Below are 72,089 nucleotides of genomic sequence, written 5' to 3'. Positions count from 1 at the left end.
TGTCGAGTTGCATTTATATAATCAACTTATAAGCTCGATCGAATTTCGTATTATCATGGTACAACATACCAACATACAAGTTATCTTGTTTTTGTCAACTACTTTAAACTCAGGCATTTTAATGAGTTTTATATCATACAGGAGGCTTTTAGATTGTTCTTCAGCCTAACGATTTGTTTTTTGTGTGGATATGCTTACCATATGAAAACCAAACACTTACATTAATTATACGTACCTATAACATAAATATGCAACAGCATCGTTCTAATACATGTGTCCTATCACACAAATAATACGCTCGTTTTTCACAAAGCGAGATGCTATTTTTTTATCTATAAAGTTCGGTAAGGCTGTTAATTGTATATTAATGTCTTACATCATTTACACAATGTGAATCTGCAAATAATGTTGACTGAGGAAAATATCACCTAACAAGTCAAGTTTAGTTTTTGATAATGACAGATGCAGTTCTCCCTGTTTATGGCAAGTTTGTATTATTCCTTTGCAGTAGAATGTGTAAAATCAATAATTGAAAAAGTCGTATTGATAAATGGGAGATTGTGACATGTTCGACGCTTGTTTAGAATATAAACGCTTGATTTATATGATTTACACACATAGATTTCTTTTATTGGATATTATAAATATAATTCTAAAACAAATGCGTTCCAATCGTGTTGCTTAATGTAGTCTTATTGGAATCGTAATGCTTTCCTTACATATAGAGAAACCACGTGGCTGCAACCACTTAAATAATCGTAATTACACGTAGCATCGTGCAAACACACACATTAAATTGCGCGCAAAAAAAACTAACCTGCTTTCAATACCAAAAGACCGAGCGTGTTCGCCAAAAGACCGAGCGTGTGCGCCAAAAGACCGAGCGTGTGCGCCAAAAGACCGAGCGTGTGCGCCAAAAGCCCGAGCGTGTGCGCCAAAAGACCGAGCGTGTGCGCCAAAAGACCAAGCGTGTGCGCCAAAAGACCGAGCGTGTGCGCCTAAAGACCGAGCGTTTGCGTTAAAAGACCGAGCGTGTGCGCCAAAACACCGAGCGTGTGCGCCAAAACTTCGAGCGTGTGCGCCAAAACACCGAGTGTGTGCGCAAAAACACCAAGCGTGTGCGCAAAAACACCGAGCGTGTGTGCGCCAAAAGACCGAGCGTGTGCGCCAAAAGACCGAGCGTGTGCGCCAAAAGACCGAGCGTGTGCGCCAAAAGACCAAGCGTGTGCGCCAAAAGACCGAGCGTGTGCGCCAAAAGACCGAGCGTGTGCGCCAAAAGACCTAGCGTGTGCGCAAAAAGACCGAGCGTGTGCGCCAAAAGACCGAGCGTGTGCGCCAAAAGACCGAGCGTGTGCGCCAAAAGACCTAGCGTGTGCGCAAAAAAGACCGAGCGTGTGCGCCAAAACACCGAGCGTGTGCGCCATAAGACCGAGCGTGTTCGCCAAAAGACCGAGCGTGAGCGCCAAAACACCGAGCGTGTGCGCCAAAAGACCGAGCGAGTGCGCCAAAAGACCGAGCGTGTGCGCCAAAACACCGAGCGTGTGCGCCAAAAGACCGAGTGTGTGCTCCAAAAGACCGAGCGTGTGCGCCAAAAAGACCGAGCGTGTGCGCCAAAAGACCGAGCGTGTGTGCCAAAAGACCAGCGTGTGCGCCAAAAGACCCAGCGTGTGCGCCAAAAGACCAAATAATTTGAACATTGGTACATGTTTATATTGCCTCGATAACTCGCCCAATTATGTGACACTCGGTCGTTGTCAGAAGTGTTGCCATGTTTGCATTGATTTTTGTATAACAATTCATCACATAAAATTGTATTCACTAATTTTGCAATATTGTAGGTTTGCATAATGGCATATACAGTGTGTAGCATTTGATTTGTTTAAAGCCTTATACATACTTAAAATCAACAAATATTTCGTAAACTTTTTCGTAAAATAAAGTTTAACCTCAACAATCAATACTCATCAACGCTAGATGTGGTATGGTAACATAGATCTAACGAGATACATGCTCGTTTTTATTTGTTGAGTATCGCGTTTGCTCATAAATGTTCGGATATCGCAGCGGAAATTCACATGAAATATTTTCTAAAGGATACCTTAACATGTTTAAAACGACAGTGAATAAATCATAATATTTCAAAGCAGCAAACCCAAACAGAGCAACACAACGGTCGCTTAACGTGACAATAAAGGGATCGATACAACGGCATGTGAAATTTAACGCTTGCGTCATATGATTTAGACACAATGAACTATTGCTTCAATTTTGATCATCGAATCAAGCCATTTAACAGCACAATCAAATACATTGATATAAAAGATGCTTGCATAAGTGTGCTTTCAAAATTAGGTATTGAGTTATATAACTGCTTCCAGATGGAAACAGTGCGAATACTCTGCACTCTGTTTTCTCTGACATATCTTTTTCACAGATATGCTATAAAAGGCCTCATAGTCAGCCCGCTTTATAAAAACCAAATACACAGCATTGTATAACTTCCGAAAACAGAATTTTCAATGTACTTGGTCTTGTGTGCCGCGCGTTCGTGGTGACAACTGACCGGGCGTTAACAACCGATCAATGGTATATAAATTGCATTGCAAGCAAAGTTTCTTGATGCAGGCTGACTTTGACGAGGGACCTTCGGAAGAGTAGGTTTACATCAATTCCAGTGATATTTCAGGTGACGTGAGAAAACACCACATGACTAAGATTTTAACAACCATTATATACTGTTGTGTTTCTTTTCTCATGTGTGGTATTGTAAAATATGTATTTTATAGTTCAATTTTTTAAAATCTAAAACTTAGGGTTTGATGGTTTGATGGTTTGCTGATTGATATCAGTTATAGCTTAAGTCAGTTGTGAGTAAAACACAAAGAGAAGCTATTAATATATATTGTTTTAGTCCTACACACACGCGCTTGTATTGCTCTTTTAAATATCACCAACGTTTTCTAAGACATGCTTTTTTAAAAGAAATAATATCATGCTGTTGCATTAATTCGTATGCGTGTATAATGCAATTTTAGTCCAGTGACTTGATAATCCAATACTGCTTTAGCTATTTTAATCCTTGGCATTTACCTTCAATCTCTTCAATCCGAACTTAACATCTACAACTAGTTACATCCTCAACTGCAAGGTGTACTTAGTAAGGCCATCTTCTGTTGCATGGGGTCTGTAGAGTACGTGTAGTTGCCATCATTACGTATCACGTGAATTCGGGGTTCTCAATGAATGCAGTTCGCGTACACTGGTTGCATGGATCACTGTCGGCAATGCTACGCATTATATGTTAGTTTTAAATACGCTCAACAGCTGTCGAGTTGCATTTATATAATCAACTTATAAGCTCGCGATCGAATTTCGAATTGTCATGGGACACAATGCCAGCATTAAATGTAACATGTTTCATTTAAAAACTTTTTGCTCACGCATTGTAATTAAATTCACTTCATACAGGAATCTTTAAAATTGTTACGTTGCAAGTCGATTTGGGTTGATTATATATGCTTAAAATATGTAACAACAATATACTTGCAATAATTTAACTTAACTATTATATAAATATACAACAGCACGGTTATAATAGATGTGTCCCATCACAGAAATAATAAGCGCGTTTTTGACGAAACGTAGTGCTATGTTTTTATCTAAGTTCGTTTTGTATATTAATGTCCTGCATCATTTGCACAATGTGAATTAGCAAATAATGTTTTCTTAGGAAAAAACACTACAGCTCAAGTTAATTTTGTGATAATGACGGATGCAGTTCTGTCAGTTTATGGCAAGTCTGAAGAATATGAAGGCTTGCATTATATTGATTATTCAAATGGAATTTCTCACACTGGATATTATCAGTATACTTTTACTACAATTTCTTACTATTCCTGTTGCTAAATGAATTGTTATTGGCATTGTAGTGCATGCGCTACATAAAGAGAAACCGCGTGGCTCCAATCGCTTTTATTAACGTAATTACATGTAGCATTGTGCAAAAACGCACATATACTCACGCGCCAGAATATCAATCATGATATCAATAAGCCAAAACACCAAGATTTGTGCACAGTTTTACAAGTTTATATTATCTAGTTAACTCGCCCAATTTTGTAGCACTCAGTCGTTGGCAGAAGTTTTGCTATATATGCATTTATTTTTATTTGACAATTTACCACGCACAAATTTATTCACCGATTTTGCAATAACGTAGGCTTTCATAATTGTTTATACAGTCATTTAAATATAATTTCAATATGTTTATTCAAGTATGAATAATAATGAACGCGTCGTTATATAATGCTTGACAAATTTGTATCCTAACAAAATGGCAACTTCAGACACACACATACACACAAAGAAATTATATGTATTTATAATAACTGCTGTGTTTATCCACTAAAGATAATTTACTATGGAATATCGTGGTTTTAAGAATAGCATATGCATTTACTAAAATAGAATTGAACTAGACATTACCATATAAATATTGCTCTAACCAAATGCAAATCAGTCTATGGAAGTATGGTAAATTCTAAAACAGTTATTTCAAGAGAGCCGGGTTTGTTTGCCTGCGAACAATAATTTTTTAATGTAATATAGATAACATTTAATACTTGATAGCGTTGTTTTGAAAACAATAATTACGGCTTCGGAGCTACTTGTTGAAGTTAAATGAATTTATATAATAAACTCATATGCATGCTCTTATTTCGCCGTGCCATCAGAAATGTAATGTCAGCAAAATAGTCATCGACTACTGCTCATGCAGAAATTTAAATTTATAACGTAAAGTATTCTTCTAAATATTTAATGCGATAGTCAACCATATTACGTTTAAGTTGAAATCAATATGCAACAAAACGGTCGGTAAAATTTACAATATAGGAATCGATCAATATAACGGCAATTAAAATGGAACTTTAGCTTCAATTTTGATGAGCATTAGTGTGCTTTAAAAACAATTTATTGCGTAATAAAACTGCAACCAGATGGAAACAGTGCGGATACACTGTACGCTGTATGCTCTAACATATCTTTTTCTTGTATATGCTAATAAGGCCTGATGGTTTGCTCACTTAAAAAATACACAGAGATCGTTCAAGTTCCGAAAACGGAATTTTCTTCGTGCTTTTTCAAATGTGATGCGCGGTCGTGGTGACAGATGGAGAGGGTAAATAGCCGAGCCATGATATATAAACTGTAGTTCCAGTTGTCTTCAAGCTATTTATTACGAAATTAAGCATCTACAAAATGTTAAAACCTTAACTAAAAGTTGCAGTGAGTTATGTAGAAAAGGGCCATCTTCTCTTGCACGGGTTCTGTATAGTACGTGTGGTTGTCATCTCTACTAATTGCATGACTTCGTTGTTCTGTTGAGTACAATTCGCGTACACGGTTGCATGGATACATTCAATGAGGTTTATTGAGTTCATGTCACGTTGGCTTTTAGTGAAGACTAAGTTCATAATCATCGAATTATTGATCGAAAGGGCATAGGCATTTGTAAGTGCGGTCGACATTAATGTTTTTCATGACATCGGAGTTATGTAGTGCAGTGCACCTCTTTCATGTGTGACTCACATTAATGAACTTAAGTTCATATCTTATTTCTTTGCAACTAACTCATGCAGACATTTGAAACGTAAGGGATACTTATACATGTTTTATGCGACAGTCAATTAAACGTATTGTTTCAAAACAGAAACACATACAAAGCACTTTATATGAAATAAATGTACAACAAAACGGTCGGTAAAATTGTCAATAGTGGAATCGATCAATATACAGGCAATATAAACGGAACGGATGCGCAATATGAGTAATACACCATGAACTTTAGCTTCGATTTTGATCATCAAGGCAGCCCATTTAAAAGCACTAGCAGATAAATATATATTTATATATATATAAAGATGTAGCATTAGTGTGCTTACAAAACTAGTTATTGAGTAACAAAACTAATTTAAATTACCCTGTATTGTGTTTGTTATCGATAATACCCGCAGAGCATGTCCGACTAATGTGGCGAGAAGTAATAAACAGTAAACGGAAAAGGGTTGTAGTTCATGTCAATGGGTGTACACACCTCTTAAAAATGCTACCATATATATATATATATATATATATAGACGTCTTTTGCTGCGAATACCTTGACAACCTTGTATGCTTTGTAAACGCAAACTAAATTCGCATGTACAATATCTTCCGGGCATCTTTTGAGTGAACTCAAATATGACAATTATGTTCGGAACGTAATAGATTTATGTTTATAACGTATCTGTAATATAAAGCAACGATGTTTAATACATATTTACGAAATTTAACAAGCATATTATTTAAATGTGTGTGTATAGTCCAGTTAGAACTTGCAACACATATTACGCCTCACTATAACAATTTGAGACGCAGCATTCACCGATTGATTTTTAAATTGTGTTGCAATTTTACAAATGCCGATGTGTTAGTGGATATGAAATACAATAAAATGCACCTTGCACTTGCAACCAGATAATGAAACTAAGCTGTCTGACGCACTTATAATATGATGCAACCGATGAAGTTAACATACTATTATATGCATAAATGTACATCGGGTTACCCTAATTTAATTTAATTTCGCAGCGAATATTCTTATTCAGGCATATGATATATGTTTAGCCTTCAAATGTTAACAAAGGTAGCTGCCTCGTCATGCCTTACGTTGACTACGACGGTGGTTACTTTCAATTTCATACGTTGAAGCATAGCTCGGCGGATCGACGATACATACACAAGTCATTTAGAGAGTTCATCGATACTGTATTTTGCTATTTAACGAATCCACACACTAATAATTGAGATACATTCAGTAATGTTAAAGTCTTTAACATTTTCAAGTTCAATAATCAAACATACAGACGGGCGGCCCAACCCTTACGGGCATGCCTCGCGATTCACAATAAAATGAATTTGATGTCTATCCTAGCTGAACTGCCTGTATATGAAAACACAGTCATATTGTACATTAACATGTTTGTCAATTGATTTGTAGTTGCAATAAAACCTGTGTCGCTCTTCGATATAAGAACCCCGTGACCAACCACAAACGCACGTGACGCATAGATACCATAATATTATAAGAAATCGGATCAATTTTGTATAAATAATTATACTGTGATTAATCTATTCATAGATACGTATATGGAGATAATAAATTTGATGTAAATGTTGACTTTAAATGGAGTATTGATGAAATCACACATTCATTTCAATAACACGTATGTGTAGAAGTTATCGGTCAATGTCAAAACCAAAGCTTTTTTGTTTGAATTCAGATTGTATATTAACTGTTATTATTAGATTGAATTAGTCGACACACAAACACACATGGCTTTTATGACTTTGCTACTTTTTTCATAGGTATCAAAACGGTTACATGACAGCGTTAGCAAACATGATTTCATTAATACATAGTGTTCCGTACACGAATATGTCAAAGTAGGAATAATAGCAAACGTATACGGTGTCCTAAAAAAGCGGAATGAAAGATTACTAAATAAATTGAAAACATCTTTCGAAGAATTTTTATTGTTTAGTCATAGCAAAATCTGGGGATTAAAGATACTCAAACTGCAATAACATAATTACTTTTCTTTAAATATACACATTTTTACATTAAATTCAAGAAAACATTATCAATCTGTTTGTAAATATAGAGTTTTATATGTTCACGTTGATTACACTAGTTGATAGTTTTGCTTGGATCATCATAATGCACTGCTTACATGTCAATGATCCCACATTACATGCGTATTTTTAAGTCGACTGTATACAGCCATCATTTCAAATCGACAAGGTTTTATAACAATAAAGCAAACAGAATGCTAAAATTAAAATACGATTGTTTTTGAAGGCGATTGCCATGGTCGTGCGAGAATGAGTGATATGCCAATAACACATTACAACTTCAACAAATTGTTTTCTTATTGTAGAGAGTGCTATTATGGATGTTATTATATTATTCATTTGATGTGTATTTTTAAAAACGCAATAATACTGTTGTTGTGATGAACGACACTTAAACGGAACGACCGCACATAAAATAAACTGATATGCGTTCGAAACACTCAAGTTGACATGTATGGTGAATAAATATGCAATATCTTACTGGCTACAAACAACATGATTAACCACCTTATCTAACAATTCAATGTAGTTCAATGAACATAAAATCGAAGCGTTATCACTATGCTATGTATGGCGAGTCTACGTGGTTGCAAAACAAAAATGGATTATCGTAACTTCACTCTTCTCAAACAGACAAAATTGTTCGGGCCATAAATTAAATAATTGGAAAGTTTATGCTTCTGTATATTTCCTCATGAACTCGCCCACAGATATAACACGCAGTTTGTTTCTGGAAAAGGTTAGCACTTAGGCATTGTTTTATATAAATGACAATGTTACAAAAATAAAAATATTTATGAACTTGTTGTTAATATCCGATTGTTTACTCAGCTCCCATAACGACATACGTTGTTTGCAGGATTCGACCTTTTAACCGTTTATGTAAATTTAAACCTCCAGGAAGAGATTGTTTTTAAAGGAAACATAATACATGACATTATTATTTAATGTCGTATACATTTGCATTTAATAAAATATGGCTACGTGTACTTCATACAAAGAAAACTGTATTTTAAATAAATATCTAGTTAAACGTTAAGTTCATTTAATATGTTCTGTCGCGGTTTTGGTCCGACATGAAATAAATATGCAAGAAAACAGTCGGTTAACTTGACGATACAGCAATTGGTCGATATAATGTGACTTTTTCTGGAAGCTTGACATGATTATTTAAACATTTAGCTTTATTTTGATCAGCCATGCAACCAATTCTAAAAGGCTATCGATAAATTATATATAAAGAAAGCAAGCATTTGTATGTTTTCAAATCTAGTCAATACTGCTTCAAATAAGAAAAACGGACGATACTCTGCAGGCTGTTTACAAGCTGTAATTAGATCTAGTCGATACAAGAGGTGTTCATATTGTATAAACTTTAAAAATATATAATTGACACATACAATGCTAATACAATATTATAGTTGGTATACAATACAATAAGTAGTTCCAAATTGTGCATCTAGTTAAAATAGAAAACTGCAATTATAATATAGTGTTAGTTGTTCTTAGAATCAACATATAACACATCCCACAAAAGAAGATGTAACAGTGCGTTATACATGTTTCATTGAATGTTATATATAGTATGTACAAACCCATGTTTGGAAATTGAATACAATTTAATGATCAAGACGTCATGATGGCTATTAAGCGCTCAACTGAGTGTCCGGACACCAATAGGTGAAGACTTGGCCAGCTGATCCAGTGTTTGATCACACTTGACCCCGATCCAGATATGACCATCCTATTGTCAAGATGAACTTTGCGACCAACACTGACTCATAAATGTAGCACTTGGGAAGTATACACTTTGTATGAATTCTTAAGCTAGTGACCTAGTTTTTGGCATAGATATTGTTAAGAAATGAATCTTTCCTATCGTCATCAATCTTGAGTCGCAAATGGTGCCCCGTGATTGGTCAAAAGGTTTTTGTAATACGTGACATGGTGACCGTGTTTTTGTAAGCACGTGACACAGATTCGAATACAGTCTGGGTATCGCCTAAATGAACATTCTGACCAAGTTGTATCGAGATCAAAAACATGTCGACTCAAATTTGACAATTATAATTTGTAATATATGTTGGCTTCCAAAACAGTCACAGTGTGCTCAAGGGGTCCGTAGGCTCTTGTCAAAAATAATATAAGGTTTACTGATGAAAAGGAAATACATATAACAATAATTTAATTTACCGCACTTATTGCGTGATCATACTGCCACATTGAAAATTGTATTTTTAGGTGATCTCCGATGTAAGTCTTGTATGAAGTATAATGGGCCACGAGAAGAAAAATGAAACATCGTAGTGTTTAAAACACCAACTTGTTTATTGATTAACTATATAGATGTCTGACTTCGTTAGGTATTAGATGTCTAATGGTTCCCACCATGTTCGCAATCCTTAACTTTTGCAATTATAACAAAGCTTTCTGAATGGATTTATTTGTAAACCGTTGTTAACTTGATGATAGTCATACCACTGACGTTCTATACTATCGCGTTCCATGGATTCCACGGATCGCGATATAACTGGTCAATTAATACATGCATATATATAAACTCACTAGTAAAGAATGTCAATCTCAAAACATGTATGTCTACCTTATCGCATTATGTGCTAGAACCATTTTGGTATAGTCATGCAGGTTGACTAACACATCAAAACAAGGTATGTATCTGAAGGAGTTTGACAAAAAACCTTTGGAAACATTATCCCGGACGGACGAACGAACAGACGGACTGAAGGACAGTGCTACTGATATATGCCACCCTACCACTGACATAAAAATAACTTGTTATCCAAATTTAAAACAAGTAGTTGACGTGGTATCTGCAGCGCTGCAGTCGTTGAACTATGTCGTGATTGATTTTCGACACGTAGAGTTATTGTAAACATCTTTATGTGGACAGGTTGTATACGGTGTCCTGAGCGATGATTTTGTGGTAATTTTACCATTTTACTGAGAAGGATTTAAACATTAATATAAATTAACGCTGCCTTGACGACATGTAAATGTATATGTCCGGATTTTGTTTATAGTGGAAAGTAGCTGCGGTTTCTGTGCAAAGATTGAGGGCAATGCCTGACGCCCGGTTTATAATGAGAACACTGCTGGTCCCCGGTTCATAATGAAACCACTGCATGGTGATATTTAACAGTTTAATTGTGTGCATCTATGTTTTTGCCTAACGTATTTTTCATAATTCTTAATGTAACTCGAACCGATTGTTTTTAGCGGCCCATTGTTACATGTATTGTGAACAAATGTCTTTCCATTATTCATCACCAATGGTATAATATTAAATATCGGCGCAATTTCGCATGAAATACAGGTATTGCGAATTGGGTTGTCCTTCTAGCCACAACATACACTTACCTTTGCTTTATACGACAAAGATGGACCGGATATAAATTTCGCATCGTGTTTATACAAATAGAGATATTATTCTCGTTTAATGGTTTTACGCATTGTACAAGTTCTTCCTACAGAAGATAAATTATGGTTTTTCTAGTAATAATTTATATGTGTTTTTCTATGATTTTTTTTTCAATTAACGACTTTATCACTTGCAAATCGCAAACATCCTTCATACAATGTTTAAAAAAAACAACTTATCCATTATCTATTTGTAACACTGGCAGCTCCAAAATGTGGGGCAGAATCCCAACAAAGGCACTGACAGTTACAAGTTTATTGAGTGGATATATAATAAATATACGAGCGTCGAAACTGATCTGTAACTGGCCGTCCTGAAAATATACTAATTATCAATACGCATATTTAATAATAAGGTTACAAGTTATAGGCGGTTACCGTGGTAACCATACTCAATAATTATACATACACATCAAACTAATATTCACTTTAAAACATAATGGTATGCTGTGTGTTGATTCCAATCAAAATATTAACATACAAATGGCTTATTAAGATAACATAAATATCTTAAAACATAGGTATCCTGAAAAAAAAACACAGTGACAATAACAATAGTGTTTATACATCGTTACTTCGACAAACTGCACATATTACTTACGGAGTTTAAGCTACTTACGACCTGGTCTCTCTCAGCCTTAAGAAGGTTAGCACTGTGACTGCTCTCATATTAATATTTCAAGGTGAAAGCAATGTGCAACAACCAATTTGAAAGTTATAGACAGCCCAAGAGTTTTATCAAAATGGAAAGAAGAAAATAGAAGCGAGTTGGGCCATACATGCAGGAAATACACAGAGAACGATACCTTTAAACAAAGATGACCACACCTGTCATAAAGATGTTATAAAACATGCAAGATTTCCAATGTTATTCAAGCCTTCAATCTTGAAATATTAAACCAAGCATCATTAACCGGAACTTCTGTATGTTGAACTAGTCACAACCGATACACCACCTTACATACAATAAATATGTTACACAACACTAATTGTATAGACCTGTTACATTCTCCCACCCTCAGAAAATCAAGTCGTCACGACTTGAACCTATGCTCACAAATATTAAGCACAGAAACATTACTGATACAAAACTGGTAGTAATTCCATTTATCACAGTAACATTTTTACTTCTAATAAGTAATTAATTACTTACTACTCTAACCATGTCACTGGTATTGAATTATTAGTATTATGATTATGTACAACATTTCCTCATAATAATATATAGTATTTACAGTATTTACTGTCTCTGGTTAATGTCCAAAGTGCAAGCTAATCTGCTAGATAGATAGATAGATTTATTCGGCATAAACATGTCAAATAATAACATAAACAATTTATCACATTTTGCATAAAAACAAGATTAATTTCAACCAAACACATATACTGAGCACTACAAATAGCACAGATCAAATTTAAATCATGAGGTATACATGTGTGTTACATTTACAATACCTTAATACAATTTCTAAGATGCTTAAAACAAAATTAGATTAGAACAAACACATATATTAAGCATCACAGAATTAAAATTGACTCAATGAGGTAAACATTTGAGATACATTTACATACCTTAATAAAATTTTCACAAAGAAGTTTAAACCAAATTCAGCTTAAGACAATCACATACATTAAACACAAAAATATCACAGATTAAATTGACTTCATATGGTATACAATTATAGGTACATTTACATTAGACTGTTTACTTATAGTTTATTTTAGTCCGATATAAGGACATGTACTGCCAGGAAAGCCCTTGAAAGTCTTTCGACTCATTTCCAAAGGGGTCCTTTACATTACTGCTTCATACATCACATAAACTATATAGCAACTAGCTATAGTCATACTTTGTTAAATGGTTATTGAATTATTTTGTACTTTAGTTAGCATAACTAAAATTTACAAAATGTATATATGCGTTCAACAATTTGAGCGAGCACATGATAATATAAACTCGTTACTTAACAAAGACATGGGATATCTAGATACTTAAAATAAACAACACCGTCTGCTATGCTCAATCCCTAAAGGTACTTGTTAAGAAAATGTTTTTTGACTTCTTTTTTGAATTTGAAGTGACTATTTATACATTGAATATATTCTGGAAGAGCATTCCAGGTTAACACACCATTATAATAAAAAGTTGAAGCAGTCGCTGATTTTATGGCAGGAACATAGACATTACATTTGCTCTTTCGTGTGCAGTAGCTATGAACATCAGATTCTTAATAAAGTTTTCTTTCATATAAACTGGACATTTGTCATAAAAAAAATTATGTACATGATTTAGACTCAGTTGTTTCACTCTATCATTAAGTTTTAATATTCCTAGTTTGTGAAAATCTGAGCAGGTCAGTGTGGTTCTTGGTGGAACATTTAAAATGAATCGCACAACCTTGTTTTGTGTAATTTGTAATTTAGACTTAAGAGTTTGCCCCAAGTTATTATACCAGGCGGAACAAGCGTAGTCAAATAAGCATTGAATTAGTGAATTACAAAGGGTTTTCCTAGTGTTAAAATCCAGTACACTGTTGTGTCTATACATGAACTTAAGTCTCGAGTTGACTTTACTGATGATGTCGTTTGCACATTTATCACCTTACAGGGTGTTATCTAGAACATGACCTAAATATTTCACCGATTTTGAGACTTTATAGTTTGATTATTACATATGACTGAGAAATTTTCGATCTTTTTAATTTTCCGCTTACTTCCAAAAAGTATACATTCTGTTTTACCTATATGAAGAGACAACTTGTTGTCAACTAGCCAGTTATTGCATTTTGGTAATTCACATCCTTATTTTTTACTTATGACATTTTGATCTTGATGTGAGAAAATTATGGCGCTATCATCAGCATATAACAGTAGTTTGCAATCTTTGCTTATAGTTATTTCCATATCATTTACATAGCATAGAAAAAGAAGAGGTCCTAAAATACTACCCTGAGAGACACCACATGTTACTGTTTCCGAGTCTGAAAAAGTATCATTTACATGCATTGTTTGATTTCTCCCAGTTAAGTATGAGTGAAACCATTTTACAGATTGAACCCCCATGGTCTTAAGTTTTTCACACAGTATAGTGTGATCTACAGTGTCGAATGCTTTTTGTAAATCGAGCATGATCATGCCTGTGTATAACCCTTTAGCAGTTTGTGATTTGACGAAATCTGTTAAATGTACCAAACATGATTCAGTTGAGAAATTTGTTCTAAAACCTGATTGAAACTGATAAATTATATTATTTTTCGCTAAAAAGATTCAAGTTGGTTATATTCACACCTTTCTAGTACCTTACTAACAATACATAAAATACTGACAGGTCTATAGTTACCTACATCAGTCTGGAAATTTTTCTTAAAAAGAGGTTTTACTCTAGCAGCTTTTAGCTCTGTTGGAACTTCTTTATCAACTATTGATTTATTTATAATAAAGGTAATAGGTATTTTTAGAAAATTTGCCCCATCCTTAATAAACCGTGCTGGATGTTGTCTAACCCAGTAATTTTCATAGGGGAGTCGTTTTTATTTTCTTCAATTTGATTAGTGATATATTCAGATTTAACTCTTTTTACCTCTTTTTGAACCAAGTTCCTATATTTACAATAAGACTTGTATAAATCTTTCTTTTTTTCTTTTTTGAACATATATAGAAGGCGATCACGCTCTTTAATTAATGCAAGAATATCAGAAGTAAGCCATGGTTGTGTCCTTTGTTTGAGTCTAACACTCTTAATTGGAGCAACTGAGTCTAAAACTTTGTTGAAAATATTTCTAAAGTTATCCCAAAAGGATTCCACAGTACTGGCAGTAAAATACTATCCCACGTGGTTTCCTGTAATAACTTCAAAAAACTTTCTTTACTGTAATTTTTAAGAGACCTAATTGTGGTTCTTTTACTTACACTCAATTGACCTTTAACAGTCTTACGAGTAAAGAAAATTGGTAAATGATCACTAACCCCAAAGGGAAGTGTTCCAGGTCAATAATAGAAGATGTCATGGGTGTTATTCTAGTGGGCTCTGTCATAATCTGTTTCAAGTCAAAAAGGCGTAAAATATCCTCAAACTTATTAAATAAAAAATATCTTTTCTGTTTGAAACAAATATTAAAGTCTCCAAGCAAATACCATTCTATGTCTGTCCTGATTTTAGACAAAACCTCTTCATGAAAATCCGGAAAATCATTTTGATTTGGAGGTCTGTAGCATGGTGCCACTAATATTGGTTTTGTTTTAGGAAAATATAGTTCTAACCAACAAGCTTCAAGGCTATCATTTTGTAAATCAGTTCTTTCTGAGAAATGAAGACAAACGCAAATTTCATTAAAGAAAACATACAAATTCTCTTAAAAATATTTTAAAACAAATAAAAAACACAATTATCAGGTTATGTTGCTCTCCCCTCTCTTGATAATTGCTCCTGCAATAAATTGGAAAGTATGATGTATACAAAATTACTTAACAAAAACTCATGTATCGCTCATTAATTCATATATCATACCAGTTTAAAATCAATATTACAATTATCATTGTTTGAGAAATGCTCTTAAAAATTCAGCATTACCATTAGTACTTTGTAATTGCATTTCTAGCAATCTGGTCATATCCTGTTGCTGTCCAACATGGTAGTACTGAAACAAAACTGGTTTCTTTCTTGTTCTTGTTGAACGTCTATGTTTCATAGATGGACCTAGATCAGAAGCAGCTTCTATTTTGCCTTTTGCTGGGATTTCATTAACTAAATTTACTTGTTGTTCCCCTTCTGGTCCATCGGCATCAATTCCTTCTTGTACTACTTCCTGTGACACTTTTGTCCACGCAGTGAACTAGATAGCTACTAGATAGCTTTAAGCTACTGAACGTCTGCCACATTTATGAAAGTTCAAGTCAACGAACAACTGGTTATTTGTTGGCCACAGCTTCGGTCAAAGCATTTTAATTGCGATATCAATTATTCTCTAATTGCCTGAAAACAGGGTTTGGAGGCGAATTTAGACAAATCAGACAAGATGATTGAAAGTTTTGTTTACATTTAAAACCAATATAGAAGCAATTTGCAAGATGATTAAAAGTTCTGTTTACTATCTAAAACGAGATGTGCACAACTCACGTTGAAGCAAAATGTGACTAGTAGGTATATAAGCTCGACGTTTTTCCTACACTGGGCGCATTCTTTCGAGAAAACTGCAAGTTATTCCAAATTAGCGTCAAGGGAGTGCAGTGAAAACTTGGATTATACTGTTTCGTTTTTCGTAAAACGTCTCTTTCTTTTATTAATATATATAACGGACTATATATATATATATATATATATATATATATATATATATATATATATATATATATTAAATTGGACTTGTGAAAGACAGAAAAGAACATATCTTATAAAAAATATTATACGGAAGTTGTGACTGTTATGAACTAAAAGAATTGAAAACACTATACGATCAATTAAATATTTATTAATAACAATACAAGTTTATATAAAAGGAAATACTTCTTTTATTTGTTTATCCCGTTTCAAGAGATTTGAAGAACCGAACTCAGAGACATTAAGTCGTAGGGTTACAGACGACGTTCTGGTGCCGTACGACAGGACCTTGACGGGATAATCACCATCTTCAGCCGTTCAAATACTTCTTCAGCGCTTACTCCGGAACCTGACGGGAGAAGGCAGCGAGAGCAGCTATCCGTTATCCGTTTTTTTTTCAGCAAACATTTTCAACGACGACTACGACGCCGACGAACCAAAGACGAGGACGACAAAGAATATTTTACATTTATATTACATTTTTGTTGTTAGCTAAATAACAAACAGTTTGTACAATTGCATACTTTGAAACTTTAAATATTTTTCTATTTTAATTTAGGTTGTACTTGAGCTGGGACACCTCTATAAAGTGTACCAGGAGCGATAGACAGACAGCTATAAGAAGAAGCCAGTTCGAGTCAGCACCAGGTCAGATTTTATTCTCTTTCGGTTTCTTACTTAGTTAAAAAAAATGGCTACCCGTCAACAAACACCTTTCCAAGTTCTAGCAGAAAGCTTAATTCACTTGCCTGAAACTTTATACGCAAATACGGCTCTTACGCAACTTCCGCGATTTTCAGGACAATCGGCGGAGTTTTACGATTGGACTTTCGAATTAGAAAGGTTTTTCATGATTCATGATTGTGACGAAACTAAGAAAGTAAAAATAGTATTCCAGACAGCCTCAGGCGCAGTCTGCGAATTTCTAAAATGTTTTTAACGACGAACCCGGACGTTATACACAATGATCTAAAAGCAGAACTTAAGACGCGTTACGGAGAAATCACAGATCCACAATATGCTTTGAAACTTCTTAGGAACGTAAGACAACGGCAGGGAGAAAATATAGCGAATTACGCGGAGCGACTTTTAATGATAGCGAAAGATGCGTGCGGGGGTGACCTAGACGATAGGGACCCCATGCAAAGAATAATTGTAGGAAATTTCATCGACGGACTGACTAATGACGCGGTAAGGATCAAACTTATAAGAAGTAATCCTACAAATCTGACAGAGTCTGTTAATATGGCGCTCAAAGAATACAACAGGGGTCACGGTTACGAACTATCGAATCCTAATGACGATCCACAGCCAATGGAAGTCGATCACGCAAGACCGTCAAGTAAATGTTTCAAATGTGGTAGAGAGAATCATTTAAGGCGAGATTGTAAAGCGGTACGCGCTTTAGTTCATAAAAAACGAAACAGTCCCCTGATAAAAAAAGTTGGGAATGCGGATCGAAAGACCATTTTAAGAGAAATTGCCCTCGTTTAAACTAGAAAAAACCTCACGATATAGGCCAATCTTGAGGGAAAGGTTATACAAGGCCGCTCAATATAAATTACCTGACGACCCAACATCTTGTTTACTAAAATTTACCTCAAGCGTGAAAGTACGTGGACTAATTGATACTGGTAGCGAGGTCACGTTACTAAGCGAAAAATTATTCAGACAAATTCCGGTACAAACAAAACTTAAACGAACAAACATTAACTTACAATCAGTAAGCGGGAGTAGTCTTAAGGTTACATGATCTTCTCATATTAACGCTAGGTAAGCAAAAATTGACACGTGAGTTTATCATTGTTAAGGACATAAATCAAAACTGTATTCTATGGCGCGATTTTTTCAACCGATTCAGTGCTCGTATTTATTTTGGCCTCAAACGAATACGAATTAATGGAGAATATATTCCTATTGAAAATGATATACATATAGCTTCATTAATCAGAACATGTCGAACTATTACTATTAAACCTTACACAACAGTCACTTCTATGGGAAAGGTTAAGCGACATTCAACCTTAAGTGAAGGTGAATATGTTCTACATCTTATATCAGATTGTATCAATGATCAACCGGGTTTTTACTTAATGGACAGTCTAGTCACCGTAACCGATAATAGACGATTTCCACTCTGTCTGGTTAACAGCACAGGTAAAACATTGAGATTATGTTAAGATACAATCGTTGGTAAACTTGATAGGTCATTTGAAGTCAATTCTACATTTCGTCAAAATAAAGACGATACCTCTGTCAAAGATGGTAGTAGAGATTTAGAATTTACGTGCAATCCTAAATACACTCACTTAATAAAACCAGTATTAGAACGCAACAGAGATCTATTTGCAAAAAGCGATAAGCGATAAAGATTTAACGCCAACTACAGCTATAAAAGCAACTATTGACACAGGGGATCATAAACCAATAAACCAATAAACCTTAGGCCTTATCCAACGCCCATCAAGCACAGAGAGATTATAGGAAAAACAATACAATAAAGCTCGAAGCGGGGATAATCGAACCGTCAAATTCACCTTGGTCATTTCCGGTTGTGCTAGTGAAAAAATCCGACGGCAGTTACAAAACACTTAGAACATATTCAACTTGTTTTAGACCGACTGAGACAATACGCGTTAAAATTAAAACTTTCCAAATGCAGTTTTTTAGAGGAAGAAACCAAATATCTGGGAGTCATTCTTAACAAACAAGGTTACAAACCAGATCCTGGAAAGGTTAGTGTTATTAAACAAATTCCTGCTCCACAGTCAGTTAAGGAAATCCGATCGTTCATAGGCATGTGCGGATTTTATCGGCGTATTATCCCAAATTTCTCCGAAATTGCTTCGCCGCTCATTGCCCTAACTAAAAAGTATGCCCGATTTAACTGGACGACTGAATGTCAAATTGCGTTTGAAACATTAAAAGAACGTTTGATGAGTATCCAATAACTAGGTTTTCCTGACCGAGATAAAGGTTACAGACTCTATACCGACGCGTCAAATGACTGCATAGGCGCTGTTCTCTGTCAGGAGTGTGATGAAAAATATAGAATTGTTCCAGGTATACCAAATGAAAGACCGATACCTTTCTTATCGCATAAGCTTAGTCCGCCTATGCAAAAGTATTCTGTCATTGAAAAGGAAGCATTCGCTCTCAAATACGCATTAGACAAATTGCAAATTTATGTACAGGACGCCCCGGTGATATGCTTTGTTGACCATCGACCATTAATGTATTTGCTAACAGCGAATTTAACTAATAAGAAGTTACAATCTTATGCTCTTGCCATTTCGGGTTACTACGTAGATATTCAATACATTTCCGGGTGTAAGAATAAAGTAGCAGACATGTTGTCAAGATGTAGACACGATAACCTGGACAATGAGGTAAGTGAGGATGACTTATCTCCAAATATGGATATCGGTAAACACGCATATGAAGTACGTCATTTACAGGACATTTCAAGTTCTAGACGTAGGGAGGTAGGTGCTGTTAATTTAAACTTAATTACCCCAGAAACTGACGCATACCAACCTGAACAGGAGAGAAAGGGATCAGTTAATCAACCAGAATACATTGACAGATACTAAACTTGACATGTACAAAGAACAGCGGGACGATCCTAATGTAGTAAAGAGAATTACCGAGGTTGAAAACAATGAGAAAGAGGGATCATCATCAAGGTACATCATCATAGATGACCTTTTATACTATCTTAGTGATCGGGACGAATATCCTATACTTAGATTATACATTCCCATTCAGTTACAGAATGATCTTATTAGGCATTATCATGATAACTTGTCGCATATGGGAATAGATAAATGCTATGATTCTTTAAAGCGGAAATACTTTTGGCCAAACATGTATAAAGATTTATACAAATACGTAAACAGTTGCCAAACCTGTCAAGAAAGATCCAGATCCAGCACAAAAGTACCTATTTAAGAAACTAGAGTCTCACACTCAAGTGGGATTACATGGTCAGTTGACACTTCAGGACCGTATAAGGAAACTTTATCAGGAACTAAATATCTAATCACTTTTTTAGACGAAAATTCAAAGTGGGTCGAATCATTTCCGAATAAAAGCAAACACCTCGAAATAGTAGCACATCTTCTTTTAGACGAGATAATACCTAGGTTCAGTTTCCCGTATCAAATACGTTCCGATAACGGAACAGAATTTTGTAATCAAGTTATTGATTATATATGCACACATTACGGTATCGGAAAGATCACCACTTCAACTTATAATCCTCAAGCAAATGGTCAAGTAGAACGCATTAATCGCACTCTGAACGATATGATATCTAAACGCTGCAATGAGGGACACAATAATTGGGATCTTCATGTAAATGCTTGCTTAGCATCAATTTGTACTGCTCCTTCTGAATCTACGGGTTTTATTCCATTTTACCTTATGTATGGACGTGACCCTGTTCTTCCGATTGATACATTATTACAACCCCGACGGAAATATCTTGGCGAAGATACTTCCAGGTATCCTATTGAAAATCTACATAGGGCAATGCGAGAAGCGTATTCTAAATATGAAAAAGTCGAAACATAAGAGAAATCAACGGGAAAATTTTAACGCCAAGGAACCCAACCTAGATGTTGGACAGGCGGTTATGATCAAGAATCATGGACGTACCAGTAAACTGGAAAGTTATTACAAATCTTATTTCAGGGTAATTGAACAGATTACGCCTGTGACATTTAGAGTTAGAAATGTAGTAAATGGAGCGGAACAAACTGTTCACGCTAGAAATTTGAAATGTGTAGACATAGATACATGGGATGTACCGCAAGAACGCCTCAAGGTAAGTAGAGGTAAGCGTAAGTCTACATATGTCGTACCCCCGATTGATGAATACGACTCGGAGTTAAGTATAAATCCAAGTAATAGTGTAGGGAGTCATGGGAGCGAGTCTGACTTTTCTAACACTGATGATAACGTTCCGTTAGCTAGGCTGATTAAACGACGAACGTACGAAGGTAGTGACTCATCGGATAGCGATGAGGACATACCGCTTGCCTGAATTAAAGCGAAAATACGAGCGCAAGCCAGAGCGTATACGGCAAACTGTAGCCGGTACGAAATCGGATAATCAGGATTATACCGATATGGAAGTTAATATGTTAGGCTTAAGAAAATCGCGACGAGACCGTCAAAATACTAGCGACATTGTCTTAAGTTTAATAAGGAAATTGTTAGATTAAAGTAATGGCAATTATTACCTAGGTAATAAACTATATTTTCAGAGATATGGTAGACAACGACTCAATGACGAACTTACTATGGAAGTTGACATTAAGTTTGGGACTGATAAGTTGTCAACCTATTGTCCGACAAAATGTTATATTTGTGCCAGTAAACACCTTCTCCACAACACAGGCGACATGGACGATAAGCTTTGTGATAGATTAACAATCTTATGACATTTTCTTGGACACCGTTCAACATGACTTGACGACAACAGAGACGTTATCGAGAACTCTGACGAATAAGTATTTACCGACCAATAGTTATAAATTTTTGAATCTGTATCTAAGTGCTATTCAAGGACTCAGTGCGGAGTTACAACACTTATACAGTATGTACGTTGAATTACTGAACAAAGTAAACAATAACAAGTTCATCTGACAGAAACGTGGACTTTTCGATTTTGGTGGAGAAATTCTTAGAGCTATATTTGGAACAGCCAGAGACAATGACGTAACTAAAATCAAGTCAGTTGTGGAAACTCTACATCAAAGGCAACTAGGCATAATGCACGTAAATAAACAAACTTTAACTGTACTTAATATAACTAGGACAGCGGTAAACGAAAATAGAAATTCAAATAACGAGGTACTCCGAACGCTATCACAGGTTGAAGTGCGATTACAAAATTTAACCACAGAAGTTAATGCTCAGTTAATGGAGACGAACAATTTTATGGTTACATACTTTCATTTAGATGTATTGAAACAGGAGATCAGAGACCTTCTTAACAGGGCCACTTTACTGTATGAACACTTAGATAATCGACTTGCAGCCTTAAGTTTAGGGCATCTTTCCCCTAATATAATTCCCCCGTCACAGCTTAAGTCAATACTTCTGACTATTTCATCGGAATTACTGCCGCTTAGTAAATTACCATTTGACTTTGAAAAAGATATTTTAAATTATTATAAAAATCTGCGGTTGACAGAGGTGGTTGAAAATAACAGAATAATTATGATAGTTATAATACCTATCAATGAACAATACGAACAATATAAAACGTATCGAATTATTAATATTCCGATAGCGCACAGTAACGTGACCCACGGACCTTTAAGATTAAGTTCCGCTACAGCACGTTATGACATACCGTACGCTGGTATAGCTGTTAATTCTCAAGGTAACCGTTATGCTCTATTGGAGAATGATGACTTAATAACCTGCTCTAAAGCTCCATTTTGCCGCTTTACTAAACCATTATATCCTGTGGGTCTCTCAACCAATTGTGTTATTCACTTATTCATGAATGATCTTTAAAGGGTAAATCAAGTTGTTATGAGGTCGTGAATGTTATTGCTCAGTTACCTAGGGCAAAATATGTTACCGATGGTATATGGGTCATCATAACATTAAAACCGTTAAGGTTATTCATTACATGTAAACGAGAAGCAAATCTTGAATCTAGCTGGAAGCAGGTCAACACACCATTTGATATTGTTTCAATTCCTGCCGGGTGCGTAGCAACAGACGATTTTATTACACTTCCTGCCACATTTGAATATGAAACCAAGGTCACTGTCACGGACGATTTTGTAAATATCATGACAAAGACGTTGAACATGTCCGCAATATCTCTTTGGCAAGATTATAATGAGAAGCTTATTACTTATGATCCAATAGATATACCTCGGTCGTTATCAACTCTGGACTATATTCCTATGTCGTCCCTAATAGATGAGATTCAATTTGCACAAGAATATAGGTCAAAGGCACATGTAAATATTATGGTCACTGTATTGTCAGTAGTAGTGGTTATATTATGCATAGCGACTTTATCATTGTATTTATGGTATAGATGTAAAAACAGAGAGTGCGTTAGGAAACGCTTAAGGTCTTTTATAAGAAAGTCAGAAACCGGGGGAGAGCCTGGTGGGGGCTTGATGGCGAAAGCTGTTGCTTCCGCTCCTGAGGAGGAGAGTCTCACCGAGATGGTGGAGCTATCAACTAAGCCTAATAAAAAAGCGTTAAATTACATTTCTTTATATCCTAATGTTGAGGAATCAAGAGTGTAATGTTCATTAAATATATGTCATGTATCTTTTCATAATCCTGAGGGAACCTTATGAGACACGTGCGCTTCGGAGTGAGAAGTGCAATTACCTTGGGCCATCAACAACATGGACTGATGTTGGCACCACTACAACACGTATTTCTGCGCAGTGGGGATGAATTGCATTTCACCGACATACAAGACTGTTTAGCACGTGTGACTCGTAAGTGTATTGTGAAATAGTTATGTTCCCAGACATTAATTTTAATGTTGTAGAACAGACTTATTTGGTATAGATATGTATGTGGTGATGGTTATATAATGCACACTCTTGACGTATCCACTCTTTTGACGCACAATTTAAAAAATAGGTTTAAACGTCCAAATTTAATACATTTACATTAAAAAAAAATTACAAGCTTAATTATTTTTTGTTGGGTGGGGGCGTATGTGACACTTTTGTCCACGCAGTGAACTAGATAGCTACTAGATAGCTTTAAGCTACTGAACGTCTGCCACATTTATGAAAGTTCAAGTCACCGAACAACTGGTTATTTGTTGGTCACAGCTTCGGTCAAAGCATTTTCATTGCGATATTAATTATTCCTTAACTGCCTGAAAACAGGGTTAAGAGGCGAATTTAGACAAATCAGACAAGATGATTGAAAGTTTTGTTTACATTTAAAACCAATATAGAAACAATTTGACAAGATGTTAACTATCTAAAACCAGATGTGCACAACTCACGTTGAAGCAAAATATGACTAGTAGGTATATAAGCTCGACGTTTTTCCTACACTGGGCGCATTCTTTCGAGAAAACTGCAAGTTATTCCCAATTAACGTCAAGGGAGTGCAGTGAAAACTTGAATTATACTGTTTCGTTTTTCGTAACACGCCTCTTTCTTTTATTAATATATATTACGGAATATATAAAATATTATACGGAAGTTGTGACTGTTATGAACTAAAAGAACTGAAAACACTATACGATCAATTATACATTTATTAATAACAATACAAGTTAATGTAAAAGGAAAGACTTCTTTTATTTGTTTATCCCGTTTCAAGAGATTTGAAGATTCGTACTCAGAGACATTAAGTCGTAGGGTTACACTTCCTCCATTTCTGTAGATACAGAAGATGACGTAGTCGATCCTTTCTCTTTTCTTTGTTGACGGGCCGGTCTGTCTGTATTCTTTTTTTACTACATAATAGTTTTCGAAATCCGATTCACTCGATTCTTTACGCCTGAAGTTTTCTAAACTTTCAGATTTTCTAGAATCATGATCACCTTCATCTTTTCGTTTTAAATCTACAATAGAATCATCCTTGTATTTCGCTTTATTTCTAGGTCTTGGAACAGGTTTCTTGGCCACTGCTCCCTCTGCTGCATCTCGCTTTTCTTCTTCTTTAAATAGTAAAAGGTGATTGCGGTGTAAGTTTTTTTCATTACCACTAGTACTTTTCACAACGAAGACAGGAATGTCGTTATTTGGTTGACTTATGACTTCAAAAATCTCTTCCTCAATATTTATCAGCTAATTTATGTGGTTTCGAAATTGCAAGGACTTTTACTAATACTTTGTCACCAACATTTATAGTGACTGCTTTTGCCTTTCGATCATAATTACTTTTTTGTTTTGATCTGGACTTGTTCAATGTTTGATCTACATTTTTCCAGAATGTTTCTAGTCTTGACTTTAAGTCTTTAACATGCTCATTAGACACCAAATCATCATTGTCAATGTGGAACATAAAATCAACAGGTAACTTTGGTGTTCTACCAAACATTACCTCAAATGGTGAGTATCCTGTTGACTCATGTTTTATGCAATTGTATGAGTATACTAAAGATTGGACACATTTCTTCCAATTTTGTTTCTTTTCTGGTTCAAGAGTTCCAAGCATGTTAATCAATGTTTTATTGAATCTTTCTGCACTTCAATTGCATTGGAGGTGTTAAACCGTAGTTTTACTTTAGAAATTTCCATGAGTTTGCACAATTCATGAATTACTTCAGACTCGACGTTTGTACCTTGGTCAGATAATAATCTGGTTGGAACTCCATAGTTAAAAATAACATTGTTTAAAATGGCTTCCGCAGTGGTCATCACGGTCTGATATTTCTTAAGGACTGCAATTGCATATTTTGTAAAATGGTCAGTGATAATAAGAATATTGCCAATTCCTCCTTTGCATTCATCAACTTTTAGACAATCTGTACAAACTAATTCTAATGGGTAAGATGACTGAATATTCACCAAAGGTGCCTTTATATTGGTAGAAGACTTCCTTTTTATACATCTTGGGCAATTTTCTTTGGTGTAACTTGGCCAATAAAATCTATCGCGTATCAGTGAAATAGTTTTTTCTTTTCCAGGATGGCCAACCTGGTCATGTAATCCCTGAACAACATCTTTTTTGTAAATACTTGGTAAAACAAGCTGTTTAACATGTTTCCATTTTCATTCGTATCACGATACAAAAGTCCACGAATAACTTTAAAGAGTAAAATTTCTATGTACTGTATTATTTGTATTGCATTATATATGACTTTTATACTTACTTTTTCTATTGTTTCAAAGTTGTTTGTATTGTTCTGTTGTAACGGGTATCTAGACATTATGTCATCATCTGTATTCTTGTTTCCAGGGCGATACATTATGTCAAAGTTGTAGTCACTAAGGGCCGATACCCATCGCTGTTCAGTTGCTTTGAAAGTTGCTGGTGTTAAAATATGAGTAAGAGGATTATTATATGTGTACACTTTAAATTTTTGTGCTATTAGGTAATCACTGAATGTTTCTGTTATTGACCATTTCAAAGCTAGAAATTCTTATCTTTCCGATTTGACAAGGCTACGACAAGCATATGCGATAACTCTTTTCTTGCCATTCTGTTCCTGGTTAAGAACTTCACCAAGTCCTGATCCAGAAGCGTCGGTATGCAATTCAAATAGGGAATAAAAAATTGGATACCCTAATATTGGTGGAGAAGTATGTAATTCTTTTACGTTGCTGAATGTTTTTTCATGGATTTCTTTCCAATTCCATTCTATCTTGTTTTTCCTTTCTTTTTACTTGTTGGGGGAAAAAGATCTGATAATGGTTTTGTTATGGAACTAAATCCTTTAATAAATTTCCTGTAATTACCAGCTAGTTCCAAAACTGATATTAACTGATCTGGATTAGTTGGTCTAGGATAGTTTTTTACTTTTTCACATTTCTCAGGATCTGTTTCAATGCCCTCTTCACTAACATAGTGACCCAAAAATTTATTTTTTTTCTTTAAAAATTGACATTTGTTAGGTGATTTATTCCTGCTGCGTTCAAACGCAAAATAATGAAATTTAAGCTCTGCAAAAGTTCTTCATACGTGGAGCTGTATATTATCACGTCATCTAAATATATAATGCATATTTTCATATTTAAGGTCACCCAAAATTTATTCCATTATCCTCTGATATGTTGCCGGCGAATTTGTGCATCCGAACGGCAATTTGATAAACTCCCAAAAACCTAACGGGCATACAGTGAAAGCAGTCCTTTCTTTGTGTTTTTCTTCAATTTCAATTTGATGGTACCCAGACTTCATATCTAAGGTAGAAAAGTACTTAGAACCATGTAAACAATCTAGTACATTATCTATTCTGGGGATGGCATAAGAATCCTTGATTGCGTGTGCATTTAATTTTCTATAATCTACACACATCCTTATAGCACCTGCGTGTTTTCTACATATGACGACTGCTGATGCCCAGGGTGACATAAATTTTCTAATTACCCCGCTGGCTACAAGATCTTCTAAATGTTTTCGTACTTCATCAATCATGCCCGGTGGGATTCTTCTGTATCTTTCCTTGAATGGAGTCTCATCTGTTAGGTCAATCCTATTTTTCATTATATCACATTTTCCAATATCTGTTTCTGATGTGGAAAATACATCTTTGTGAAGTTCAAGTAATTCCATCAGTTTGACATGTTGCTCACTAGTTAGATGAGGATCAATATTTACTTGGTCTAAAACATCCTGTGGTGTCCTGTTTGTATCCTCTTCATTCTCACGTTCAAGTGTGACAAGTTGCTTTGGGAGAAATTTGTAAGACGTTATTCGTAGTATTGCTTACATTTATTACTATTTCCTGTTTCTTTCCAGTGTAATGTACTATGGCTGGGGTAATCTCTGAACATTTGGGAAATTGTGACTCACCGGTTTCCTGTACCAATGCACTTGCAGGTTGGTGACTCAACTCCCTATCTGTGATACATCTGATATCAACAGACTGATTTGGTCTTACCAATATATTGCTGGTTTCGACTGAGCGTAAAATGGCCAATCTAAAATCATTCTTTTTTAGCATCCTTACCCTGAAAACCATACATCTGAATGCCAAATATCAAGGCACATGTAATTTTGAATTTTGTAAGAATTTTTCGCCAAACTTACCCTTACACTCACTAAGTAATTCTGTAAGAATGCTTTTTCCTAGAAGTATTGGTGTGTTGTTATTATATTGTGTATTCGGTATTCCAAACGCTTTCAATAAAATTTCAATATATATTTATAAGATAAAACATTGTCATCAGCACATTCAATTTTTAGTATTTTACTGAGAGGCTTCAATTCTATATTTTGCAAATGATCATTATAGAACTGTTCTGAACAGGTAGACACACATGACCCTGTATCACACAATGCCGTGGTCGAGATTCCATTTACTAAAATACTTACTTCTAAGGCTTCGCCAACTAATTTGGGGCCATCCTTGTTTTTCATGTCACTATCCTGACACACCATAGAGACACTTATTCGTTTAAAAGACAATTACTGGCAAAATGTCCAAATTAATTGCTTTGGAAACATTGAATGTTCGGCCTAAAAGTATTACTGCCTAATGGTCTTCTTTGTTTATAGCTATTGTTTCCTCTGCCATGTCCTCTGTATGGTCGTCTCTCTTGAAATCTTCTTCTTGCTCCATGGAAATGTCTAGGTCCTCTGTTTCCTGTTAAGCGAAACCCTTGGTTCATCTCTCTAGTATAAGTACATGAATTACCTGCATATTCATTTCCCTGTTGGTGTACTCTATAGTCATTTCCTTGTTGTGGCTGTAATGTATTTATCTAATACTGATCTCTTTCTTTCTCCAATACTTCAATTTTGCTATTCATTTTTTCAAGCAAAGTCTTTATTTTACCTAATTCTGACTTTTCTGGTTTGACATGATCGGTAGCCGCCTGACATTGTTTGGATTTGGGCTTTTAACTCTGCAATTCAGACTCTAAGTTCCTTATTTCTGCTTTTAATTTGCTGTAGTCAGAGGTTGTTTCAAATTTGAAAGCAGATGCGATTTTCATTTCAACATTCAGACCCTCATAGAATACACTTTTAAGTAAAATCTGCTGAATTCTATGAAGAGCTCCCAGTTCTACAGCTCTGGAAAACAGTTCCTCTACTCTATTAGCATAATTGATCACATGCTCATTCTCACCTTGTTCACAGGCATGAAATTTCTTAAGAATTGACTCGGGAGTCTCTATATTGCCACAACTACGTTGAAACAAATCAAAACTATCTTGTATTTTGCCTCTTCCCCTAATCTCATGACCATATCAGCAGCTTTCCCTCGAAGTGAGCGTCTGATGCCTAGTAACATGCTTGCATTGGATTATGGTTTCTCTCTCAAAAGACAGTTTACCTTTTATTTCCATGCTCTGTACGAGACCTTGTCTTTTCCTGTTTCTCCGTAAAACAATGTGATTCTTGGAAATCTTAGTGGATCTCTGTCTTTAACAACTTCTTACACCTTACTTAGTTTCTGTGACAACACATTTTCTTATTCATCAGGCTTCTCTAACTTCATTTTCTTTAAAACCTCTAATAAGGCAATTTCATCTTCGCTTACTTGAGCCATGCTTAAAGGCTCTATAAAGGTGACTAATCCAATTATTATGCATATCAACTGGTCTGATTTTTACCGGATTTTAGTCACTGTTGTAAAAAAACTGCAAATAAAACAGCTTTGGTACAACGTTGTCAAGAAATATGGAAGATAAACCCGTTTCATAATTGGAAGAAATGTTTACATTTTTGCAACTAACGTGATGTGTAGCCTCAAAGCGGTGACATATGCTAAAAATAGCCGAAGAAAATTCAATTTTAATTCTATTTTAAACAACTTTTAACCAGCAGAAAGTAACTTATTAGATCACTACAAACGTTTTAACCATTTAGAAGAGACCGTCTTTGTGGGTTATACCGGAAAACGTAAAAAATCATCGTTATATTTTTGGTGACCTGAGTCACTTTCACTTTCTCTTTTCCGAGTAAACAGCTATGTAAATAAACTGATTGTTTGTAAACACAATTAACTTGGAGGACAATTTATTTTGAGCTTAAAACAAGTTGTTTTGCTTATTTTTTATTGTTATGTCCAATAGCATATATATATATATATATATATATATATATATATATATATATATATATATATATATTGTTTTTTGATAACCTTTATAAATAAAATATGAAAACATATTTAAAAATCGGTAAATAATTACGGATCTTCACCTTTATAGAGCCTTTAATATTTAAACTATATTCTTAAACAATAAAACTATTTCACACTTTCTTTTGCTTTCAATTAATAACCGAACAAGTCTATTACACAAAGTACTTTATACTAAACTTATCTATAGTTACACACTATACTTAACACTATGGTGGGCCCACTGAAATAGTTTAACGCAGTACAACTACCTATCAACTACTTAATCCATGTGTATTAGAACAAGTTCGGTTTTACACCAGATACTTTTATTGCAAGTAGTCATTCATTCACATTCAAGTATTTAACCTAGCATTGAATAATTATGCACCTATTAAAAATGTAAGTAATAATATTGTGCAGACAAAAGACTGATCACAACAAAACTCCTCTAATAACTTAATTATCAGAGGGCAGACAAAAGACTGATCACAACAAAACTCCTCTAATAACTTTATAATCAGAGGGGCTCAATTTAAGTTGTGTTGACAGTCACAAATGTACATCGCTACAAACTGGTTAGACTGGTACCCGAATTCTGGCACAGCCTGTATATACTGCATGCTGAACTATACTGGTTTTGCAAAGTAATCTGGATAGGCATACATCTATTTAACAGTATTAACACCTTGTTACTTAAATTTATCATGTTCTAAACTACTTCAAATCTTCCAACTATTCACCAGTTCAACTGAAGTGTCATTGAGCAAGTAAAAACAAACCCAGAGGGAATTAATCCATGAAACAACATAAATCACCAACCATAAACGATCTCAAGGGTGGGATGGCGATTGTTGGTCAACAGTAAGAAGAGATATGGGCTTTCCACATACAATAAATGTGCAAGGTGAACGTTAAAATGTGACAGTTAAAAATATTTACATATTTCATGCATGTTAATCACCATAAACCCAGTCACTTAGTTAAAATGTGTATTAAAACTGTTGTTGTTGTTGTTGTTGTTTTCTACCACACAAAAAATAATTCTCTCACATTTACTGTACAACAATTGTAATTACAAAAACATGTTTAAAATTATATTTTTTCGAAGAGTTTTCAATAGAAATATATTGTACACTCAATGGTAATAAGAATGCTTGACATTCTTGAAATACCGAATGCAATTCTAGTGAAAACCCTTATACATTGTTTAAAACAATCACTCACCACCATAAAAAACAGATTGTGTTTTTCCTTTCACCTTACAGTACTTTAGTGTTCAGACACAGTGTTCCTTAGTCCACATGCACGATGCTCGGTGACGTACTCCTGAAGTTCTGCAGTGTGTGCCGGCACAAAGCGCAATAATTATTAATGTGGTCACTAAAATGTTTTGGTACCATTCATAACGAACGTCTGTTCAACTGATCCGCTGGTCCACTCCTCTCACTTGACAATCCTCACTGGGGGCTCTATTTGTAACACTGGAAGCTCCAAAATGTGGAGCAGAATTCCAAAAAATTGCCGACAGTTACAAGTGTCTTGAGTAGATATATACTATATACGAGCGTCGAAACTGATCTGTAACTGACCGTCCATAAAATATACAAATTATCAATACGCATATTTAATAATAAGGTTACCGTTACCACGGTAACCATACTCAAAAATTTTACATACACATCAAACTACTATTCATCTTTAAAACATAATGGTATGCTGTGTGGTGGTTCCAATCAACATATTAACATACAAATGGCATATATTAAGATAACATACTAATTATCTTAAAACATAGGTATCCTGAAAACAACACAGTGACAATAACAATAGTGTTTATACATCGTTACTTTGACAAACTGCACATATTACTTACGGAGTATAAGCTACTCTCGACCTGGTCTCTCTCTCAGCCTTGGGGAGGTTAGCACTGTGACTGCTCTCATATTAATATTTCAAGGTGAAAGTGATTTGCAACAACCAATGTAAAAGTTAAAAACAGCCCAAGAGTTTTATCAAAAAAAGAAGAAAATAGAAGCGAGTTAGGCAATAAATGCAGGAAATACACAGGGAACGATACCTTTAAACAAAAATGACCATACATGTCACAAAGATGTTATAAAACATGCAAGATTCCCAATGATATTCAAGCCTTCAATCTCGATATATAAAAACAAGCATCATAAACAGAAACTTCTGTGTGTTGAACTAGTCACAACCGATACACCACCTTACATACAATAAATCGGTTAAACAACACTAATTTTATAGACCTGTAACATATTTAAAATTTTAATTATAAAACATAATATGACTATTTCTCACATTGTTAACACTTAAAACTTCTAGAAATTGTTCATTTCACAACAATGCTTTTTTATTTATGTATTTGCAGAGTTTCAATATATTGTGAGAACTTGTGTTTTCTTCCACTTTTGGTCATGCACAAGATGAAGGTCATCTTTCGATAATGTAAGTAAGAATAGCCTTAATATTTTGGTAAACCCAGAGCATATCAAATTATCCACCAACGTTAACGTCGCCTTCTAAGACTTGTGTGCATCGAAACATACCGAATAACTATTGAGTGTGGCCCTTTCTGTTAGACAGTTAAGAACCTATTTTATGACTCCAGTACGTGTCCTATTTAGGATGTCAATATCTGACGCCTCGAGCCGTTCAATGACCCTACTTGATGAAACAGCAACATGTATCTTTACATCCTCAGGTTGTAAGTTAGTGTGATCATTCAGATTGTTTGAACACATATTCTTAGGTCCTTGAATTAATCATATGCACTGGAAATAAAACCATGAATTGTGCTTACCTAACACATGACAATAAATACGAACAATGTAACTAAACTATTTAACAAAGTGCATTAAAAGATCATCGCTATTTAATCTTCAGTATACACCCGTTTCGTTGCAAAGTCTATTCAAGTTGGTGCAACTTGCCCAAAGAGCCATAGTTGTTAGCGAAGATCTAAATGTCGTTCAAGTTTGATAAACCTCGCCATGTTCGAAATTGACCTAAGTTTTTTTAATAAGAAAATTCGGATAATTTTGCAATACGCGAAGTTTTCACGCTTCTGTCATTTTAGTTTTCACGATAAATTATATTATATAACTGACTTTTGTAAGATTGACTACCATTAAATAATAATATATTACTTAACAAAAAAGTGGTTCTCCTTTTAATCAATGATATTCATCCCAGTTATAGCAAATGATTAATGTATTTATACAATATTACTTCACAAAAATCTCACCGTGGCGTAATATGTTCTGATCTTTATCAATGATATTATCACAAATATCAAATACAGCCAATGGTTAATGTATTAACTCGCAACCCAGTCATACGCTGACTTCTTCAAGTGATCATCTTCAAATGTAAACACATAACGGCTTTTTACTGGCGTTTGTTCAATCAAATTTCACTTAGATTTTAATAAGCAATTACTACAACATGGAACGTTGAAACCTCTAAGTTATCTTAACATCAAACGCAATAAAGTGCACCATATAGTTAACGGTTTATCTAAATTCGGTATGTATTTCACATCGTCATTCTGTGAGAAACATGCACCAGGTAGATTGTTTATACATACATAGCAAGTACACGTGTTTCAGTAAGCATAACATTTTGCGTCAGTTCAAACATCCCATATACATAACATCCATCTGTATATATCCGTCACTATGTTTGCATTAATACATTCATTTATTCGTTTGTAATATAAAAAAAAAAGAAATGTAGTTTCATTATTCAAAATAGGAAAAGGCCTTTACAGTAGATATATTGCGAGAAGCGACGTCGTTATGAATAGGTCGAGACACCTATATTAACACCGCGTTAAAAATACATTGTCAGGCTCAGCATCGAGAATGCCAATAGTTAACCTCACACTGAGCACATAAAAGTTCAAATTGAGTTCAAATTATAATATAAATACTGCCACTGGGTCAATCTTGAACCAATATAAAAATATGTTGGCCATCTCGAATAGTTAGATAGCCAAATTATATCAAGAAAATATTAAACACAGCTGGAAATTTAAGTCGTCTATTTGGAAATGCGATTATATTTACATACGTTTTTGTAGTAAGCAATAACATATCTGACATTTGTAGATTCAACCATTCACGATAACCAATATATACAATGTTATAACGAGGAAATCAAAGAGAAAATTCCAATTATTCCTTCCTATAGCGTTCTAAGCAATGAATCAGTGTAAATAATTGCAATTTGTGTTTTATACAGACAATAATGTTTTGTATAATTCTGTAATCATATCAATTAAATTGCCTTTACATTAATGTCATCGTTTATGAACGATCTAAAATGTATCTGAAACACATCTTTGAATATTGATGCGATAAGCAACGTTTGTATAGCTGCAAAATCGCGGGAGGTATTTAATTAATGTTAATAACACGATGTTTACTTCTTGTCTTAAAGCTATGCCATAATACCAAATATCTTATAACATATTTGCTGGTATCTACTCTGCGTTATCATAGGACACACAGCAAGGAAAATGGTACATTAACACGCTTTCTTTGTTACAAAATATTTTAGCGAAACGTTTTGCCTAGACAAAAACTTTGATTTGTTGCATAACACGATATTTATAATAATTTTAAATCATTTGATTTTATTTTTTTGCAAATGCATTAAAACATGTTATCGGCGTTTTAACACACTGCAACACGTTGTGTTTTTTTTTTCTTGGATGCATTGCGATGACTTGATTGTGATTTGTACTCGGCATTGCGATGACTTGATTGTGATTTGTACTCTGCATTGCGATGACTTGATTGTGATTTGTACTCTGCATTGCGATGACTTGATTGTGATTTGTACTCTGCGATGATAATCTCACTAATCATGTAAACAAAAGTTGATGTTTGCATTTATATCATTCTTTTTTTTAATCAGAAAGGTAATAGAATACATATATATTGTTTTGGAAGAACATTAGAAAAATGAACTTGCAATCTTATAAAATTTAAATTGCATTTCATTGCTCAATACGTTGATGATATGAGTTTATTTTATATGTGCAAGTATGTGTAGATTAATACTCAACGCGCCATTCAGCCGCTTTTAAACCTCAAATGCTTTGTATTTCCTGTTGTAAGTATTGAGAAGACAATCGGCCACGTGCCTTGAATAAATTTTCTAACATGCGTTTAAACGAATTTACCCTCTGCTTATGATCCTGAAGTTATATTATTCTTTTAAAATATATGAATGTATAACTAGATGTAAACATAAATTAATAAATGAAAACATAAATGAATACATAAATTATTATATATATAAATATATATATATATATATTTTATATATATATATATATATATATATATATATATATATATATAAATATATATATATATATATATATATATATATATATATATATATATATATATATATATATATATATATATATATATATATATATTACTTCAGATACATAAGCAAAGGATACATGCTTATATTCCTGAAGTTTAATTATTAGTTAAGGTTATATATATATATATATATATATATATATATATATATATATATATATATATATGTTTGCAATAGATGCGTATAGTGCCTGTATGGTACGAGATAAGACGCGAATTTCAAATGTTCACACAGGACACCATTATATTGTTTTATTGATTTGATAACTTCAGTTTATTATGTTAAGCTCCGAAAGTACGATTGTTGTATCTTGAGTATAGATTACTTAAAACGAGAACTTGAGAACGAGAAAACGAGAGTGCGTGTGTGAAATGAAAAAAATAAATCGCTGTTATTTAAGCCGCATGCTTCGTTGATGCAGAAAACGAATGTTCTTTATTACGGAGTTTTAAACATGGCATTGTCCAAATATTGAAGTCAAATATTAGTTAACCCAAATACTACAAAATATGATAGTTCTTAACAAATATAACAATTTCATAACAACGTATATTAATATAAGCTTCTCAAAACCCTATGCATAACACTGGAATTCTATGAGAATGAACTATGATGTTACTTTATTTTATTAATTTCTGCACTAAAGTGAACCATATACTGCTTATTAAAAGAAGTTCGACATTATGATAATTGCAACAATTACACAAAAAACAAAAGTAATGCATCGTCAAACATAGCATCAATAACATATAAAAGAATCAATACTGTAAGTATAATACTGAATGTAGTCTTTCCGGAATGATCACTTGACCCAATTAGTGAATAATTTAACACATTGATTACTATTAAGAACACATACTGGCATAATGTGATTACGTCAATACTATAAATAAATATATGAAGTCATCAATGAAATAGATAATGACACTTTATCTGGTATAAACTGTACTTAGACAATATAATAAACAAAAGACATTTGATATAATACCAACGCATATAAATAGCACTCTTATCTGGTTTGGTACATTAAGATTGTATAATAACTAATGATTATAATATTTAATAAAAGTTTTTCATTGAAAAACTAAACTTAACATTAATTTGTAGTGGCTGCACTGAGAGTCTATTTCTTATACCTTCTAGCATTTACAATTTCTTTGGATTCAATACTTTCGCAACATAAACTTCCGGTTCCAAATATGGTATTGCTTACGTTTTTGCTACGTTTCTCGCTATAATATGTGACGTCAAAAATTAGACGGCATTATCATATAAAACTCTTATAGTACACATACAAACATATATTCAAGTAATATGGGAGCATGGTGTGTGTGTCTGACTTAGCCTTTATACTCACCTAGAATAAAGAAAGACTGTTGGTTTACGAATGTTCTTTATTACGTAGTTATAAACATGGCACTGTGCGCCAAAGTAGGGAAAACTACCGGAAAGATAATGGTTCCTAAAAACAGATAATGGTGTCCTAAAAATATAGGGGTGCCCTAGCGCACTAACACCATCGTCACACACCCACGCCTCAGAAGAGACAATTTTGTGTTGTCATCTTACTTAATGATATTTATCAAAAATATCAATTACAGGAAATGATTAATGTATTACCTCGTAACCCACCTGTACGATTACTTACTTCAAGGGATCTTGTTAACTTATTACGGCTTTTTAATGGCGTTTGATCAACCAAGTTTCACTTTAATTTGTATAGACCATTCATCCGAAATGGAAAGTTAAAACCTCAAAGTTATCGTAACATCAAACGTAATAAGGTTGCCCATTTATTTATTGGTTTACCAAACTACGGTTTGTATTTCACATCGTCATTCTGTGAGTAGCATACACCTGGTCGAATTGTTTATACAATTGAAAAGTAATAATTGCTACACCTGTTTCATTTAAGCATAAAAGTCCTCGTCAGTTCAAAAATCATATACACCTTTCATCCATCGGTTTATCACCCTATGTTGGCTTGGCTAAATTCAGTCATCCGTTTGTCATTTAAAAAATATTTATAACGAGACGCTATTTCGTGATGAATAGGTCGAACCACCTATACGAACACGCGTAAACAATATAGTGTCAGACTCAGAATCGAGAATGCCAATAATTAGCCTCACACTGAGCCGATATGAATTGACTATCAAAACATAAAAGTTCAAATTGAGGTCAAATTATAATATAAATACTGTCAATTGGTCAATCTTGAAGCAATATATTGGCCATATCGAATAGCTTGATACATGTAGCGACATAATATTTAACCCACCTGGAAATTGAAGTACGCTCATTGTATATGCGATTAAATTAACATACGATAACTACTATATACAAAATTATCAAGCGGAATAAAACGATCACCTTGCATTTCTTCCTTATTATAGCCTTCTGAACCACGAAGACTTGTTATCAATTTCAATCCGTGTTTTATATAGACAATATTGTGTTCCATAATTCTGTAATCGTTAAAATTAAATTGCATTAATATTAATGCCATCGTTTTTTAACGATCTAAAACATCGTATGTGCGGTGATTAACCTGTTTGTAGCATCTAATTACATAAAACAATCACTTCTTCGAATATGGATTCACTTAACAATTGTTGAATAGCGATATATCGCGTGACGATTTTAAATTTATATAAATTACATGGTGTTTACTTCTAGTTTTAAAGCTATGACTTAATACCAAATTTCTTATATCATATTTGCTGTAATCCACTCTGCCTTTACATAGGACACACAACAAGGAAAATTGCACATTAACGCGCTGCCTTTGTGACAACATATTTGGCCGAGACAAAACTTCGATTTGTGGCATAACACGATATTTATAGTAAGTTTCAATCATTTGATTTTAGTTTTTTCGCATATGGATTAAAACATATTATCGGCGTTTTTTAACACACTGCAAAACTTTTTTTTCTGAGATGCATAGCGATGACTTTATTGTAATTTGTACTGTGCGATGATAATCTCAACTATCTTGTTAACAAAAGTAATTTCGTTGATGTTTGCATTTCAATCCTTCCAATGCTCAGAAACTTAATAGTATGTTGTTTTGGTGGAACATAAGAAAAATAAAAGTGCAATCGGATCAAATTTAAATTGCATTTCATGGCTCTATAAGTTGATATTGATACTATAAGTTTATTTTAAAATTGGACGTTTGTGTTATAGATAAAGGCTCAACACGTCATTCAGCCTGTTTTTAACCTTAAATGCTTTGTTTTGACCGTTCTAGGACGATGATTCCGGCTTTCTTCATGATCATGTTGTTATGGTGTTGTATGTTTTGTCATGTATTGAAAAGGATATCGGTCACGTGCCTTGAATAAATTCTAGCATGCGTTAAAACGAATTTATCCTCTGCTAATGCTTCAGAAGTTATATTATAATTTTAAAAGATATCAATAAATATAAACATAAATAAATAAATATAAATGTCTATATAAATATATATATTATAATAAAATTTCAGATACAGAAGCAAAGGATAAATGCTTATATTTCTGAAGTGTTATTATTATTTTATGTTATAGATATGTTTGCAATAGATGCGGATAGTGTCTGCATGGTATGAGATAAGAAGCGAGTTGCAAATGTTCACCCAGGACACTATTATATAGATTATATTCTGTCTCGATAACTTCAGTTTATTATGTACAGCTTGGAGTGTACGATTGTTCTATCTTGAGTATAGATTACTTGAAACGAGAACTCGAGAACGAGAAAACGAGAGTGCGTGGGTGAAATGAAAAAATAAACCGCTGTTATTTAAGCCGCATGCTTCGTTGATGCAGAAAACGATATTTCGTAAAACGCAAAACCATTTTAAAACCTAAAACGTTGGTAGTTTTTGTAGATTGTTAGATAGTTCAATGAGGTGAAAATGTGTGTATAAACATAGCGGAAAGCTGCACATATATCATTTCGACAACTCCTAGGCGTTGTGAACATCGGATACAGCTTTTTCTTCAGTGCCTTAAACATGCGTGCATCTGTTACTTTTCTTATGTTAAGTTTCATTTGGAATTCGAAACTAAGCTTTGGAAGCGTAAGTTATTTGTTTTGTTTTTAACATCATATTTGTATAAAAAGCGTTTTAATTTGTATGTTAACATAAAATATAAAACGTAATTATTTAGTGATGATATAGTCTTTGCGCCTGCATGTTTGTTTCCTGTGTCAGAATCTCGTATACACAGTTGTTGTTCATGCTTAAGATCTCCGTACAAGCCTTTGTGAATTATGACACATTTGATGATTTTTAACAATGTCATGTTAAAAGAACGGATCTAAGTGTTATTAAGCACGAGTGATATTGCTTTCAATATGAATGGAAACAAATGTGTTTTGTTTTTCTTTTAACTTAGATGCATCTGAGTTCATGATGCAGGAACTTTATTTGGAAACGTTTGCTTACTGATGATTTTATCAAACTTACGTTAAGCGTTATTGCGTGATTAAAGAAAAACTCATAGCACGAACAAAATATGTGTTATTGTACATATGTTTGCTTCGATACAATTCAAAACCTTAAAGTGATCTTAATAATACATGTATACAGAAGCACAACATAGAACCTCTTTAAAACTTGTAAAATTACTTATTTTATGGAAATCAAATGAAAAAGGCATTGATTCAAAACTAAATTGTTTTATAATTACAAAGTCAAATACACACAAATCAATATTATACTTAATTTAGATCACTATTTTTGCATACAGCATGCGTGTGTGAAAATAAACATATTACTGCAGTATTATAATTACATTCCTTGAATACTCGTCTCAAAAATGGTCACCTAAAACAACCCAGTTTATCCCTTCTTTAATTGAGTCCTAAACCTCAACCCCCTACCCCCGTAAATAAAAACTTAACTTTAAGTATGAATTATCTCTTCACTTTACAAGTGATTTAATGGAGCATGGATATCGTTTCACTCAAGAAAAGGTAATGTTATCATTTCTACTATTGTTTGAAATTCGTTTAAGTTTTGTGATAATTTTTCATCCATATCAGGGCTGCTATATGTTTGGAGTAGCGTACAGTACAAATTACAAAATAGGCCATTTATCATACAAATACAAATTCCAAGATTACCAGTTTCATGTATTTGACCAAATAACTGTTGTCATCTTTAAGTATAGTAATCATATCGTAAAAATGTGATAAAATCTAAATGGTAATGAGTACTTAATTTTGTGAAGATAAATTATAGCGGTTTATCTTCATGGACCAAATGGTGTTGTGTCCCTTTAGGCTCTTTACATAAAGCTAAAATTATGCATACATCTTAAAATGTCAAAAATAGTATATCATGACCATTGATTCTTCAGCTGTGTATTGTTAAGGTATAGTTTTAACGAACGAAGGTCAAAATTTAAATTTAAACGAATGTGGTATTCCAAGGCTTATATAACATTGATTGGTTTCAATAGTATGTTGGTAATCGTAGTGTTGATAAGAACTATTGTAAACATGAAACCAACAACACCACTGTTACGTATTTTGACATGTTTGAATGCTCATAATAAAACTTTATTCGTTAATAGCACAATTAACAATATCAAGCAAACCTCTTATTTATACATGTTTATGTTCACTTGTCCGGATATCGTTTCATAATTTTAGTTTTTCTTTCTTTTCCACTGTAAAATAATTTGCCACAGAAAATTACCATGTACCCAAAGTATCGTGTGCCTAGCTCTCGTGATAAACGCCAAATGAAAGGTCGGATTGAAATAATGGCCATATTACAGCTTTCAGGACGACAAATGGAGTGATTATTCACTTGTGAACGTAATGTAAGCTCATATCAAAAGTGTTTATCATTAAATACATTCAATGTTAAATGTTTTTAAAGCATTTGCATGGCAGACTTTTGCTTGGTAACATTTGCGTTCATCTGCCCATATATGTGAGTTTGCCGTGCAGGTAATGGTAGCTAAGTAATACACGCTTTATAGACATATATCTATCGCATGATCACCAATTACAGGGCCGTTTATGTATCGTCTTTTCATCTTCAGGTTTGTAGCTGACAAAACGGAACACAAAATTCAACGCATATTATTCAATATTCACCTCGTTAAATATTTGAAAAAAATGTGTGTTGTGTATAGTTGTTTTCGCTGGATTAATTGTAAAACAAAACACGAGCCTCTTTTCATTATTTAAATATCGTTACAACCTGAATATTACAAAAATCATAGTTTAAAAATTGAAATCAGTTGCGTGTTGCTGTTAACCGTTATTACTTTAATAACGGAGATTGACGTTTGATTGTCCTCCCTCTGATACAAATTACCCGTTAGTTGCACATATATTTTCTTAAAACTCAGTTTCATTAAAAAGAAATAAAATCTCTAATGTATTATTATGTATTTGCCGATAAAACTATGCATCGACTAACTTAAGAAAGAGTACATGAATGTAATATAAGCACCGTGTGTGCATGATGTCAACACGTATGCATCAGATGGCTAACAATACAGATTGTCTTTGACAAGCACGACTATGTCAAACTTGTGAGGTTTTCTGAACGGGCCATTAGTGCTTAATCACTTTAGATAAAACCTTACACTTCCCGAGTAATAAATATGTGTAATACAAACGTCGAATAACATACATTAGAACGTCTATGGTTTAAAGGGGCCTTTTCACAGATTTTGGCATTTTTTTTACTTATTCATTAAATGCTTTATATTGATAAATGTAAACATTGGATCATAAAAGCTCCAGTAAAAAATCAAGAAAAAAAATAAAAAAAAGGAAAAGAACATTGCCCGGAGCAGGTTTCGAACCAGTGACCCCTGGAGTCCTGCCAGAGTCCTGAAGTAAAAACGCTTTAGCCTACTGAGCTATTCCGCCGAGTACACATTCTTGACGTATTTTATACATTATATAAGCAATCTTCGTAGTTTCACAAAATTTAACGACAAAAACAGAACTCTCCAAATTATTCAATCGTTTCGCGTTGCAACGCTTTATAATTTTTAGGTTTTAAAATCGTCAAAAGATGCATATAATGGCTATTTTAGAGCATGGTTAATGTTCAGTATTACTGTTTCCTCACAAATATCATAACTAAAACGAAAACTTACGAATCTGAAACAACTTTTTTCAATTTTGTCAATTTACCAAAGCGTGAAAAGATCCCTTTAAATGTTTACGGCGAACACAGTTGCTCTTAACATAAGACAATGTTCGACCGTCTACAACTTACATCGTATACAGTTAGATTTCATTTAATATCTTAAGTGAAACAAATTGTGAGAAATAAATCTGAATTTGTTAAGCTTAAACAGTATTATGTTACATTTTGGAACAAACACTATACAAAACAATAAATAGACTAATGACATATACAAAAGTAAAGTCAGCGTAATTACAACATACTTTTAGTGAAGGTATATATATTAATTCAGTATCCTAAAACGAATGTAGTTATCATTCAAGACGCTTGATATAATTAATAAAATAAGCATTAAATATGAAAACTACTTAATTACAAACGCCAGTTTATTTGATGTACTAGTGTTTTCGTCCAAAATTATTATTGTATGTGTATTTTAAACATTTCATATATCAAATATAAAATCTCACTTGAAATACGCAGTTTTGCACAACCTGATGTATTGGGGATACGATGGTCAATTTTTACGAATATATAGAAAACACGCATGTTGGCGTTTCGTGTAATTGTTTCATAATGTCAAATACTATTGCATACAACTGTATATAACTGTGTATAACCGGGAATTGCTAAAACTGTTTTATGAAAATATGTGTTCGGTTCGTTTAATTACTTTAGTTTCAACCTATAAGCTAGCTATGTGAATTTAAAGTATTTACTACTTTTTTGAAACTCTCTTGAGTTCGTTTCCGTGACCTTGAACCAGTACTTGGCGTCTTTGGGGAAGATCAAAAGATCGCTCCACAGTGGGGATCAAACCCGTTACCTCTCGGGCGCTATGCGGACACCATATCCATTACGCCATGCGCCATAAGCATGCCACTTACGTTAGCTAAACGAAATAGCTATATCATTGCGATAAATAAATGGGCTTTGAAAACTAATTTGTAAATAGTATAACCTTACAGATAATGTTGTATGCTGCATCATAAGATATCTCTCAAAACATGTGAGCCACTCGTTTTTTGTTCGTCTTGCTATCAAAGTTTAAGCGGAGAACGGGAACTCGTAATTTAAATCTTCCAACAGTGATTTTCGAAATACTTAGATTGCATGTTTTTATATATATGTTTTTTTAACATCAACAATTTGTTTTAAGAAATTGTGTTGTTTAATGTATTTTGTACGAGTTAAGGTTATATGAAAATAAGAATGCACACTAATATGTGTTGATTTTATAGTGTTGTTAAATCTAAAACGAAAATAAAAAATATACACATTTTAAACACCGACCGAGACATTTGCGGTCACCTTAAATGTATAACATGCGTTTATCTGCGTGTTGCTGGTTGTTATAATGTGATCCCAAAAATGCCTACAAACTGCATAAGGATTTGTTTATTGAAAAAGAAACTTCTTAAATGATTTACTTTAAGAGATTTCATCATGTTCCGTAATGATTATTATGAGCTAGCTAGTTAGTGAGTGAGTTTCGGCTTTGGGTCAGTCGGTCGGTCTGTCAGTCAAAATACAGTCAGTTAGTCGGAACGTTCACCGACTGACTTGTTCCCTCCCCTACAGCATGTCTTGAATCGGCCCTTATATTGATTCGGTATATAAATGTATATATACTATGTATACAATATATATATAATGTTTATAAGATTTAATAACAGACGCTCTGAAACGTGTTTTTTGGGTCAAATGGGTTGTTTAGGTTAACAATTTTACCAATTTGAACGTTTGTGTTTAATCACATGCATGCAGTGCATTCTAACTGCATACTGGTTTATTTCTTTCAAACACAAGTATAAACATCAGCACTTTCAGACTGTATATAAGTGTCGCTGCGTCTGCGCGGCATATTTGTAAATTGGTGTGGATATGTATTATTATTTATCGACATCGGATTACCTTATCAATAAGACAATATATTTTAGGGTGTTCTCTCGGGTTTTGCAAACGATGCCTCCAATGCGAGTCCGTTCAGCGAGGAAGGTAAGTTTATACATTTTCACGAAATAATCTTATTGCAAACGATAACGTTCAGACAAATAGCTTGTTTATATTGATATAATGCCGTAAAACATTTGGGTAACGTACGTCATTATAATTAGCCTTCGGTATACATGTAAACATTATGTACAGTCAGCCAAAAATAAGTCGACTTATTAGCTATCATGCAAGAAGTGAATGAAGTTAATTGACATAATTATGTTGGTGATGGTATGTACATTACTTCGGTATCTTAAAACGAATGACGTTATAAGTTAAAACCCCCATCATGTAATGCTCAATGGCATGAACATTATATACCCATTTTTGCTTAAATAAATTTTGCAGTTAATTTGATGTTTAATGGCTTTCGTTCCAAAGAATGATTTTATGTACATTTACAGATTTCATATATGATATATAGAAACCAACTTGCAAACAGCAGTGGTAAATAACACTCAGTTAATTGCTTAAAATTGCATACACTGTATACACCAGGGATTCGATAACACATGGTAGAATTTATGTGAAACAAGTTCTATTTTATTGATTCAAAACTTGAAATGTTGTTGAATAAAACTGTATATTCATGGGATGTTACATCAATCGCGTAATAATATTTATTTTAAATGTGTTCGTTCTTTACTGCTACGTTGTAACCTAATTATGAGTCCTTGAATTAGCTCGCCTCTTATGTAGACTAATTGAAAGAATTATACAATCACCATACTTTTATGAGTTGTGTGTTTTAATATAAAATCTTTAATATCATAACCTGACATATCCTTTTAAAATAATGTCTTATACAAATATATATAAGTGTTTGGATAAAACGAGCAGGATAACAAAAGACCTACAAAATTAACATACACAGCTGGATTTCTTACAGCTAAACTCAATATCAGTAGCAAACCTGATTTTTCTTCTTAAATATTTTTTTATATTTCACCTTCTACAAAAATCCGATTTGCTTCACGTGCCCATGGTGTATTTTCAATACACCCCGAGCAATTTCCATACACCCCGAGTAATCGAGTAGGCGGTTGACATATAATCGTTACACAGTTAGTAACTGGAGGTGTATGGGTTCGCTCTCGTATGGTATGAAATTATTGAGGGTGTATATCCCATACACACTCAGTTACTAAGCGTGTAACTAATAGTACATACTTGTCACTTGACAATGACCCAAACTATTAAACCATACTATTTCGTTTTCGATTAGTCAATCAATATGTCACTTAACTCATTTACCAGCTTATATTTTATGTGTGTTATATTCTGAATATCTTTATAATTTTTCTTCAAAGGTCCTTGATAAATTACACTTTGAAACATCACCCAAATTATAACGTATATCTTATGTCCTGGGTTTCGTTTTGATTTTGCGAAATCAAAATGACAGTAGCAAAAAATCCAATTATTTACAGAACATACGCAAACTGCATGCCTCGAGTTGTTCCTGCAAATGAAATAATTGCGAACCTGTATATACTGTATGCAATTGAACATTTTACTTAAGACACTTAGACTGTTTCTAGTCAAATAAATTGACACATAAAAACACGGATTATTTTGATTTTAAATTTTTTTTCCACTAGATTATGTATTAATTAAACTATGATCATATATAGTGTTAGCATTTCTATCTTGATTTAGACCAAGATTATGCTCGCAATCGAAGAGAGACAACCAAAACACTAGTAATCGAGACAGTTCTTATTCTGGATGAGCTATATATTGCCAAGATGGCCGAGGCCGGGTACACCTCAGACGAACAACTAACCGAATTAATGAAATTAAAATGGTCAGGAGTAAGTAGAACTAGTTTAACCATTGATTTACGTTTAGTCTATCCAGGTCTATTCAGACGTCTTAGGAAGTACATGAGCCCAGACTTTAGAATGAATAACTTTAACATTTAAAGTAAGCTAAATATAACTCATGAAACATTTCGAGGGAAATATTGTTTTAATGCATATAGATTATTAATACAACACATGTACTATAAAACACAAATTCTTTCGTTAAAGCGGTCAAAACTTTTAATTAGTAATCTAGCCGGACATGACGATTATCTGAATATTATGCTGTATGATGTTCTTTAGCCGACGCATATTAATACAATGCAAGATGTACATGACACTTGTTAATGTTTCATTTCAATGTGCCTCAGAAAGCTAGTGTTCTTGCGTACTTAAACTATAATTAATTGAAAAGTATTATCTTGTTATCATCGATTTGAATTAATGATGTAAGAGCTTAATTGGTATTCACATGTTAACACTAAAATGAATACATGTGGTCCAAGTGTGGGTTTTTAGCGCCATTACACACATTTTAAAGCCCCGCGGTAATGTTTGTCTCTATCATTCGAAGGAAGTTATTCAACTTTTATTAATTGGTTGTTATGGGTTCTTGTGTTTTTGTGCAGTAAGCTTAATTTGAACACATCATGAACATATGGTAATAAGGAAATTTGCAACATCATGGATTTGTTACCAACATAAACCGTAAAAGGCACACAAATACCAAGTTTTAATTTGATAACTTTATATATTTAGGTCCTTTGATAATGTATAATTATAATTATTTTCGTAATAATACAACGATTACTTCAAGTTTGTTTATCTTTGATAACTTTTATATAACCACATAATTCATTTTAACACGACTTCAATTATGTAGGTGATTTATAACGGTTACTCAAGATGCGTGGGTCATTAATTGTACGATTTCTTCAATTATGTTGGTTCTTGAATAACGATATCAAATATTATTTAGATCATCTAATAAATAATACTGTCAGTCTTCAGATTTTTTTATAATGAGGTATTCAATTACGTAGGTCCTTTGATAGAAATTACTTCAGTTTCGTTGGTCATAATGCACTGATTAATTCAATTGTGTAGGTCCAGGCAGAATGGGGGAAGGCAGATCGGCTCGGATATAACGTAGTTATAGAGATCAAGAACATCGTCTTCTGGAGAACTAACCCGGTATTTCTTGGAGTTTTAACTGCCATCGTTTTACGTTACGTTGTTGGAATAGTCCATACATACATTATTATGAGAAAGGCCGAAAGTTACAAGGTTCAAGTTATGATTATTAGGAATTAAAGGAGTTTGTTTGAATTGTCTGGTTATTCCTGTCCGCATGTATTAAATACATATCATTAAGGGATTCGCGTTACTGTTTTACATATACTGACAGAATATTTAATAGTTCACGAGTAGTTAAAAACAGAGTGGCAAGGCAAAGAGTGAGCAAATACATTTTTTTCTTCAACCATTACTGCAATAGAATATCCAATCATTAACCTAAAGCAAAACATGTTTCCTTGTTGTTATATGCATGAGTGCCATACATAAACACGAAATACGCCCGATAAAACTTACTCGTCATAAGTCGGTGTTTTGAACGTCATCAGACATGTGTTTAAAAAGTCCTAATATTTTTTGACAATAAGTATTGTGCAACAATAGGTGTAACGTTAAATTAAAATTTTCAATTTTTGTACATGTGAAAGCACATATTTAACTGTTAAACAAACCTTGCTTGGTTTAAAATACCGGCAAACATACATATTGATCAACGTGTAATATTCATATGTAATATGTAAGTTATTCATCACGCATGTTATCAGTTACAATTAAAGATTTACAATTTTACGTATATGCGTGTCTTTATTAGGGAATCCATAATTTGAATATATATTAAATCAGTTAAAACAGTTTATCTGTATATTTCATTTTCAGACTTGGTACGTGCCCAGTAGGATATTAGGAGACACACTCACAAGTGTATGCAGTGGCGCATATACTCATAACCTCTATATGGAGTACGACCATATACATTTGTACACAGGGTATGCGATATTGTTGTCCTTTACTTCGAACGTTAAATTGTTCAAAGAGTGAAAATGTGAAAGTTTTTCATATAAGAACGTAGTGACTAGACCATACACATTATTTTTTGCGCATTTTACGGACACAATCCTGATATCCTGATATATATAGTTTAACGGAGGTACACTATACGCAAATAGAAACTTTATTCATATCCGTTTTACATTGAATTAAAACAAATCAAACGAGCATATGTTACGATACCCTATAACCTTAGAGTATAATTGTATCGTAATGCTCGAACTGTTTGCACTCGTAGCATAACAGGCGCAGATGTGGCAGGGAAGGCGTACATAGGCAAAATTTGCAGCGATAACTATAAGTGTGCGGTCTCCACCGACACCGGCATAACAGAATACGTCATTTCCACCCACGAACTTGGCCATTGGTGAGGATCGTTCTATCTTATACGGTCTAATAACTAACATTCAATAACTGATACATTGGTTTCGTTGTTTTGATATATTCTGTTATGAAATGTTGATACCTAACATCGTTTGTGTACATGTTTGGTTGTACACTCATCAATTTTATCATTTTTTACAAGTAAACAACCAAGTTTATATCAATGAGGTACGCCGGGATTATTATTTCCTCCCGTGATAACTGTGTTTGATATATTATACATATGACATTATCATTGATAGCTTGGGTTTCAATCACGACCATCAAATGGGATGTGCGTCTCCTAACGACGGCATCATGGGTAGCAAGACTTCCGGTTGGAGCACATGCAGCGCAAACAGCTTGAATATACTTCTAAAGTAGGTTTCCAACAGCAACGATCTTGTTTTGTTGTTGTATTTAGTATTGAGTTAAAGCAATAAAAATGCAGGTTGTTTTATAGCGATTTATATGTATCTAGTCAATTCATTGATTCTGAATATAATAATACATCTTGAAAGTGTTTGTAACGCGTACAGCGCGGCGTAAATATATGTTATCGACGAAGACATACAACACATTTGGTAAACATTTTAAGTTTACTATTCCAATAAATGTTGCGTGATTTTTTGATAATTCACTGTATATTTTACAACCCGTATAACAGCTGTATCATAGAGCGATTTTCTCTTATTTCATCAAAATACTCTTTAAGATTATTAAAGCGTCACTATTTGTTCAAGATATTTAATAAAATTGATATGTAATTATAAAATTTTAGCAATACTGCTCAGGCTGGCTGTCTTACTACAACTGATGTATCATCCCCATTGAAAATGGAACTGCCAAGGATATGGCCAGGTAAGAAACACTATTTTCCTGTTTATGTAAAGTCGGTTGTAATTCATCTATTTTTTATCTGGAGTTCATATTAGCAATGAAAACGATTATTCTTACGATCACTATAAATATTAATTCAATTGGCCAGACAATATGTTTGCTTATAAAGATAGTTAAGTAATGTTGTATTAGATTCGAAAATTTACTGTTATTAAACATATTCACGTTATTTACAAATCGGTATTCAACGTTAATACACCATTCACAACCAAATCTCTCTTAATCTCTAAACATTTCTCCGTAGTCCAGTTCGACAGCAGTGTTTATGTTCAAAGGGTTCATTTTCTGTTTTGGTCTAAACTTAATTAAGCCAAACATTTTCGGTTATTGCTTGAAAGTGTGTCTCCAACTTGTTGGTGCAAAGGCACGTCATTAAATGATGGCCGTTTGGAGTCTACCAGAACCATGTTTTCTGATGGTGCCTTTATTTTAATGAGCAGGAGAATATCATACATTTTAAGAGGACGTAGATGTAATTAACTTAATGAACGGTTTGCATTAGTTGAAATAAGAAACCAGTAATGCATATAACCGTGGCTGTTTATGGCTGTTGACATAATTGGACCCTATAGATTTAGATCTAAACTTTAAGACAATCGGGTACCGGAGGTTGATGGTCCACATGTAATTGAGCTATTGTAAGTGTTGCAGTCCTTTTAGCGGAAAACATGTGATTTAAATAAGTTTTTGTGTAATAACGATTATTAAGAGATACGTGTTTTTCGGGTAAAGAAAGTACCATCAAAACGCCGACTGTTTCTAGTTTTCAGAAACCTATTAGACTTAATACACATAAACGATGTCAAATACAAAAAAGTGTGCACGCGCTGATTATGTCCTTGTTTAATATGATTTAGAAGCGAATTTGTATAGCTGTTGGTCCTTAACCAAGAGCACTAACTCAATCGAGATTATTTATAATGTGTCATAAAAAATGCCTTTGTGGGGCTTTTGCGCAGGCCCGTTTGACCTGAAAATGTGTATGTGTGGTCAAAATAAGTTAAGTATTATTTAGATATGTTTTTATGTTATACAATTTCACATCCATCTAAAACATTGTTTATCCCTTCCAGCTCTTTTTAGAAGCATTACGTATGCCTTTGTTTTGTTCCTGTATCCGATTTATGTTTACCACAGTTGTGTTCATTTCTGTGGGAAATATTTCTACCTAGGCGTTAAGGGTGCGTTTGTAAGGTACTGTACTTTCAGAACTGTGTTTTTGTCGAGATTGTACTTGGGAATAGGTTTCTGAGTGTGCCTACATTTGAACGACTTGTATTTTCATAGAAGTCCTACGGCTATTCCAAGGATAAATATCATATTTAAATTAAAGTTAGGCTCGTATCATCTTAAATACTGAAAAGGCAGCTTCTGCATTGAAACTCTGCTGGTTCATAATAGTCCCTTTGGGATAAGGATTTACTGACCTACACTCATCCTGTAGTTAACATAGCTCATATTTGATGTTACAAAATTGCAAGTTCTTAAAGTATTTGCTGTTCTTGTTTTGCAGGTATGATATACTCAAACGACGAGATATGCGAGTTCAAGAACGGAGCTGGGTACAGATACAGGGAATTTCCACTGGAAACTCTAGTATGGAATGCTTGTTTTAAACAGGACTCTATACGGTTTAAATGTCAGCATTGTATTTATCCATCTTAAACAAATACATGCATATGAAAGAGAAATGCATATTGGCTTGTATGGCTTTCTTATAATTGTTCTATTCATCAAATATTGTTGACTTTAATTATTGTCCTAACAACTCGCCAATGCGGACGAGGACGAGTTCACGGGTATTTGATAGACGACCAAAAAGTGTGCCCATTGTTTCATGTAAACCCATCTGAGCTTACTATTTGGGATTTCACAGATGCTATGTTTTTTGTACATGAGTGAGTTCTGAATTTTACAACAAACATAATTGCAATTGTATGAAAAGTGTGTCGTTTTGTAGTACCACTATGTCTGAAATTGTATTATTGTTTTATATTCATCAATATTCTATTGGTTTTGAAACAAAAAATAATACGTACGTATTTATTGGCTTTAAAGTTTCTTTGCTCGATATTATGTCATTAATAAACCGTCAATAACACATGCACATGAGGACAGAGTGAAGTATATCAGATGATAATTGAAAACAGGTTAGTTGTTGATAAATAGGAACACAAAATGAAGCACCGAAATCCGACAAAGTCTAGAATTATTGAAATGCACATCCGATCTATTTCAAATGTGTTCATACGACAATGTCGCATTGCTTGTTACACATCTACGAGACAACCGCTTGATATCAGCAATGTGATTATATTTATTTCTTGTTTTAAGTTTGTTAAATAAGCGAACTTATGTACAATATAATGTCGATTTGGAAAGTTGATTATACATATATTTATTTATAGTCGCATGTTCATAACGGATAAGTACAAGAAGCGTTAAAATAAGCAAACTTTAATTAAGGACATAACCGGTTGAGAAATTACATTCGGAATGTATTTACGTAAACATCAATACGAATATAAATTAATTATTAAAATAACGGAAGTGCATCTCATAAGTTATTGCGTTATTGAATTGCACGAACTGGTTACCCAACGGTTAAGCTTGTTAAGCTCCATATACACATATATTTACTTCGATTACAGGGTTCGTGTTACTTTCACTCGTGCATCAATATGAATACCTCTTCACCCCACTACGGAATCATGTTTAACTACCTAACCCCAACAGATGGAAGTTATTGTGGCGATGAAATGGTAAGATGTATATTGATGTATTTATGTTTAGATGTCCTCCTCCCACTTGTACATACAAGTTGGTAAATAATTTACTGCAGAAGACAATCAAAACGAACTGTGTAGACACGATGGTGTAATGTTGGAACAGTAAGAAGTGTTTATAAATACAGTGGTACATTTCTGTCAATTTCTGATCATATCCGTGTTTGTGCATCATCAGGTATGCTCTACACAACTTGTTAATGGAGTCCCTCAGTGCATTGCTTGGAGCAACACCGGCCTTGACCTTTCCTTATTCGAAGTGGTTCTTGGCGGATGGTCTGACTGGGGGCCCACCACGTCATGCAGTCGCACGTGTGGAACTGGAATTAGTTATAGAGCACGTAGCTGCAACAATCCGAAGTAGGAAGCATGAATCACTGAAACACTTTTAAGTTTAGGCATTGGTTGAGTAATAAGGGATTGAGTATTGAGAATTGAAATTGTTAGTTTTGGCAAATCCATTAGTTGCTTATCATTTACATGCATCTTAAATATGCTTGTATTTGTGTATCAAACATTGAATCGTGAAAATAGAACGGGTGCGCGTATTATGATTTTGAAATGTCCATTGTATGTACCCAATATATTGGTCAATGCAGTCACATTTCATGTCATGTGAATACGGAAAAATGATTATTTAATGATCCAAATTGAATAAAATGCTTAACGTCTTGTAGTATGTTCGTACTACATACTTATCGTATGATGTTTGTGTTATAAAGTACTCGTTTTGTAGACCACAGAACAGTGCATGGTGTGAGGGAGAGGAATATGACCCGGTTTTGTGTAACATACAAGTAAGTACCATAGATTTTGTTCGGAATACGTTTTCCATGACATGTAACTATATGTCAGTATATATTTTTATACAAACAAACTGACTTTGGTCACTTTCAGAAGCGTGTACTTTTCGTCTGAATGTAGTTTGATATCGATTCATAGGACTGCAATTGTTGTGAAGTATTTCACTCATATTCAACTCGAGTTCACATGCAATTGAGAAGTGATAGGTTATGGGAGACATAAAACAATGTAAAGTCCAGATGCTTAGCGTTGACCGTACAAAGGCGTTGACCCTAGCTTCAATACTTTAACCAGTGTTTTGTTTGATAATTTACCTTTAAAATTTGATACTAGCTTATGCCAGTAATGGTTATTATACTTACTTTCCTGATAATTCTCCTGCAGTTTCAATGTAATATAATGCCATCTTGTTTGTTAAATGATTATTGTCGACATCGAATACAATTGTCATTTTGATACGAAATGCTATAGGCTGAAGTTAAAGGAATCCAAGTATGTCACTGTCTGGAATAATTATTTTTCTGAACAAAACCAACTTTTTAATGAGGTCATTTATATACATACCATGAAGATGGAATGAATATATTCGCCTAGTTTAATATTACTTAATTGTATATAAAATAGTTATGTGTTACGTTTTACATGATAGGAAGGGATTTAATCAAAGGGATGGTTTATGTGTGGGGTATAAAATTGGTTTGAACTTTAATTAATTTTATTCTTTCCGGTGGTTTATAGAGAACTATCAGTGAAATAAAACTGATATTTCACTGTTTAAAACAGTGAAAAATAACAGTGAAAAATAACGATACTTTTTACTGTTTTACTGTGAAATGACGTCATTTTTTCGACGAAAGGACGTCATAAATCCAGCGAAATTCTCCAGTTAAACGCTTTTAAAATGTACATAATCGGTAAAAATGCATACAATAACAATAAAAACGTTAGATTCGATGGAATATCGATTTTAATTCACTCGTGATCATAAAAATACATATTTTTTAATAATGCGTGCGCAGTATAAATGCTTTGTATTTGTAGTTGTATGAGGACATGCACAATACAACGCATTTAAACTCATATGCATTGTAGCCGTGCAATAACGACCCTGTGAAAGTGGATGATCTGAAGATTGCGCGAGCATCAGAGACCTGTGCTCAAATAAAGGACAGCGGCGCATATGCGAAACTTGGTTTGAATTCGTCGCACTTTCTGCACAACGGGACTGTATTTAATGACTACAGTAAGTATGTTGAAACCATTTGAGGACTTTCATTTGTTTAATTAGTTGATAACTTGGTAATTATGTTTATTTGATGCATTTGTTATTTCGATTGAACAATTTGCGACATATTTAAAAAAAGCTTTATTGCTTTCAAACAGCTACTGGATATGATATTTACGTTCAGTGGCATACATGAGGTCAATCGTAAAAACACAATACTCTATTATTACAGATAAAGCTCTTCTTTCAGTTTTTTTATATAATAACAAACGGTAATGACATGCAATTTAATGTTATGTAATTTGTAATTGGATTGCAAGTACGGGTTAGGAGTGGACCTACTTTGTCGAAAAGATATTCGGTATGTTCTTGCGCGTGCTTCACAAATTGAATTGCACCGGAGCAGTTGGATCATTATATTGAATGGCTAGATATTCTAATATTACAACTAATAAGACGCATTATGAGTAACCGATTAATGTCCCCGATCAGTTAATACTGCAAGATACAACTGTATTAAGTGCAACTTGCTTGGAATTTATTTAAGAAAACTGTACACGTCGTATGAAAATAATATGCTATCAATATTGACAACAGTCAATCCAACATATCATACACTCTTTTTATTTATAAGATCATCTTCGAAACTGATCATAAAAGCATACACAATATTATTTCTAAAATCATCGTCAAAACTGATTCAATAAATCCTAGAAACTATTTATTTTTAAGATCATTTTCAAAACAGTTCCAACAAATCATACACTCTATTTATTGTACGAGCATCTTCAAAACTGATCTAACAAAGCTTACATACTATTTATTTCTAATTGCATCTTCAAAACTGATCCAACAAATCCTACACAATATGTTTTTCTCAAATCATTTTCAAACTGAGTAATGAATTTTAAATCGCAGAACAAGGTCAATGCGAGGTCAAGTGCAACAGCGTTAACTCTGTATACTACTACCAGAGATTTGGTCTAATGCCAGACGGGTCACCGTGTGAACCGACTGGTGCCGATTCGTTCATAGAGACGCATAAGCTTCCCCGGATGTCTGGACGTTACGGTCGGTGTGTCCAGGGATATTGTCACGTAAGTGTTATATCATGTCATGTTTGGTACGGTTTGGAGGGCGTTGCGTATTGTTTTAATATCCCGGTGGTTAGGGATCGACCGTTTAATGGCTGTGGACCATCTTTAATTATGTGTATATATATTGTAGTGTTATTTGTATTTCATTTATTGCATACATGTTTCTGGAATTTCATACTTCTTTAATATTTTTATAGTTTAGTTTTTAGAGATATATACAACTCAGGAACGACACACATCTTGTGCAAGTATATGTACATTGTTCTTGTCGGGTATTAGCAAAGTGCAGTCTTAACGTGATGAAAATAATTATTCGGTATGGCTTATTTAAAATGCAAATCGTTTGTAGTTTTACGGTTAGTATATGCAATCAATGATAATGACATTTTCATGAATATTTCTTGAGCTTTGTTTACCATACTCGCTAAATGAAGCCACGAAACTTTATTCATATAACATGTCTTATTGATAAAGCAAACATCAACGCGTTTTATTAACAAAAAATATAGCTATTTGCAACGTGTGTTCAATAAAAACTGCAGATGTTTGGCTGCGATGATATGGCAGGGTCAAAGTCGATAGACGGATGTGGAGTTTGTGGAGGGAATAACTCCACGTGCCAAGTTAGGACGGAGCTGTTTGGAATGCTCGTCAACACAAGTATATACGCTGGCAAAGCATTCAAAACTGTCCTAATGAAGCTGATTTGTTTTAATGTAAAACGCGTATAACTGTGTTACAATGACTAATAACAGGTGTTGTTCTTTTAAACATAAATACAAAAATTGTTATGCACGATTGTCGTTGCTGTGTATTTGTTATGATGTTTAAAGGCTATGAACCAGATAACATTTAGTTTTAACGGTTTGACTTTGCAAAACATATCATTTAAGTAATCAGCCATTTATGAGCATTACAATTAAATGTAATATTTATTAAACGTTTTATTGTATGTTAAAAAAAAACACTATGGTTTGCCTGAACATTCAGTTTGACGTCAATAATATATTTCAGAAACTGGATAAGCGACATTGACTTGTTGTAGTTATGTTGTTCATTTTGTTTTCAAGACGTTTGTGTGTCAATTGAGTGGTTTTGTACATACTATGACATGAACAATGTATGACTCAACATAAATAAATCCTAAAACTTTATTAAATACAAACTCTTTGAACTTTCCAGGTAACACAAAAGTGGAAATAATCAAGTTGCCAGCTGGTTCCTTCAACATCGTTTTCTATTTCAACTATGGATCTATGATCTACAACTACATAGGTTTATATAGGTTTTTCGTTATTTCGTCCTCTGTACAACGAAGTTTTAAATGGGTATTATTGGCTTTAGAACCCCAGTCCTTAAAACTAAACTGTAACTTACCTCTGATAAAGCGGTAAGTGGTTGGTATTTTAGGCACGACAGTGGCAATTTCTGTTTCAGTTTAGTTGGTATTATGTAATGGTTTAAATATATCAGGCAATCCTAAATTCAACAATAATGATGCAATGTATGCATAAACATCGCGTATATTATTGCAGTTTTTGAAAATATGTTTTGTTTCGGTATTAGAAACCACTTAAAATACAATTTATAAATATAACATCTGATGTATACAATGAATTGTATTGGGTTGTTTAATATAGTTTGTGTAAAGTTGCCGGTCATAGCTATAAATATGGGAAGAATCGTAAGGACACGTGTTTTTATTGAGGATATCACTGAAATTCCGGTTAAAATCGATTGAAAACAAACACTATAGCGATTTTTATTTTGGGGTCGAGTACGGTAAAGTACGAAAACGACCTAATTAATATTAATGATTCGACACGTTAATTCAAACCTAAACAAACACAACTGTGGATAAGGGCGAATTTAGCGGAGAGAAGGTAAGAACAAATGCACATACATCTATTACAGACGTAAACTGAGTTGCAACGCTACGTTTTTGCTAAATCTATGTATTTATCTTCCATATGCTCATAATATTTAGCGAAAGCTAAAAATAGATATAATTTGCATAACTCGCGACGCTGCAATGATTTTTGCCTATATTGTAATGAATTTATGTTTTAATGATCCCCGAACATTTTCGGGAGCATATAGTTGCCAGTTTGGGGTTCCTTACTACCTTACTTCCGTCACACTTTTGTTACAGTATCTCATAGGGGCTTCAATATTTTACCGATCTGTAACATATTTGGCATGTAGGTACCTTGCATGGACCTCTACCTTTTTATGATGATTGAGGTCACTGGGGTCAAGGTCAAGGTCACTGAGGCTAATAATTTATTGTTTGTCACAATTGTGTTACAATTTATCATAGCACCTTCAATACTTTTCCGATCTCTTACATATTTGGCATGTAGGTACCTTCATGCACCTCTACCTTTTGATGAGGTTTGATGTCACTGGGGTCAAGGTCAAGGTCACCGATGCTAATAATATATTTTTCTGTCACAATTGTGTTACAGTTTCTCATAGCGCCTTCAATATTTTACCAATCTCTAACATATTTGGCATGTAGGTACCTTGCATGGACTTCTACCTTTTGATGAGATTTGAGGTCACTGGGGTCAATGTCAAGGTCACCGAGGCTAAATATAGATTTTTACGTCAAAATTTTGTTACAGTTTCTCATAGCGCCTTCAATAATATTTTACCGATCTCGATCTAAAACATATTTGGCATGTAGGTACCTTGCATGGACCTCTACCTTTTATTGAGGTTTGAGGTCACTGGGGCCAAGGTCAAGGTCACCGAGGATAATAACAGATTTTTTAGGTGGTTATTAACACATAGATTGACAAAGCGCAACAAGACGACGTGTACTTTGCCAACATTTATATCGGCGCTAAGATTTAATTTTGAGTGTGTGATTTTTGCAGAGTTGTTTACCCTTGAAGACAGACCTGTAATGACGCTAAGCTATAGCCGCTTGACAAACCCATACAACTATGCAGGAGGCTACTGGTATGGCATCTGGAACGCACAGTACATTTACACGGAGGGCCCTATCTTAAGACCAGTGGTCATTAAGGTATGCACACTTTGGTTGAATTAATTGACATCTCTAAATTTAAAAATATTAGGTAATGAAAACTCCTAGGAATGTCATTAAACATAGTTGCTTTGGACTGTCCGTTAAGTTACTCGGTGTATAGGTAATTTGATGAATGGTAGGTTCACTCTAGAAATAACAAATAAATAAAAATAGTGATTGTGTTAATTTAGTCAAAAACTTGTGCATAGGTGCAATACTACATCAATTAATAAAAGTAACAATTCATTGCATAACATATACATTTGATGCTTGGTTCTAGTTTGTTTCGAACTCCCATCTAAAGGCATCACGCATCCGAGTTACAGTAGTTCACTCTACCAACAGTTATTAATCGTTCACGTAAACATATCCAAACAATGTATCGATGTTATCACATTAACGTATTATTCCGCGGTCACAAAAGTCCTGATGACAACGGTTTATAACAATCGAACATTACCTCTTTTTTCAAATTGTGTAATAAATTGTCAATAATTTACTTAAATTCTCGATATTACAATTAATGCATACTTCCGTAATTAATATTGTGCTTATTCCGTTAAGAGCACAATATATGTTAAACAGTTTGTAATTGTTTACTTCTACTATTAAAAGCACTGTTGCAAATGTGTCATATGGTTTGTTCTAGTACTACCAGAGAGGTTCTTATCCGAACGTTGGAGTTCATTATGCCTACTCCTTACCGCCGAACACAACAAGTATGACAAAGTTGTTATTGATTTAATTAGTGCACAGTTACATGCAACACATAAATTGTTTATCCGCAATAATTACATATGAACAATGTAATAATACTATAACATGCATTGCATTACATGTCAGTGCCCGGAGTTGTAATTAATGATTTTATGCTTGGTTTATCAATGTTTTCAATGTCCTTAACTACAGGACATGTGGATTCAGTATTTTAAGTGACATTTCTCACCTTATGTAACATATGTAATATCATATTATAATACTTACAACTTAATTTATATTTTCTAGTGGATACCTGCAGCGGATCATGCGGACCTCAGGGGACATGGAACAAATCGTTATGTGGATGTCAGTGTAAAGTCGGATACTTTGGTAAGTAAAACGGATCGTTTCTTACTGTAATTATATTCATTTAATAACAGTTTGCAGTCATTTTTATACTATCACATAATCAGGTTGGATTTTAACTTTGTATAGAGGCACACTTTGTTCGTATATAACTGTGTGCAGTCCAGAGTCATTCAAAATGTCTATTCTAACATTGTGTATGTGCAAACAATTGTACTTAACTTATTATGTTGCAAAATAAATCCCAGTGTCTGTCTACCATCGAATTTCTGAACTGAAACTATACGTAGGATTTGGCCTGAAGCGCTTTTTGAGTTTTTGCCCGCTAGCCAAATGAATGCTATAGGAAATGACAAGCTATGGTGTTAAAGTTTTTTATAGACTTTCTTCCATGTATGTAAATTTAATGCTTAAATCGAATGTCTGAACTATTAACTTTGAAGAGATGTATACAAGACTGATCCCATATATTGCTATTCGTTTTCAGTTCATGCACAAAATCGCACACATTTATTTTAGGTGCAACGTGCAATACCACCTGCAATAAGCTTTGCAATAATGGAATGAGTCTGAAATCGACTGTGTGCAGCTGTAACTGTCATGGAAACACGTACGGGACTACGTGCGAGTGCAGGTACTTTATCGTGTGTTGTGCATAACCTTTTCTGCGCGGAACATGATGTTATTTTCTGTGAATTTGTCTGTTTTCGTGGAATTCTGTGTTGTTTTCCGCAATCGTTAACTTAAACAATGCACGTCACGGGGAACTTGAACAATTTGTTCCTTGACATGCAATTTAACGTTGAGTGCATATAGTGCATTTTCGACGGTCTTTAATATAATTGTCAAACTAGTAACTAGTCACGGACGTCAGTTGCATTATTGCCTGTACTTGTGACATGGGGTATATGCTTGACAATTAAAATAATACAAATAGACTGAAAACAATACAGGCTTCGTTTTATACCGTCTTAATATTTGATAGTTTTCGACTACAGGTACCCGTTTCAAGGCAAGGACTGTCGGGACTGCAAGGTCAGCACGTGCCTGAATGGAGGCACATATAACTTGACGGCGTGTCGGTGTTTATGTCCCCAGGGTTATGGAGGCTTGGACTGCAGCAGTAAGTTAGACTTTTTTTAATAAAAATAAAATTATATAACAATTTTATTATCTTATGTTAAAAGGAACGTTTACGAAAAATATATAGTTCATAGTTGTCATCGCATTACCACAAACCGTCAATAAATTCTATCAAAATCGAATGAATAATACTCGTATTCCACGTTATGTTCATATTTTGAAAATATTTAAGCCAAATGCGCAGACAGAGTAGACACAACAACGTGTGTGACTAACGTTGCAAAGGGCTGGTGTGAGTCGAAGAACGAACTTATGGAACACGATTGCTACATGTCCTGTGGACTTTGTGGTAAGTTAATTCAAATGTTAATCTGATACTGAAATGTCAAACAAAAACGTTGCGGCAAACGCAATTAAATATAATATCGCATTTGAGGTCGTTGGCAACATAGGTTATGTTACATGTTTGAGGCTGAAGAAACGGTACTTTGGTTTAAAGCTTCGCGCCCATTTAGCAACGTTGATCAGATATAATTAAGATCAAACTAAAACTTCTTCACAGTTATTGAGTGAGTAAAGAAAAGAACACGAACAATGATAGCCACACGTTTAAAGGACGGCGCAAAATTAAAGGTTGGTTAGGTTAGTGGAAACACAAATTGTGTTGTTAATATTCTAATATACTAAACATAACCTTATAAATATGTGCACCGTTACAGTATTGTTTAATACAGTTGTATACGTTTAACTTTAATGTAAAGTTCTTTTTTTTATTACAGCGCCTACTCCAACTCTAAGAGTAAGTATCCGTATATCTTCCCTAAGTGTGTTAATATGCACGTAAAGCGGGATATATTGTGTTTACTTTGATCATCAGACGATATTGTATGATATTGTTCATTAAAACCGTAAACAAGACGATCATGATGTAGGCACTATTAAATATATAATAATTACCATGAAAAGATGGAGAAACATGTTTGCGATTGTGTTTTTACTGTTCAACAACAACAACCGAACAATAAAACTCATAATGATATTACTTTTGTGTTACTGTTATAACAGAAGCTGACACAGGTCATTGGGCGCGGCCTACATCGTCAGGCACGGCAGCGCAGGGGCAACTAGGAATCCATGCCAGTCGATTATAGAGTGAAATTTTGTATTTTCGTTACTTACTGTATGCGTTGTTCATTTGGACCTGTTCTTCAAATCCCTTGCAAGTGTAAACTCAAAATAATTTTGTATACAGCAAAACCGCTGTTATGTGCATTCATTTGCACTTGTTGTTAAGATCGTGATCTTGCAAACCCAGCATGAACATAGCACATTAAAGTCAATATGTGTAACGAAGAAATGTATTCTTGTAAAAGAGAGGCTCTTCATGCAAATGTCTGTGAAATAGTATGCTGTAAATGTATATCTCTTTTTATGTCTACCTCTAATTATTCAGATTGTTATTTAGTCACACTGCTGCTAATGATAAAATGCTTGCATATGGCTGCTCCTCAATCGACAAGACAAATCAAGATTTGGTTCTCAATACACTGTCTAAAGTGTTTTAATAAAATTAGGCATAATGTCTGGAACAGGGTTTAGTTTTGACAATTATGGTGAAGATCTACGCGTATTAAAGATGGAAGATAAAATATAAATTATGTTGTCAGTCAAGTAGTTAAGTAATCTGAAAAATGAACGTTTTTCCTTGATACTTCGATATCTTTAAGAACTCGGTGTTGTTTATCATCATTGCTAGTTATTCGATTGTATTTCGATATGCGTTGTTAGATTTGACTGAAATAATGTTGACCGCTTCATACGGTAAAGTTTACGTAATTCAAATTTAGTTTGTCTTTATAATTAAGCATTAATGAGTTGGTGTTAAAAAATATAATGATTTCCTTTAATAATACTAAATGAAAATTCGCGATTGAAATGGATGTTGCAATAATACGCAAATTACAATCGCGGAGTTTTATGTTGTAATACTTATTTATACATTGTTCATTTATACATATTAAAGTACATACAGCCATTGTACTGTCTAATTGTCACATGTAAATATCAACAATTTGGTTTAGGTATTAATATCTCATGATAAATTATTTAAAATCAAAACTTTTAGCAGTGAAAATATTGAAATCGTTTTAGTTTTCCATTCCGTAAAATGAATTGATTTGTAATGTAAACATTCAATTCATGTACATACACAAACATAAAACCGAATGAACGAGGAGTGAACGGCATAAAGTAGTTCCTATGCACATGTCTTAGCTGTTGTATGAAAGCTAGTCGGTGTATTATCCTACATATTATTCAACGGGTCGTTATTAATTCTATAACATCATTTAGCTTTAGCTGTAGGCTACATGTATATGTAAGATCGGATATAGTAAAGCCGAATAAAACAGTAGTTGCAGATTATAGAAGCCTTCAATACGTTATGAGTGAACACCAAACATGTTTTTTGCGCATAAGGAAACATTGAATTGACCATTGTTTTATAGCACTCAACTGATATCGAATAATGTGTGCATTGTTAATGTGTTTCCTACGTCAAATGATGCTTTTAGCAGCTATCAAGTAAACGTGCCATAACTGATGTGAAAAGATTTCAAACAAAACGTTTTTGTAAATGTTAACTACGAACTAGCACAGTTTTAGGAATATTATTTGATATTTCATGTTTACTTAAAGAAAATGATAGACATAAACTGTTCCAGTAAACTTGAAAAGCTTCACAATATTATAAATTTTTGGAAAAGGAGAACTTTAACACTCCTACGAAAGATAACTGTTGTTAAAACATTCTTACTTCCCTTTTGTTCACAACTGTTTACAGCCATTCCTAGCCCGGGAGAAAAAGTATTAAAACAGAAAGATAGCCTGTTTTCAAATTGAGTATGGGATGGACAATCAAAACTTAAACATTCTATTGCTGTTAAATCATATGATGATGGACAAGTGGCCATGACTGAAATATATGCTTTTGAAAAAATGCAATGATAAAGACATGGTTAAGGAAAATTGTATCAAGCAATGGAAAATGTTTCCAACTGATGTATTTTATGTTTGATGTGAAGAAAATTTTCTATTTAGGAAAATATTACATAGAACAAATTATGATAGGTTTAACAAATTGTTTTTGGAGAGATGTCCTTACTTTCTATATTGAGTATATTTATCAACCAAATATCAATAAGTGTGAAGATATCCTTGATATGGCTTTATTTTACGACATAAATTTTTAGATAGGTATGAATAGTATATATTATAAAATATGAATTATAGGGGAATAAGATTTGTAAGTGATATAGCATGCACTTCTGTAGTGTTTTTAAAACAATCTGTATAAGAAAATGTGATTGGTGCTAAAATTAACTTCTTATTTTATGAAGGCTTATCAGATTATCAGGATTTCTAGTTATAAAAAAGGCCTATATACAATGTGCGTTTTTATCATTTTACTTAAATAACATATTATTGGGTTATAATAAAAATAAACTTGTTTATAAATGTTTTAGCTATTATACAGATGTACCCACTTATCATTTAAAATGTAGTACACTTTTTAATAACATTGAATGGACAAAAGTGCATACACGTACTTTTACTATATCTAGAGACACATACACTCAGTGATTCCAGGCAAGAATTATTCACAGAATCTTAGGAACCAAATCTTTGCTATATCAAATGAACATCGTTAATGACAAGTAATGTTGCTTTTGTAAGGTAAGTGAATAAACCACATTACACATATTTTGGGACTGCATTTTTACAAATAGAATTGTAAATCATGTAGTACAATTTTTAGGATCACATAATGTGCAAAACTATACAGAGATTTCCTGTTAAACTATGCTTTTTGGGAGAACAAGCATTCATGCGGCTGATATAAATATCCTTATCATGGAAATAACAAAGTACATATTAGAATGCTAGAGAAAGAATTTACTACCTTCAATAAAAGGGCTGAACAATTATCTTTGCTTAGCATGGGAAAATCAAGCGAAAACAAAATACCAAGAAAAGGAACTGCTAAACTGGGCAGTTGTAAAGCTATTTGAAGATCAATAGAAGAGTCTTAGAGTAAATTTTATTGTTTTGCTTAAAATATTTAATACCATTGTTGTCTGTTTAAATTATATATTTTCTGTCCAAACTTTTTTCTATCATAACATGGCATTTTTTGTATTTTTCTGTGTGTGCGTGTGTGTGTGCATGTTTGTATATATATACTGTTATGCATGGATTGTATTTACCTCTATTATACCAATACCTGTTTTATATCAAGCAAGTTGAATTGTTAAAAGAACTGTATTATATACTAACAACTTAACATGTAAATTAACAATCAGTTTTGTAATGAATGGAGGTGAAATAAAATGTACTTAGAAGAAAACCTACTACGTTCAAGCAGTTTCATTATATTTCGCGTTAAGTTATCATACTGGTATTGGAATTAAAATTGTTCGATGATCAATCTTTAGACAATGTAAGTTGTGTACAATACCCCACAATAAATACCAAATCTATGTTCAAATAGTTATATGAATAATAATAATAAACCATCATTCGGGTAATCATTACCGATTTGGACATTCAACAAGTTTTGTGAATACAAGTTTTAAATTATTTTTACTTTAAGGATAAATAAAATGATAACTTAAAACAGGGAATATGAAAAATTACCCATAGGTCATTTGGTTAATGTATGAATCAGAATACGGTTTATCCGCCTTAATGAGTTCAAATGACAAAGAAAATATATTGGCCCTTTTTATCTTGCTGGTGTAGGTTTAAAACCTAATCATGCATAATTTAAAGAAGATAGTCGACAGGCAATACCGTGAACACTACACAAAATTGGAGATAACATGACGACATGACAGTGCGATGACGATAAGGCGATAACATGAACTTACATTGCATCATCATCTTCGAACTGTCGTAGTATCGTATCTTAGTTAAGGTAGTCGCGTTTTATTGTCTTCGCAATGTTTCTTTAAAGCATGCAATTCATCATGCTTGCATATTGCCACGTCATCGTCATCATGCTGTCGCGTTATCGTCATATAACAGTCTGGAATCGACTTCGAAGTCATTTCATGGTTAAGACATTCACTGATTAGCTGCCGTATATACTGCACAGCTTTGCGTGATTATCGTATATTTGGTACTGCGTTACATGAAGATTCGCTATAAAATCGTTCTGAATCCGGCAGATTCTGATCGACAGCGTTCTACAGTGGGCGTCTTGCTGGTCGGACTTATACCGGTAAGTAAATGAACGCAAAAACGTCTCTTTCACATCTCACGGCAAATGTATGATACATTTGGATATTTCAATATACAAAAGTTAACGTATCTAATGTAACGTAAATCATGCTATGTATGTTTTGTTTAAAACATGTTATTATGTGCGTATGATATATGATTAGAATTTACGCACAGTCGTGTGCCTGTTCGCTCAGTAAGTATGTTCATGAAATAAGGTTTGCAGTAGCCATATATGAGATTGGATATAAGTATCGTTTAAAACACCTTCCACACGTGAATAAACGGCTATCCAATACCGTGCGAGGCTTTAACTTGGCACAGATAATTTAACACCAAGTATGAATTTAACTAATATATTCCTATCAGATGATCCAATAATCCTTTTAGAGGACAAGAGTAAATAGTTATAGACATTCACGAGTGGGCTTTAGCTTACATAAATAATCAAAGCCAATTAAATCATGACATGAAAACCGCCATATACATCGTTAAAAATACTTTACTAATACTAAAAACTCCATTTTACTCTCAGGGTTCACCAGCCCTAGAATGATCTAGTTTTAACGCGCTGTTCCGAATATAACATGGCGGCCTGCATCCGGGTATATTTTCAGGTATGACGTTATCAGTTTATGATTCGCCTAGCACAAAGGGGCTCAGTTCCAATAAGATAACTATCTATCTTTTCTAACGAAATGGACTAGATAAGGAAATGTCAGTTGCCACAATCCGGGGGACCGTTTCAATAAGCTCTCGTAAGTATGTTACGACTCGTAAACAATAATCCGCGATTTTGCTTTTCACATCACTTTCATTATTATATGCTAGGAAGCATTAATCACTAATCAATACGCGTGTCACCAATCAGCGTCATAAAGGTGTTATACAAACAATGGGCCTGTGGTGTATTGATGCATTCATGTTTATAACACCTGTAGCAACAGTGGCAACATAAGCAGTTATTAATTTAGTATCCTGTATATATGCATACCACCTAATTGTTCTAAATTGCTTCTTTGGTCGATTAAAATAACTGTATGCACTGTAGTGTCAGGTTTTATTTAAATGACAAGGGTTTACCGTTATCTATGTATGATTGAATCATTGTCTTTGACAGGAATGAAAACCATTCAATGAGATTATATAATGGCAAGCAAAAGTACAAACACCCTTATTTTATGTATTATCCAGTGATCTATATAACGGTAAATGTTTGCCACTTGAAACAAATCTCACAGCATCAAAAACATTGTATTAGAGGGACAACTGAACAGATGGTATATATAAATATAACATTAATGTGTCTTTGTAGATGTATATAATAATATATGTATTTACAATTTTAAAGGGAATTGATAGACAAACACAAAACTACAAAATTATTATAAATAAAATATTATATTGAAATTATAATTTTGGACATATTGCACGTTACCGAATTATCAATTTTCAAAGGGTCATTAATTACGGGTTGTCAAATTTTTACACTTTGTTTGCATTTTTGATTTTCTCTCATCATACATATGCCCTTAAAAATGACATGTTACACTTTAGTTCATTAAAGCAATTTTCATCAAGTTGGGGCAAGTCAATTTTTTACTAAAACTTTTCCTAAATGCCGATTTAAACAACTCAGTGTTTATTATTATTGAGCAGTGCAAGCACATTGTACCTTTAGTATCTTAAATATATATTATGATTTACCAAATGACATGTGCTTATTATTTAATTGAAAATACTACGACCTCATTGTACATTAAATAATAAACACTAAACTGTACATAGATAAAAACAGTATTGATAAGGAAACTTACCTTTCTCAGCCAGAACAGAGCACTGTTGTATATAAAGGATTCTCTGTCGTCAACACTTATACAGACACAACACATGTATGATATTCCAGAAAGAAATTTCAAGTCACCTTCATTTAATCCTTCACACTGGGCATGTATCCATTTTGAGCAAGAGTCACATTGAACAGATCCAATTGAACAGTTCCCACTACACACAGCACAAGGCCAACTTAAATAGAAATACCATTTATAGATCATTTTATCTACAATCGCTATTACAGTAATGGGCGCAGCCATTATTAATTTCCTCTCGCAATTCTTGGTGGATTCCAGCAATACGATTGGTTCACGGAACCAAGGTTCTTTAAGAATCTTGATAGATCCCCGCAATCTCATTGGTCCATACTAACAAGATTTAGCATCGACTAGAGAGTTGCCTGCAGCCTGGCGGACACATTGATTTAATTTCGCCTCCGCAGTATGTTTTATTAAAAATCAAACAAATTCCGATGGCTTTGACATCTTCTGATTGGTCATTTTTTGCAACGGAAAATACCGTACTTTGTCACAGTGTTTTTGTGGCGCATTAATTAATACTAATACCATGCGATCGGAGCTGTTGTTTTTTTGCGAATGCAGAATCTGGATGCAAAGTGGTTAGTTGCAGTAACGGAATTCTTTCTTCGGTATACGTATATTATGTTACCTATGGGGCGAATGGCAGAAGGCAATCGCCCCAAAAATAGCCGAACGAGCTGCCTTCGGCCTAATACACAGCTTGGCATGCGTATCGGATATTTTGTACTGCGTTACATGAATAGTTGCTATAAATTCGATCTGCATCCGCCAGATTCTGATAGCCAGCGTTCTGCAGTTGACGTCATGTTGGTCGGACTTATAGCTGTCTTTGCCGGTAAGTAAATGAACGAAATAACGTCTGTTTGACATCCACGGCAAATTTATAATACATTTGGATATTTACAATATAAAGGAGTTAACTGTTCTCATATTACGTAAATCATATTATGCTTGTGTTGAAACCGGAGGGGACATATGGTTTGCGCTCTGTGTCCGTCAGTCAGTCAGTCAGTCAGTCAGTCAGTCAGTCAGTCAGTCAGTCAGTCAGTCAGTCAGTCAGTCAGTCAGTCAGTCAGTCAGTCAGTCAGTCAGTCAGTCAGTCAGTCAGTCAGTCAGTCAGTCAGTCGGTCGGTCGGTCGGTCGGTCGGTCGGTCGGTCGGTCGGTCGGTCGGTCGGTCGGTCGGTCGGTCGGTCGGTCGGTCGGTCGGTCGGTCGGTCGGTCGGTCGGTCGGTCGGTCGGTCGGTCGGTCGGTCGGTCGGTCGGTCGGTCGGTCGGTCGGTCGGTCGGTCGGTCGGTCGGTCGGTCGGTCGGTCGGTCGGTCGGTCGGTCGGTCGGTCGGTCGGTCGGTCGGTCGGTCGGTCGGTCAGTCAGTCAGTCAGTCTGTCACACATTTCTGGATCCTGCGATAACTTTCAAAGTTCTTCATATTTTTAATTCAACTTGAAACATGGATAGATGGCAATATTGCGATTATGCACGTCATTTCATTTTGTTTCTACGTCACAAATTATGGTTGCTATGGCAACAAATACAAAAAAATAATAATCTGACAATGGTGGAGTTTCACCGGTAGGGGAACATATTGCTTGACAATAGTCTTTTTTAAAGCATGTTATTATCTCCGTATGATAAATTAATTAATGTATGCACAGACGTGTGCCTGTTCGCTCACTACGTATATGCATGGAATAAGGTTTGTAGTAGCCATATATGATATTGGATATAGTTGGTATAGTTTCGAACACCTTCTACAAGTGAAATGACGGCTATACCATACTGTGCGAGGCCTTTACTTGGTACGGATATTGAAACACAAGATATGAATTTAACAAATGTATTCCCATCCAGTGATCCAATATTACTTTTGGAGGACAAGAATGAATAGGTAGCGACATAAACGAGTGGGCCTCAGCTTAAATAAATAATCAAAGTACACTTAGATTTATTGTCATATAAAATGGTCATGACGGTGATTGGAAACTGTGGACACAGACACGTACATGTTTGAAGATTTGTTTCAGAAATAAAGACACATTCTTGAGAATGCAAGAATGTATAACAGGACACGGACGCAATATGAATAATGCGTTTATTTCATAAATTTTGATTTAGAAACAAAGTAGAAAAAATGCAAAAACAACTTTTAAAAACCTTTTAGGTTTCTGAATCGCGGGTGATACTGCAACATGGAAATCCCCTACCAGCCGGAAATGTGTTCACATATCATCCAATGTTTCTCGTACCCGAGCATTTCTCTTAATATCGTTTACGCTAGCATTGGACTTAAAATAGCAACCTGATTACTTATACGTTTCTATACCAAAAGCTTATAACACAAATACAAATGGATTTGAAAATAAAACCTAGTTTAAAAAGTCCATTTGATACGACACTTGTATCCCATTCCAAAACTGTAAAACTCGCTTGAAAATATTATATATCATGTCGTCATCGTAAATGAACGTTATTTTGATTGGTTGTATTATCTGCACGATGGAAGCCCATTGCCATGACAATACATGCAGCAAGAGAAACTGTGTCTGTATAATTAAACTTCTAACGCAACATTTAAGTTACCGGAGTTGTAATAGCTAAGTAAAACAATATGATAAGTGAACTTAAGTTATTAATTTCATGTTATTCTAATGTTTTAAAAGCGTCGTCAAGGAAAATGCCGATAATATTAATTTGCTGCGAGCTTAATATTCCATAAAGTTGTCGTACGATCTTTTATACGAAGGGCATCTTGTTGTTCAAGGGCGAATACAGTTTAAAAATAGAGTTTCCGCAATAGTTATTTCAACAACATCCCATACCTTTTAAAATACAAAATGTGCGATATATCACATTGCGATACTTAGATGATATTTCTCATTTTAAGTATGATTGACATTTATTGAAGCGTCACATGGTACATTCCTTTTGTACCAATCGATTAAGATATGAGTAACGAATACGGTCGCATAGTAATATGGTGTTCGCAGTGCTGGACTTTGGGATCCAGGGTTCGATCTTTAATCTGAGAGATTGAAGTAATTTTCTTATCGGAAAATACATAAGTGACTCAATAAAATTAAGGGTTTCGAATCTAGCTAAATGATACAATCTAAACTGTTTAACATTCTCGGATGTCCAACTGTATTTTATTTTTTGTATAACAGGCGACTGGGTCGTGCGCTGGTCAGACTGCACGCCCATCCCTCTGACCCAGGGGAAGAGCGGTTTTTGGGGCCTCGCTGATGCCGAAAAATGGTAAAACGCCCTCTGCTTTTGGATGAGGGCTGACATGTAGTATGTACTAGACGATGAGCCCTGTACAACTTTGCATCCCACAATCTGTGAACGGGACTCATAACATCGCCACGGTCAGGCAAAAAGGTTACCCTAGGTAACACATAAATAATAAAACTATTTTACGCAAATATATGTCCAAAAACTGACGTCAGTTCACAGTAATTTTCATTTTTTGAAACAGTTAATTGTCAGTTTTTATTCACTGAGAGTTTTAAATAAACCACCGGAAATAATAAAATAAATAAGTTTACTATCAAGATCCACTCTGGTAATACATTAATTAGTAACATAGTGTAAATATGTGTATCGCTTCGTTTGATGACAACAGGGATGTGTAAATGAACGTATAGCACTCCATAACTCTGTGAACGTAAAACATCTGTAATAAGTATATGCTCCATGCCGTCGTTTGCGTTTCTAATAAATCATCGAGACTTTTCCCCACACTCTTTTTTTTCTCTAAACAGACACATTGTGTTCGTTAGTGTTCGGAATGCATTTAAGACACAAGTCATATACGGTTACAACTTGTGATCTTCTATTCAGACGAGTTGATCTATGGGCATTATTGTAATCAAGTTGTCAATACCTTAA

The 72,089-nt window shown here is 34.0% G+C and overlaps 1 protein-coding gene across 1 annotated transcript; it reads left to right on the top strand.

Moving 5' to 3' along the window:
- Window positions 1-39,304: 39,304 nt before the first annotated feature.
- Window positions 39,305-65,419, top strand: LOC127836380 (A disintegrin and metalloproteinase with thrombospondin motifs 4-like). The gene is made up of 24 exons (XM_052362994.1): window positions 39,305-39,678; window positions 44,703-44,760; window positions 46,417-46,571; window positions 47,670-47,756; window positions 48,516-48,625; window positions 48,925-49,053; window positions 49,313-49,429; window positions 49,831-49,910; window positions 51,463-51,545; window positions 52,601-52,711; window positions 52,914-53,095; window positions 53,472-53,532; window positions 54,632-54,782; window positions 55,683-55,861; window positions 56,404-56,521; window positions 57,044-57,136; window positions 58,744-58,895; window positions 59,548-59,617; window positions 59,904-59,987; window positions 60,483-60,597; window positions 60,962-61,086; window positions 61,279-61,395; window positions 61,826-61,845; window positions 62,112-65,419. Exons 1-24 carry the CDS (start codon window positions 39,613-39,615, stop codon window positions 62,172-62,174), a joined length of 2,526 nt encoding a protein of 841 aa, XP_052218954.1. The 5' UTR covers window positions 39,305-39,612; the 3' UTR covers window positions 62,175-65,419.
- Window positions 65,420-72,089: the final 6,670 nt, after the last annotated feature.

This window comes from Dreissena polymorpha, chromosome 6 (assembly GCF_020536995.1).
Source record: "Dreissena polymorpha isolate Duluth1 chromosome 6, UMN_Dpol_1.0, whole genome shotgun sequence".
NCBI lineage: Eukaryota > Metazoa > Mollusca > Bivalvia > Myida > Dreissenidae > Dreissena > Dreissena polymorpha.
Note: the sequence above shows the minus strand (reverse complement) of the source record. Positions and strands in the feature narration are given on the sequence as shown.

Excerpts from the sequence above, each read along its gene's own strand:
- LOC127836380 (XM_052362994.1), top strand. The coding sequence starts at position 39,613 with ATGCGTGCATCTGTTACTTTTCTTATGTTAAGTTTCATTTGGAATTCG. Across the intron at positions 44,761-46,416 it reads GAGTCCGTTCAGCGAGGAAG|ACCAAGATTATGCTCGCAAT; the intron begins GTAAGTTTATAC and ends ATCTTGATTTAG. Across the intron at positions 61,846-62,111 it reads CGCCTACTCCAACTCTAAGA|AAGCTGACACAGGTCATTGG; the intron begins GTAAGTATCCGT and ends CTGTTATAACAG.